Here is a 71,641-nt window from a genome sequence, read left to right as displayed (position 1 = left end):
GCCTGGAGGTTCCAAGGCAGAGCACTGGAAGTGGGGCTCTGGCTCGGGTGGTAGAGTGTGAGCCTTGAGGGAAAAACTGAGGGACAGTGCCCAGGCCTTGAGTTCAAGTCACAGGACCAGCATACACTTGAATAACATGGTGCTTGCTGCATTTCCATACTTACATTTCTTACTGACATTTTTGTGCCAGACCCAGTAGTCTGGAACCCACAGGACATTAATGTCTTGCAGGGTATTATGGGGTGGTGCCCACCCACATATCCACTCAGGGCCTGGGCTGTGACCCTGTGAGACCTAGGCTGTGATGTCATCGCACCCTCTCAGGTGTGATGGGGTCCCCTGAGAGGTGATCTCTCTTCCACTCCTGACTGGGAAAACTTGACCAAAGCCTGCCTAAAGCCTAGTCAATAGCTACAATTTGAAATGTGGTGAGTGAGGAAGCTCAGCTCCAGGCTTTGAAAAATCAACACATCCCCATGACCAACAAAAAGAACGACAAACACACAAACAAAAAAACCACCATAGACATTCTTGGGGCTGGGAATGTGGCTCAGTGGTAGAGTGCTTCCCTTGCATGCATGAGTCCCTGGGTTCAATTCCTCAGGACCACATAAGTCAGTCATAGGGCTTGAACTTTGGACCTAAGCATTGTCCCTGTTCTCTTTAGCTTACAGCTGGCCACTGTGCCACTTCCAGTTTCCTGGTTGTTAATTGTAGATAAGAGTCTCATGGGCTTTCCTGCCTGGGCTGGCTTTGAACCTGGATCTTTATTCTCAGCCTCCTGAGTAGCTAGGATTACAGGTGTGAGCCACAGGCACCTGGCCAACTTTCATTTTTATCATCTAATTGAGCTTTAAAACTCTTGTACATAAGTATGAGTGTAAGTGTATGTGAAAATGTTCAAAATAATCTAGTATTTCTGCTTAAAATCTGTCATGATGGTGTAAAAAAATAGTTCTGGGAAGGTGGCTCAGTTCTAGAGTGCTTGCCTTGCATGCATGAGGTCCTGGGTTCAATTCATGTGCACCATATAAGCAAAAAAAGTCAGAAGTGGTAGTGTGGCTCAAGTGGTAGAGCACTAGCCTTGAGCTGAAGAGCTCAGAGATAGCACCCATGCCCAGAGTTCAGGCCCAAGGACCGACAAAAACAAACAAACACAACACCAAAAACCAAAGAAAGTTTCCTTGAGCCGAGAAAAGCATTTGGGAGGTAAGACTTGTCTTAAATATTCGTTTCAAAATATAGAAATGAATAAGACTAACCACTTAAGGTTCAAGTACAGGTATAATGATATGAGTATGTGTTGGGTCTTCGTCTGTCTTTGGATGGCCGGGGTCTGAGGAGAGGTAAGTGCAAATTGTGGCCGCTGGCCCGTTCCCCAGCCTCCCTTAGCCCAGGAGACAATCAGAAGCAGAGGGGTGTCAAGTCAAGCAGGAACTCGCTTATTAACAGGGAGCATCTCCTTTTTAAAGCAAAAGACTGTGTGGGAGGAGAGGAAATGGAACCAACCAATCGCTGAAAGGCCACACCTTATCATGCACCTAAGCTTCCATGAGTTGTTTACACACTGAACCTAAGCAAATCGGGCTTTGCCCACTCAACTTCCTCTCAGGGCCATCTTTGCTACCCCTCACATATTCACCCTTTTTGTTTTAATGGCAGATCCACCTCCCAGTTAGTTATCTTTTCCCCCTCCTTTGTAAAGGTTATTTTAACAGGATTACATTTGGCCACACAGGGGGTTGGAGGCAAGTCTGGGGGGAAGGAGGGCCCTTGTGCATAAGAGCCTGTCCCAGTTACCTCTCATCCCCACCTAGCACAATAATAAACATCAGTCCCACCACAGTTAGAGTTAGAAATGTCCCAAGCCGTAAAATTTAAAACAAACTGTGCAGACATAGCAAAGCAATCCCGGGCACCTGGTGTCTTTCAAGTAAGCCAGTTCCTTGTACGTGCCTTCAAGTGAGTACAGGGGTCAAGATGACCTTTAAAGCTTTACTGTCAGCTCCCAACACCTGTCTTTGTCTAAAGAAGTGAACCCGCCTGTCTTAGGTTGGGTGGATTGCCTTGTCTGTCTTTCCCGTCATCGGGAACTTCTTCAGAGCAAAGCTGAAGTCCCTGTCTTAGGTTGGTCCGACTGGCACCCCCTCTTACCTGTCTCTGGCTGCGGTTCCTCTCGGGGAAATTTATTTACTTGGAGCTTGATCTTATGTAACTGGCTGGCTCATAAGAGTTTTGCAGTGCATGTATAATGCAAGGAAGGCATAGAAAAACCATCAGCAAAAGCATTCCCAGGCCAAACAATGTCATTAGCCCTTTAACATTAGTAAGGGATGGGATAGCAGTCTTTGCCACTTTAGAGTCCAGACGTGGGGCTTGTTCTAGAGTAGGTTTTAGACATATTTACAGGACACATAACAAAAGGTGGTTGTACAAGCAATTAGTAAAAGAACAATTAGAGCACTTAACATTAAAATAGACAGGAAGTGAATGCATCATCGTTGTTTATAATGATGATAGTGCTTATTCAGATGGTTGGTGCCTCCTGCTCAGTATAAGCCTCTGTTTGGGAGGTTCCTATGCTGGGTAAACTGTTGCACTTAAATTGTACTGTGATATGTAACAACTCAGAAATGGGACCTGTCCAGTGATATAAAGATGGAGTTAAAATATTTGGTCAGACTGGCTGCCAGTGGTTCATGCCTGTCATCCTAACTACTCAGGAGGCTGAGATCTGAGGATTGCAGTTCAAAGGCAGCCCAGGCGGGAAGTGGTGAAAACTTGAAGTGGTGCTGTGGCTCAAATCATAGAGCTCTAGCTTTGAGCTAAAGAGCTCAGGGATAGTGCCAAGACCCAAATCTCAAGCCCTATGACAAACCAAAAAAAAAAAAAGACAATGAATGAAACTTCCTTTTGTATCAAAGAAGGCTCTTCTGTGCAAAATGTTCTAACACAAAGTTTAGTAGGACATGCTGTCAGTATAAAAGAAGTAAAACTATAACTCAGGATGAAATTGGTCGTCAAGAAGATGAGATTTTAGAGAATGAATTAACTTTGGACCTTGAATTTATAGTTCATTGTGAGTGTTCATGTTTCAGCTGTGGAAATGACCTTAGCAACTGCTCATCACTGACAAGACTCTGTTTGCCTCAAGGAAAAAGAATGGGCATTGGCTGTTCTTTCTTTTGTGGATGAAAGGCAGGTGGCGCTCTAAAGAAAAATTATCTGTGACTGTTATGTTAGGAGAATGGTGCCTGTCTGTCTTAGTAAATTGACCCATCAGAATAAGAGATGCATAAGACAAGATCTCACTCGAAATTGTGATAACTTAATGCTGTTAAATTCATAGGGCTGTAGCTGCAGCTTTATTCTGCCTGTCCCTAGATTTGAATAAGGTGTCCAGAAAGAGTGAAGCAGACTACATTGTATTTTTAACCATGTGACAGATAAATAAATCAAGAAATCAATAAACAAATCAATCAATCAATCAAGAAATGAAGAAATGGAAAAGGGAAGAACAATAATTTGACTCATTGGAAGCGCCACAGATTCGTTGCTGTTGAAAAACCATTTAGGTTGTGAACTATTTGAAGGACGGAGCTGCTTTAAGATAAATGGCAATTCTCAAAGGATTCAGAACCAGCTAGAGCAGCTCAAACAGGAGGTGAAAAAGTTAAAATTCAGTGATAACTGGGGATTTCCAGAATAGTTTTCCTGTTTTTTTTTTTTTTTTTTTTTTGCCTTTTCTGGGTCCAAGATCCTCTATTTTATGGATTATCCGGCTAGCCTCCTGTCTATTTCAATGTTTATCTTCTAGCATGCAGCATATGCTAGTTCAAACAAAAATGAGAATTATGCTTTCTGAAATCATAGGAAAAGGGGGGCTGTGAGAGCTGAAAGGATTGGGAGGATGGAAGGCCTCCTCTGAATATGAACTCTTAGAATCCTGAGAGCTTCTTGGAATGGTCACTCCCTTCTGGATTGATAGGACTTCAGATTTCTTTCTTGGGTGTAGGCTAATTCCACATCAGACCTTCTGGGATCTTTGGGATAGACAAAAATCTATGTGAACTCTAAGTCATTTGCCGCTTACACCTGCTGCTTAAGATGAGAGAGTTATTTATCACTTGAGGGAGATGACACCTCAGGATGGGTGCTTGTGATTAAGATTGTATTGTAATATTGGTGCTTGTGATGTCAGGGAAATGGTGATCTCACTTTGTACACGAACGCTCCGTGCCCTACTCAGTAAATACCTTGTCATGGGCTGGGAAGGTGGCTCAGTCGTAGAGCACTTGCCTTGCATGTTCGAGGCCCTGGGTTCGATACCTCAGCACCACATAAGAAAAAAGCCGGAAGTGGCGCTGTGGCTCAAGTGATAGAGCATTAGCCTTGAGCTGAAGAGCTGAGGGACAGCGCCCAGGCCCAGAGTTCAGGCCCCAAGACCGAACCCAAAAAAATAAAAAAATAAATAAATACCTTGTCAAATGGACTCAGGGCACTGAAGCTGGCAAAAGGCTTCAGGCTCCTGGTGCCCCAAACCTCAATTCCAGGACCTGGTGTCTGTTCTGGCCTCATTCCAGGTTGTCCCAAGTTGGGACAGAGCTTCCACTCAAGATCAATGGGGAGGGGAAGACAACCCTTTCTGCAGGACATCCAGCAAACCCTCAGGCAGCCTCCTGCCATGGGCAGCCCACTGTCCCCACCCGAGGGACCTCCACAGCCTTTCACCCAGGTCGTCTTTGCTAAACAGAACACTAAGGCATGTTTGTCAGCCCTCGATGCCGTGGCCCCATTTATTTCAGCAAGAACAAACACGGGTCCCTTTGTGTTCCTCACCTGCATGTGGCTGCCACCCGTCCTGGTGATTGCACCAAAGATGTGACAGGCAAAGTCAGACCTCCTGATTCGAGTGACAGACTAATGCTATGATCTGTGCCCAGTCCTGTCACCTCCATAAGATGGGGACACAAGTCTTCATCCTAACAGATAAGGAGCTAAATCTGGGCTTAGTCCCACGAGAACAGCTCCAGAGGTAGTCCCGCCATCTTCTCCCAGAATGTTTCCTCGAACGCTTGGGTCTAGGCTGGGGAGGAGTGGTTCTTCCACTCCCCCGTGATACCTAAGCCGTGGAAAAACAATGACATCAGACTTGGTAAGGGCAGGAAAGCAGTGTGCCCTGGTGTCCCTTCTGCCCTCTGCATGCCCCAAGGGTGAGGCCACAGATCTCCCTGAGAGATGGACTCTACAGCTACCACGCTCCATGTCCAGTGCTCTCCTCTCAAGTTCTTTCTCCTGCCACCAGAGGGGCACATCCTCTCCAGATGTGTGGGAGTCAGGAAGCTCAGGATGTGGTCTCATAGTCACACAATAGCATTTTCATTTAATAGGAAGTTGAATAGAGTTTTTATATAATAGAGTTAAATGTGTGTACATGTGTGCATGTGTGTGCATGTGTGTGTCTATACAGGAGTTTGAACTCAGGGCCTAGGTGCTATTTGGGAATTATTTTCTGCTCAAGTCTCGTGCTCTACTACTTGAGCCACAACTCTATTTTCTGTTTTTTTGGTAGTTAACTGGAGAGAAGGAATCTCCTGAATTATACTAAGCTGTCTGGATTTGAACTGTGATGCTCAGATCTCAGGTTCCTGGCCAGCTAGGATTACAGGCCTGAGCCATGGACACCCAGCTGGTACTTACACTTTGTTTTCTTTTCAGATCTACTTAATATCACATGATTTGTTTGTCTGTTGTAGGACTTCAACTCTGGGCCTGGGCACTGATCTTGAGCTTCTTTTGCTGAAGGCTTGGCACTCTACCATTTGAACCCCAGTTCCACTTCCAGTTTACTTTGTTTTAAAACAAGCTGGAAAGGAACAGACAGCTTGTTCCTGGCTGATTCCTGGCCAGGAGTGTTGGTTGGAGACCAGATTTCCTTCCCTGGCTTCCAGCACCTCCTTCCCTGGGACATTTCCATACCTTTCCTGGTGACTTTGAAACCAGTGGGAGAAATCTCCTTTGGGAGATCTTGGAGGTTGCACATCTTGTTGTCCTTCATGGCCTGGATAGAACTGTTCTCCAGGGCCAAGTCCAGCTCTCCCTGTTCCAGCGCCTTCCCCAAGAACCCACAGATCCTCTCTACCATGCTCCTTGTGTCCTAAGGAGAGAAAAACACAGCTCGGGTACGTGAGGGGACAACAGAGCAGGAGTGAGGAGGAGGGAGCAGGAGAAGAGAGAAACAGCAGAAGGCACTGGCAGGAGAGAGGATGGGTGGCCTGTGGAGTTGGGGGCGTGACTCAGTGGGTAGAGCACCAGCCAAAAAGCAAAACATCAGGTACTGAGTTCAAGACTCCATCTTGAAACAAAAATAAAAAAGAAAGAAAAGGAGGATGAGAGGAATGCAGGAAGGAATAACACACAACAGGATGTAGAAAGTTGACATAGAAGGTGGGATGGAGACTGGGGGGAGGATACTGGGGAAGAAGATACTGGAGGAACACGGGAGATGGGAGAAGGGGTCAAGAGGGCCGTGGTGGGGTGCATGTAAAATCAATCATTACCTTTTTCATCTGCTCATAACTGAGGACCAGCACTTTCTCCTTTTCCCTCATGGACATCCAGCCTCGGACGTGATCAAACCATGACCCGTAAGGTACTGCAGGGTGAACAGTGGGGCAGCATGAAAAGTTTCCACCATTCCAGGTCTGCATGTTTGTTTCACCAGGGATTGCTCTGGTCCCTGTCACCTTCACCAGGGTGTAACTGAGAAATAAGTTCTGCCTCTTTATAGCCTCAAAGAGAGAGTCCTACTGAGTACTGGTGGCTCATGCCTGTTATCCTAGCTACTTAAGACACTGAGATTTGAGGATCATTGTTCAAACCAGCCTGGGCAAGAAAGTCTATGAGACTCTTATCGCCAATGAACCATCAAAAAACCAGAAGTGACCCTGTGGCTCAAGGGGTAGAGTGCTCGCCTCGAGCTAAAGAGCTGAGGGATAGCACCCAGGCCCAGTGTTCAAGCTCCATGAGTGGGAGAGAGGAGGAAGGAAGGGAGAGAGAGGGAGGGAGAGGGAAAGAGAGCAAACACAAGCACTGTGGAGCCAGGATATGGATTTCTAAGCAATATTTTTCCTGTAGCACAACCTTTGCCCCATCTGAAGCAGGTCACCAAAGGCCACACCAAAACATCTGACCGGGACAAAGAGCTCCACAGGCCCTCACAGAACTCAGGCTGAGGGCATTCCATGCAAGCTTGGCCCAAATCCATCATTTGCACAACTGAGCACAAGTCTGAGTGCAAGGTCTGAGCTGTGACACACGCACACGAGGCACCTCCCATCCCTGCCCATGGCTCCCAGCAGGTCAGTCTGCAGAGGTCTTGGTGTGCTTTATTCTACTGGAATCATCTTTGCTTCGAATCAGGGCCAGAGCACTGTCCCTCGGTTTCTACACTCCTCTCTACCACTTGAGCCACACCTTCACTCCCTGCATCATGATGATTGAGTGGGTATGATAGCCTCAAGGACTTTCTGCCTGGGTTGGCTTCCAACTCTGACCCTCAGCTCTCAGCTCCTGAGTAGCTGAGATTATAGGCGGGATCCACCAGCCCTGACTATAGATCCAAGTGGTAAGAGATGTTGAATCAGGGAAGAAACAGCTCATCAAGCACTTCTACTGGTTGTGAAACTAAACCCAGAGGGCCTGAGACACCAGATGATGAGGTACATAGAGCACAGATGTGGGGTCCCCCCACCCTTCATACCCAACTCAGGCCATGGACCCCTGACAGAACCATGGAGAAGTGACAAAATTACAAGCATGAGGAATGACCCAGAACTTTTGCATGACTAGAAACAGAGCAATCCCAACTTCAAGTGAGAAACTCTGACACGGACAGCAAAACAAATTTAAAACATAAATATATGTATGGAAGGTAGAGTTGGGTTGTGTGGGAAGCCAGTGAGAAGCTGTGAGCCAACATCTGGGAGTAGAGCACACAGGAGGGGGCGGGTCCTCCATGGCTACGGAAGCTCCAGGGGCTCAAAACACCTTGGGACCTTCCATCATGGGAGAAGTCTGGTGCTGCCTTTAGCCAATGTGAGTTCTGGGATGAGGAAGCATTGGACCCACAGATGGTGAGATTTAAAGGAGACCTTGGAGGGAGGGGACACTAAAAGAGGTTTAAATCCTTCTTCATTCACTTCACAGTCTACTCATCATATCCTTGCAAGAACCATTCAGAAAATTGTTCCAATGACTCTGGTTTCTTACCCAGATTTGTAAAAAGCCAGAAATAATAACCAGATATAAGGACATCCTTAGGATTTCTGATGACATAGATCATCTTCAAGGGAGAAAGAAGAGAATTAAACAATATTCCCATCATTTATTGTACTCTTTGTGTTCAGAGAAATTCTAGCCATTTTTTGCTCCAACATTGAAGTATCTGTTGATCTTTTGGTTGTGCATTAGTTTGTGAAATACTTTTCATAGTTCCTACAATCCAAGAACTTTGCCAGAAATAAAACAATGGTGGGACAATGCATTTCCTAAACGTATTTGGGATATTTACCTAGAAAGTACAGGATATCAGACGCTGGTTAGCCTTTGCTGGCTGTAGATTTATGAATTCTTCTGTAAACATCATTGAAATATCTTGGCATGGGTGGCTCTCACCTGTAACCACAGCTTGTCAGGCATCTCTGATCTGAGGATCATAGTTTGGAGGTAGCTCAGGCAGAACAGCTCATGGGACTCCCATCTTCAATTAACTACCTGAAAACCTCAAGGGGAGCTATGGCACAAACTGGTGGAATAACAGCTTTGAGTACAAAAGCTCAAGGACAACTGAGTTCAAGTCCCAGGAGTGGCACAAAAACAAAACAACAAAAATCCATTGAAGGGGGCTCAGTGGTTGAGCACTTGCCTTGCATGCCTGAGGCCTTGAGTTCGGTTCCTCAGCACCACATAAGCAAAAAGAAAAAAGCCGGAAGTGGCACTGTGGCTCAAGTGGTAGAGTGCTAGCCTTGAGCTGAAGAGCTGAGGGACAGCGCCCAGACCCAAAGTTCAGGCCCCACGACCGGACACACACAAAAAATCCATTGAAGGAGGGAGCTGAAATGATACACCAACAGAGATTTCACAGGACAGGCGCCCATTTATATGGTGTTCAGAAGCAAATCTAGGTAGCTGTCCCGACCCGCAGGACTTCAACCAGGGCAATGAACCTAAACAAGAAGGAATGAAGGGACAAGAGACACAAAGAAGGACAGCAAGACAAGGATTCTGATCAAGCTGCCAAATTTTATTTTTCACACAGGGGTATTTATATGCTTAGAATAAGGAAGCTTTTTCATTGGGTGTAGCAGCTGCAGGATGCTTGCTTAGGGCAATGTGAAAAGGTGGTCAATAGCAGCTACCCGGTCTTTGTTTGGGGCAGGATGCAAAGACCAGATTCTGTAAATAGCCTCAAGATATGTTCCAGGGAGATAGTCAAGCTTATCATGCAGAGAGACTCCCTGCAGGGCTCTTGACATCTCCCCCTTTCTTATTTAGAAAATGGACCATCAATTGTTGGCTGCTCTTTTTAAGGGGGTGACAGAGGCTCTGGTCCTCTAAGGGCCAGGGTTTTTCTCTGCTCTGAGTGAGCGTCCTCACTCGGGGAGGGGAATTTTACAGGCCTTGGTATGTTTTTTGAAGAGACGGCTTGTGGGTATGCATGCCAACTGACATGCACCAGACCTTGCCACTCAGGGGTCTTGGGTTTTGGGATCTTGCGGATCCATCCCCCTGCAGTCTTACCTGCACCCTTGATTAGAGCATTTTTTCTTCCTCCCATAGGTGCATCCTCCCCCAAGCGGAGGGGCCTATAGGAGGAGGGGCGACCCTATCCCTTATGGCAATAGGTCTTGCCCGTTGAATGGTCAGGAGGTATGAATAAGGAGGGTTTTCTAAATAAGAAAAAGAAGGGGGGCTGTTTCCCACTGGAACAAGCTCATGGCAAAACACTAATTAAAGCCTGGGGTAAATCCTAGATCTCAATGCCTTGGTCTGCCATATCAAGGCGATGGTGATGAACCTGTATGGGCTTAGAAACCAAGAGATTAATCTGTTATTTAATAAATTCAAACAGGATGGTCCATGTCTGGAGTTCTAGCTGCATCTGCAAGAGAAAAGGCATCATCCTCGGGGGGAAGGTTTCCCCTGGGTTGTGGTAAGCCATTAACCTGCTTTATCAAGCTTGATAAAGGGCCCACCTTGGGGCCGCTTGTTCTTGATCTAAAATACAGGCTGAACCTCGCCCCCAGGTAAGAACAGGATCTGGGCCCTTCCATTTGCCTGTAAGGGGGTCTTGCCACATGACAGACGGGCGAGCAGTAGACTGGAAGATGGGTGTCAATGCCTGTCAGTGGCCTTCATTGTCCAGAGTTAGAAAATTAAGGGTGAACAATGTGTGACTAAGGCGATCCCTAAGAGTGGAAAATGAAAAGGCAGAGGCTTTGAGGAGAGTAAGCCAGGTTTTTAGGGTGTGGTGGGCTCGTTCTACAATGCCCTGACCTTGGGGGTTATAGGGAATCCCAGTAGTATGACAAATCTGAAAAATAGCACAAAACTGTTTAAACTTGGCACTGGTATAGGCTGGGCCGTTGTCTGTCTTTATGTGGGCTGGTTTTCCCATTACAGAAAAGGCTAAAACAAGGTGAGAGAGAACATCTTTGGCAGTTTCTCCTGTGTGTGGTGAAGCAAAAACAAACCCGCTTAATGTGTCTATGGAGACATGTATATATCTTGTTTTTCCAAATTCAGGAAAATGGGTAACATCCATTTGCCAGATTTGATTGGGTAGCAGTCCACGGGGGTTAACACCCAGATGTTGTACAGGAAGGGAGACAACACAGGCAGGGCATGTCTTTACTATCTCCCGTGCTTGCTGTCTAGTAATTTTACAAAGCAATCGAAGATTCTGGGAATTTAGATGGTGGAGATTATGTAATTCTGTAGCCTTTTGGACAGACCCAACAAAAACTGGAAAAATGGAACGAGTGGTCTCATCAGCTTGAGCGTTACCCTGTGTAAGAGGGCCAGGGAGATCAGAATGTGCCCTAATGTGTCCCAGAAAAAATGGATGTCTCCTGGCCTGAATTAGCTGTTGAAGCTGAGTAAATAAAAATGCCGCATTGGAGGAAACTTTAATAGCGGGTGAAATTTCTAGCAAGGGAACAGAATGAGCAATGTAAGCACTATCTGTATAAATATTAATAGGCTTATCAAAAAACGTCATAAAAACCTGTGTTATAGCAAATAACTCCACAAGCTGGGCTGATTGGTAAAGGGCATCAAAGGTGGTGGTATGGTTGTTAACAACGAAGGCCGCACGGCCATTGCTTGAGCCATTTGTAAAGACAGTGAGGGCTTGAGGAATGGGAGCCTTTTGAGTAACCTTGGGAAAAACAAATGGATGTAGCTGGGCGAAGTGTAAAAGGGGATCATTGGGGAGATGATTGTCAATTAGTCCTAAAAATCCTGACAGGGTGATGCCCCATTCATCTCCAGTCTGAAGTAAAAATTGAGTCTGGTCTTTGGTGTATGGAATTAAAATGGTATCAGGATCCTTGCCGAAATATTGTCGAGAGAGCAAGCGACCTTTGATAATGATAGAGGCTACCTGGGCAGGGTAAACAGCAATAACCTTGGGGGATGTGGTGGGTAAATGGACCCAAAGCAGGGGACTGCCCTTATTATTGGAGTGGGGAATCTGTTGCCAAAACAATCCTGTGGGTATATGAGGGGTATGTAAAATAATTAAGACCAGAGGAAGATTATAGGAAATCTGTGTAACAAACTGCTGGGCAATGGCCTCAGTAACTTGGGTTAAGGCATTTCATGCATTGGGAGTAAGCTCTCGAGGAGAGGAGGGGGTCAGAATCCCCCTTTAAAATCTCATTAAGAGGCAAAAGCACACTGGTGGGCAACCTTAGGTATGGCCTAAGCCATTGAATATCTCCAAGCAGCTTTTGAAAATCATTAAGGGTGTGAAGATGGTCTAAACGAAGTTGAATTTGAGGAACCCGAATTTGATTATTTTGGAGTTCTAGACCCAAATAAGTATAAGGGTCCTGTGTTTGAACTTTATCGGGGGCAACCTGTAGTCCCAGGGCAGTAAGGGCTTTATAAAGGTCTAAATAACAGTTTCTAAGTTCGTGGGTATCAGGTGCAGCAAGCAACAAGTCATCCATATAATGTAATATATAGACACGCTGCCATCGTTTTCTCACAGGGTCCACTGCCTGGGCAACATATTTTTGACAAAGGCTAGGGCTATTAGCCATGCCTTGGGGAAGTACCTTCCATTGAAATCTTTGCATGGGGCCTTGAAAGTTAATGCGAGGAAGGCTAAAGGCAAAATAGGGTCTGTCTTCAGGATGTAGGGGAATGGTAAAAAAAACAATCTTTTAAATCAATAACCATTTTGTAATAGTCCCTGGGAATAGCCACCGGTGTGGGAATGCCTGGCTGTAGCGCTCCCATTGGGCACATAGCTTTATTAATGGCGCGTAGATCTTGTAAAAGGCGCCATTTGCCTGATTTTTTCTTTATAACAAAAATAGGAGTATTCCATGGTGAAGTAGAGGGCTCTATATGGCCTGCCACCAACTGTTCTTGTACTAACATGGAGGCTGCTTCCAATTTTTCTTGGGTAAGGGGCCACTGATCCACCCACACAGGGGTTTGGGATTCCCAAATGATTTTATCTGCATGGGGCACAGGAGGGTCAGGGGCCGATACTAAAAATCCGAATACCCAAGCCCATGTTTATCTGTTTTTTGGGTAGCTTGGATGGGCTCAACGATTCCTTGTCCTGATTTTCCAAGACCCGTAGCAGGGACAAAATCCATACGGAGCATTTGATGTGTAACCACAGAATTGGGACTAGCAAGGATAACTTTCATCTGGGTCAAGATATCCCGGCCCCATAGGTTAACAGGGAGGTCAGGAACAACAAAAGAAGTAACAGTTCCCTTATTGCCCTCTTTGTCAGTCCAATTAAGAACCCTGGAGCTTACCAAAGGGTTTTTTGACTGCCCTATGCCTTTAAGGTCAGTTAGGGACGAGGTAAGGGGCCAACTTGGTGGCCAATGTTTTTGGGAAATAATTGTGGCATCTGCACCAGTATCCAAAATTCCCTGAAACTCCTTTCCTTCAATTCGCAGGGTGAGGGTGGGTCTTTTTTGAGTGATAGGCTGAACCCAATATGCATCAGAAGACCCCAAAGAAGCAGTTCCTCGCGGTGTGGTCTGAGCAGTGGAAGAACCCCCTGAATTTAATGGGAGCAGTATCAATTGTGCAAGCCTAGTTCGAGCTGGAATAGCTGCAATCCCATTAATGGCCGTGGCCAAAATTTTTATTTCTCCTGTATAATCATTATCAATAATACCAGGAAAAACTTGGACACCTCGTAAGGTTGCAGAGGCTCTTCCAAGAATAAAGGCACACATATGAGACGGAGGGGTTCCCAGGGTCCCAGTGGGTATTATTTGAGGTCCTTATATAGAGTCTAGTACTGTGTCGGTGGCGGCACACAGGTCCAGTCCTGCACTGCCTGGGGTTGCCTGCTGGAGGGAGGCAATTATGGAGAGAGGTGGGGGGCTTGTGTAGGACTGGGAGTTTGGGAGGGGACAAACCCTATCGCCCCTGGGCTTGTCTTGGGGATGGTCGGGGCCAGGGGCTGGCCCCGAGGGAAGTTTCCTGAAAAACGAGAGAGAATGGGCTGTCCAAGGGCATTTGTTTTGGATCTACATTCGTTGGCCCAATGACGGCCCTTACCGCATTTGGGACAAAAAGTGGCAGGGAGTGGTCTACCTGTAGCTTGGGAGGGGATTGCCCCTTGGCTTTGTTTGCCGAAGGGACATTCACATGCAAAGTGACCAGGTTGTTTACAATCAAAGCAAGTATGCGAGCTGGGGACTGAACCTTGAAATGCCTTGGTAAAGGCAGCACCTATGGCGAGTCCCATGGCATGAGCGGTCCCTACTCCAGCACAAAGCCTGACGAACTCAGAGAGGTCACCCTTGTTTTTATGTGGTCGGAGGACATCTTGACATGCCGGATTAGCATTTTCAAAGGCAAGATGTTTAACAAAGGCACTTTCACTTTCACTAGGCCCAAGAAGCCTTTCTGTAGCCAAGTTAAGCCGCGAGACAAAGTCACTGTAGGGTTCCTCTGGCCCCTGTTTAACCTTTGCCAGGGAAGTAGTAGCCGATCCCTTTTGAGGGAGACGCTTCCAAGCATAAAGGCCAGCATTTTGAATTTGTGCCAAAAGTCCGGTAGGAAAGCGCGCCTGTTTAGCATTGGTATCAAAGGGCGCATTACCCAAAAGTTTAGTATAGGTCCAGGTTTTTGAAGATGTTTTAGCCAAATTTTTTTGCGCGGTCTCTCTACATTGTTCCTTAAAGTCCGCATTCCATAAAACAAAATCACCCCCACTAAGGGTGGCACGGGCCAGGAACTTCCAATCATTAGGGGTGAGCCAGTGCGCACTTTGGTTTTCTAACAAGGCTAACGTATAAGGCGCAGTCGGGCCATATTGGGCACATGCATTTTTAAGCTTTTCAACAAACCCGAGGCTAAGCCTCTTATACTCTTGTTGGCCTTTTCCCTGGGTGGGTTGTTCCTCTTCATCCCCAGTATCCTGCTCTTCATCCTCCTTTTCCTCCTCTTCTGATTCATCCTCCTCACCCTCTGAGGTCCTATCTGTCTGGCTCCAAGTTACTGGAAAGGCGAGAACTGATTGATGGCCTGATCTAACCTTAATTTTATCAGGCGTTTTTGGCGTATTGGTCAAGGCCAGTATGCGGAGTTCATAATCAAGGGACCGCAGTTCTTTTAAAAGTTGAAGGTGTTCTCGCCTATGTTGAAGAGTCTCGCGTAAAGGTGCCAGGTTAGGTAAAGGGGGGGGGGGAGAAAAACATCTGGATCTGGAGGGGCAGTGGGGTCTTGAAAGGCCGGGTCACAAAAGGGAGGGGGTGCATAGGAGGAATGCGGAATATTTGAGGTAGAGGGTTTAGTCTGAGGTAGGGGGTGACTGAGTAAGGGGGGCCAATCAGGCTGACGATATTGAGCCGCCTCCTCTTCCAGGGTGGCCTCCTCCTCGGGATTTAAATTATTCTGAGGGGAACGGGCAGCCTGGGGTACAGGATAATAATGTTCATCTACCTTTTGAGAAGGAGTTTCAAGATCTAATACAACCGATGGGCAAGCCGCGGGGGGCCGAGAGGCCTGTTGGAGAACCTCCTCTCCCGTTTTTACAAGTTTTAAAATTCCACTATCAAACAGAGAACATTTTAAAATGTCATTAATCAAATTCCAATAGGAAAAGGCCATAGCAGGAACCTTTTCTGAACCAAAGGTTTCATAATAATCTTTTAAACAATCTCCTACTCTTTGCCAGCTTTTTGCATCTATGATTCCTTCAAAGGAGAACCAAGGACACAAGTCCTCTATGAATGAGAAAAATAATTCTAAATCCTTTTTCTTAACCTGTGTTCCTCGTGTCTTGAAGGCCTCACTGAGGTCTGACAGAAATAGATCATGTGACGATATTGCTTGTCCCATAGTGGGTCACTTACCATGCGCCATCCCCACTCTCCTCCTGGATCTGTCTCTCGGCGGGGTCTGTCGAGGCGATCTCGTGATCTCGGACTGTACTTGGCCAAGTTTTCCCGGAGGACGGCGTTCCTTCCTTAGTCAGAGGCTCGTGCCCCACGTTGGGTGCCAGTTGTCCCGACCCGCAGGACTTCAACCAGGGCAATGAACCCAAACAAGAAGGAATGAAGGGACAAGAGACACAAAGGGGTATTTATATGCTTAGAATAAGGAAGCTTTTTCATTGGGCATAGCAGCTGCAGGATGCTTGCTTAGGGCAATGTGAAAAGGTGGTCAATAGCAGCTACCTGGTCTTTGTTTGGGGCAGGATGCAAAGACCAGATTCTGTAAATAGCCTCAAGAAATGTTCCAGTGAGATAGTCAAGCTTATCATGCAGAGAGACTCCCTGCAGGGCTCTGGACAGGTAGCATTGCACCAGGGAAGAGTGTGCATTGTGTCTGGTGTGGCCTAGGCTGGGGAAGCGGGACAAAGGCTCCTGATCTGATCTGGCCATGAGCATCAGGTGTTTATTCACTGCACAGCCTTCAGAGTCAGACCACTGATACCAGGTCACATGACATTGAAACCACACAACCTGAACTTTCTTTTTCTGTTTTCTTTTCTTTTCTTTCCTTTTTGCCATGGCTGGTGGTTGTACTCAGGGCCTAGGTGCTGTCCCTATGTTTTTGTGCTCAGGCTGGTGCTTTACCACTTGAGCTGCTGCTCTACTTCTGGCTTTATTTTTGATAGCTCATCAGAGATAAGAATCAGCTGGCCTTTCCTACCTGGGCTGACTTCTGATCTTGATCCTCAGATCTCAGCCTCCTGTTTAGCTGGAAGGACTACACAGTTTGGTTAGTCATCCAGTTCATCTGTCAGGGATTACACAGCCATGGTCCACATCTTGGACTCTGCTTTGGTCTGAGGACCCTCACCTCATGAAGGAGAGTCTGGGATCCTCCATGAAGTACAGAGGGAGAATGCCAGACCTGCTGGGTATGTGGATTTTTAAGAGGAAAAGGCCTTGATGGAACAGTTATTGGGCACTGAGCACTGACCTTGGCCTTGGAAGTGAAGAAAGACTTGGGGAAGAGTTGGATGGGTGCCGCGGACCGGGTTCTGTCGGGACGACGGAGGATACCTAGGGGAGGAACCTGGAATAGGACGGCGAGATGGCAAACAGACAACTCACACACAAGAGGAGTGGATGCTGAGTGCTGAGTGTGATTTAATGCAGAGGATAACAAACTTTTATAACAGAAGTCTTCATAAGAAAGGGCAAAAGGTTACACAATCTTGCTGCAGGGCTTCATTCTTGGGTGGTCACCAGCTGGTCACCTGAAAGGCACTTGTTTCCGGCTTATCTCTAAGAAATATAATGGGTTTCGACGTTTGTCACCAACTAACATTACCTTATTTCTATAGAGGCCTTAACTGTCCCATAAGATCTTTCCTGTTCCTTCTTTAATAGTAAGGTCACAGAGGCCAAGATCTAGCAAGTATCTTAGTAAATGAAAGAGAGTAACAGGAAGTTCTTTCTCCTAAGTAGTTATCTCAGCAATTGCCATACATTCTTTCTGTTCTAGCCACACCTACAGCTTCTTGTAAATCTCTTACTAACAATTCCTTCTGCTGAAGTGACTTCGTGAAACCCCCAATATTTTTATATTTGCTTATGGCTTGTCTACTAGCCTCCATAAGAGGGGCTTTCAGGGTAGCACTTAACTCTGGTGAGTTAGTCATATTTTTAAGACACTCATCAGATGTTGGAGTCGTCAACACTCTTAAGAAAGAGCTTTGAATAAGGGAACATTGAGCATGAGTAAGTACAATGAGCATCAGAAACAGTAAAAGATTAATAGGCACTCTTATACAGTGAAGAAAAGAAAAGCAGGGACAGAAACACATCTTTCCCAGGGGCTTGCCAGCCTTTTTCCAGGAGTAGGCCTCTTAGAAGCCCTATTTTCCGAGGTAGACTTCGGTGAAGTCCCAAAACTTGGAGATAGGTCTCTGTAAAGCCCCATTCTCTGAGGTAGACTTTGGTGAAGTCCCAAAACTCAGAGATAGGTCTCTGAAGCCCCTTTCTTAGGTCTGATAGATGGTTTCCCATGCTAAGCAGACTCCACTGGAGTTGGCATTGCAGCCTGATGTGGGCTTTACCTGGGATGTGGGATATTCTCTCTGGAGGATAAAGACTTTTTTTTTTTGCCTACCTGGGACTTGAACTCAGGGCCTGGGCAATGTCCCTGTGTTTTTGTGCTTAATATTAGTGCTCTACCCCTTTAGCCACACCTCCATTTCTTGTCTTGTTGGAGATAAGAGTCTCTTGGACTTTGCTGCCTGGGCTAGCTTCCAACTTTGATCCTCACTACCTGATTAGCTGGGATTACAGGTGTGTGCCACTGGTGCTTGGACTTTTTAAATTTCTCTTCCAGTCCTGGACTTGAACTCTGGGTCAAGGTGCTATTCCTGAGCTTCTTTTGCTCAAGGCTAGCACTCTACCACTTGAGTCTTAGCGCCACTTCTGGCTTTTTCTGTTTACATGATGGTAAGGAATTGAATCCAGGGCCTCACTCACATGAGGCAAGCACTCTCCAATTTGAGCTACCTTCCCAGCGCTAATTTTTTTTTTTTTTGGGTCCGGTTGTGAGGCCTGAACTCTGGGCCTGGGCACTGTCCCTAAGCTCTTCAGCTCAAGGCTAGCGTTCTACCACTTGAGCCACAGCACCACTTCCGGCTTTTTTCTTTTTGCTTATGTAGTGCTGAGAAATCGAACCCAGGGCCTCAGGCATGCAAGGCATGCACTCCAACACTGAGCCATCTTCCCAACCCCTAGTACTAATTTTTTAAAATTTAATTTTATTGTAAAGAGACTGGACAGAGAGGTTGCAGTTACATGAGTAAGGGAATGCTCAGGATTTTGTTAATGCCACTCTTGTGTTATGTGCTTCCCATGGGTCTGAGTTGTCTGCATTTTCAACACTGAGCAATATTCCATTTTGATCTCTTAACCTGGTTTGGATGATGCAGCCATTTCTCTGTGGATATTTGGGGTTAATTTCCTGGTGCTCTACCATGTTAGCCACAGGTCTTCAATAACGGAGCTTCTATATGGTCCCTATGTTGTAGGCAGCAGGAGGGAATGGGGGCTGCAGGCCTGGAGGTTCCAAGGCTGAGCACTGGAAGTGGAGCTCTGGCTCGGGTGGTAGAGTGTGAGCCTTGAGGGAAAAACTGAGGGACAGTGCCCAGGCCTTGAGTTCAAGTCTCAGGACCAGCAAACACTTGAATATGCATTCCCATACTTACATTTCTACTGACATTTTTGGGCAATACCCAGCAGTCTGGAACCCACAGGACATGAATGACTCACAGGGCATTATGGGGGTGGTGACCATGCACATATCCACCCAGGGCCTGTGCTGTGACCCCGTGAGACCTAGGCTGTGATGTCATCACACTCTCTCAGGTGTGATGGGGTCCCCTGAGAGGCGATCTCTCTTCCACTCCTGATTAGGAAAACTTGACCAAAACCTGCCTAAAGCCCAGTCAATAGCTACAATTTGAAATGTGGTGAGTGAGGAAGCTCATCTCCAGGCTTTGAAAAATCAACACGTCCCCATGACTGACAAATAGAACAACAAACACACAGACATAAAACCACCATAGATATTCTTGGGGCTGGGAAGGTGGCTCAGTGGTAGGGTGCTTGCCTTGTATACATGAGGCCCTGGGTTCAATTCCTCAGAACCACATAAGCAGAAAAATCCAGAAGCAGCACTGTGGCTGAAGCAGTAGAGCGCTAGCTTTGAGTTGAAGATCTAAGGGACAGTGCCACGGCCCAGAGTTCAAGCCCTAGGACTGACCAAAAAAAAAAAAATCAATGTGTCTACCCTCCCATAGTAACTGAGGAGGACCAGCTTACCAGACTGGGAGTGGTCCTACAGGTACTGGGCAAAAATGACGTGATTGATCAGGTATCAGAACAGGGAAGAGGTAACCCAGCCAGGATAAACAGCTATCACCTCTGTACATAGCAGGCAAGGAGGCCTGTAACCTTGGTTGTTTTCAGAGCCCTGTTAAAGATAATCTTCATAAAACTGTAACTGCAAACTGAGTTAAGAGACTAACTTCTCCAAATATATACCATTTAAGGATGCTAATTTAGTGTCCAAAGATTTACACTCCATCGAGTCTGCAAACGGCGGTGTTACAAATCTTATTGAAGTCTGTAATGACATTGGCTCCTCTGCTGCACCCACGATGGGGTCCACCATAAAATGTCTTAAAATTTTTTAGATGTGAAAAAAATGGGATACATACAAAGGAATTGTTCAAAAGGTAAGAACTCCTAACAAATTCAGAGCCTTGTACAAGTTAAATAACCCTCTTGGGATAGGATGGAGGTTGCCAGAACCTTCTATAAACTTCTCTTACATCTATAAATTGATTTAGGAAGAGTTCTCTCTTTTTGCCCAATTTTCTTTACAGACCCTGAAGACTAGAAGCCTCGGACATGTTCAAAGATCCATTTGTATACTAATATACCTTGCTAACAAACTTGTCTAAACATTTTCTGTTCTTTGTCATCTATTTCTCAAATAGCTGTGAAAAATGTTATTTATTGTGTTTGTATTTTGCCTCATAGTTGGCTTTGTGTTGTCTGTCTAACACTGACCATACAGTTTTATCATATCGGACAAAACAATGGTACTTTGCGATTGGAATTCCAAAAGAATCTATTGCCTATATATATATATATATATATTTCTTTTGTCAGTCATAGGGTTTGAACTTTGGGCCTGAGCATTGTCTCTGTTCTCTTCAGCTCAAGGCTAACCACTGTGCCATTTCCAGTTTCTTGGTTGTTAATTGGAGATAAGAGTCTCATGGACTTTCCTGCCTGGGCTGGATTTGAACCTGGATCTACAGTCTCAGCCTCCTGAGTAGCTAGGACTACAGCTGTGAGCCACAGGCACATGGCCAAATTTCATTTTTATAATCTAATTGAGCATTAGAACTCTTGTACATAGGGGCAGGGAAGGTGGCATTGTGGTAGAGTGCTTGCCTTTCATGCCTGGGGCCCTGGGTTCGATTCCTCAGCACCACATGAGCAAAAAGAAAAAACCCGGAAGTGGCGCTGTGGCTCAAGTGGTAGATCACTAAACTTGAGCTACAGAGCTGAGGGACAGTGCCTAGACCCAGAATTCAGGGCCCAAAACCGGACACAAAACAAAAAAAAAAACCAACACAAAAAATGGCAAAAAAAAACTCTAGTACATAAGTATGAGTGTAAATATATGCGAAACCATTCAAAATAATCTTGTGTTTTAGTGCTTAAAATCTGTCATGATGGTGTAAAAAAAGACAGGTCTGGGAAGGTGGTTCAGTGCTACAGTGCTCTCCTTGCATGCATGAGATGCCTTTTCTGGGCCCAAGATCCTCTATTTTATGGATTATCCTGCTAGCCTCCTGTCTATTTCAATATTTATCTTCTAGCATGCAGCATACGCTAGCTCAAACAGAAATGAGAATTATGCTTTCTGAAATCATAGGAAAAGGGGGGATTGTGAGAGCCCCCAAATGCTAAGCTGTGAGAGCAGAAAGGATTGGGAGGATGGAAGGCCTCCTCTGAACATGAACTCTTAGAATCCTGAGAGCTTCCTGGAAAGGTCAATCCCTTCTGGATTGATAGGACTTCAGATTTCTTTCTTGAGTGTAGGTTAATTCCACATCAGACCATCTGGGATCTTTGGGATAGACAAAAATCTATGTGAACTCTAAGTCATTTGCTGCTCACACCTGCTGCTTAAGATAAAGGAGTTATTTATCACTTGAGGGAGATGATACCACACAATGGGTGCTTGTGATTAAGATTGTTTTGTAGTATTGGTGCTTGTGATGTCAGGAAATTGTGATCTCACTTTGTACACATACAGCCCTGTGCCCTACTCAATAAATACCTTGTCAAATGGACTCAGGGCACCGGAAGCTGGCAAAAGGCTTCAGGCTCCTGGTGCCCCAAACCTCAATTTCAGGACCTGGTTTCTGTTCCAGCCTCGTCCCATGTTGTGCCAAGTTGGGACAGAGCTTCCACTCAAGATCAATTGGGGGGAAGACAACCCCTTCCCCAGGACATCCAGCAAACTCTCAGGCAACCTCCTGCGGTGGGCAGCCCACTGTCCCCACCTGAGGGACCTCCGCAACCTTTCACCCAGGTCATCTTTGCTAAACAGAACACTAAGGCATGTTTGTCAGCACTCGGTGCCGTGGCTCCATTTATTTCTGCAAGAACACACACGGGTCCCTTTGTGTTCCTCACCTGCATGTGGCTGCCACCCTTCCTGGTAATTGCACTAAAGATGTGACAGGCAAAGTCAGACCTCCTGATTGAGTGACAGACTAATGCTATGACCTCCGCCCAGTCCTGTCACCTTCATAAGTGGGGACACAAGTCTTCATCCCAACACACAAGGAGCTAAATCTGGGCTTAGTTCCACGAGAACAGCTCGGGAGGAAGTCCCGCCATCTTCTCCCGGAATTTTTCCTCGAAGGCTTGGGTCTGGGCTGGGGTGAAGTGGTTCTTCCAGTCCCCCGTGATACCTAGGCCGTGGAAAAACAATGACACCAGACTGGGTCAGGGCAGGAAGGCCCTGTCCCCTGGTGTCCCTTCTGCCTTCTGCCTGCCCTGAGGTTGAGGCCACAGACAGCCACCACGCTCCATGTCCAGTGCACTCCTCTCAAGTTCTGCCCCCTGCCACCAGAGGGGCACATCCTCCCCATATGTGTGGGAATCAGGAAGCTCAGGATGTGGTCTCATTGTCACACAATAGCATTTTTATTTAATAGGAAGTTGAATAGAGTTTTTATATAATAGAGTTAGGTGTGTGTACATGTGTGCATGTGTGTGCAAGTGTGTGTCTATACAGGAGTTTGAACACAGTGCCTAGGTTCTATTTGGGAGTTAATTTCTGCTCAAACCTCATGCTCTACTACTTGATCCAAAACTCCATTTTCTGTTTTTTTGGTAGTTAACTGGAGAGAAGGAATCTCCTGGACTATGCTACTCTATCTGAATTTGAACTGTGATGCTCAGATCTCAGGTTCCTGAGCAGCTAGGATTACAGGCCTGAGCCATGGACACCCAGCTATTACTTACACTTTGTTTTCTTTTCAGATCCACTTACTATTACATTACTTGTTTGTCTTTTGTAGGACTTAAAGTCTGGGCCTGGGCACTGATCTTGAGCTTCTTTGGCTGAAGGCTTGGCGTTTGAACCCCAGCTCCACCTCCAGTTTACTTTGTTTTAACAGAAGCTGGAAGTGAACAGCCAGCCTGTTCCTGGCTGATCCCTGGCCAGGAGTGTGTGGTTGGAGAGCAGATTTCTTTCCCTGGCTTCCAGCACCTCCTTCCCTAGGACATTTCCATACCTTTCCTGGTGATTTTGAAACCAGCGGGAACAATCCACTCTGGGACATCAGGGAAGCTGGTCATCTTGTTCTCCTTCATTGCCTGGAAGGAACTGTTCTCCAGGACCAAGTCCAGCTCTCGCGGTTCCAGTGCCTTTCCCAGGAACCCACAGATCCTCTCTACCATGCTCCTTGTGTCCTAAGGAGAGAAAAACATGGCTCGGGTATGAGAGGGGACAACAGAGAGCATGACTGAGGAGGAGGGAGCAGGAGAAGACAGAAACAGAAGAAGGTACTGGTAGAAGCAAGGATGGGTGGCCTGTGAAGTTGGGGGTGTGACTCAGTGGGTAGAGTACCAACCCAAAATCAAAACATCAGGTACTGAGTTCATGACTCCATCTTGAAACAAAAAAAAAAAAAAAAAAAGGAAGAAAAAGAGCATGAGAGGAATGCAGGAAGGAATAACACACAACAGGATGTAGAAAGTTGACATAGAAGGTGGGATGGAGACTAGAGGGAGGATACTGGGGAAGAAGATAGTGGAGGAGCAGGAGAGATGGTAGAATGGGTGGAGAGGGCAGTGGTGGGGTACATGTAAAATCAATGGTTACCTTTTTCATCTGCTCATAACTGAGGACCAGCACGTTCTCCTTTTCCCTCATGGACATCCAGCCTCGGACGTGATCAAACCATGACCCATAAGGTACTGCAGGGGGAACAGTGTGGCATTGTGAAAAGTCTCCACCATTCCCGATCTGCATGGTGGTTTCAGCACTGATCGCTTTGGTCCCTGTCACCTTCACAGGGTGTAACTGAGAAATAAGTCCTGCCTCTTTATAGTCTCAAAGAGAGAGCACTGCGGAGTACTGGTGGCTCACGCCTGTCATCCTAGCTACTTAGGACACTGAGATTTGAGGAACACTGTTCAAACCAGCCTTGGGCAAGAAAGTCCATGAGACTCTTATCGCCAATGAACCATAATAAAAACCAGAAGTGGCGCTGTGGCTCAAGTGGTAGAGTGCTCGCCTTGAGCTAAAGAGCTTAGGGACAGCACCCAGGCCCAGAGTTCAAGCTCCATGACTGGGAGAGAGGGGGAAGGAAGGGATAGGGAGGGAGAGGGAAAGAGAGCAAACACAAGCACTGTGGAGCCAGGATATGGATTTCTAAGCAATTTTTTCCTGTAGTACAACCTTTGTCCCATCTGGAGCAGGTCACCAAAGGCCACACCAAAACCTCTGACCAGAATAAAGAGCTCCACAGGCCCTCACAGAACTCAGGCTGAGGGCATTCCATGCAAGCTTGGCCCAGATCCATCACTTGCACAACTGAGCACAAGTCTGAGTCCAAGGCCTGAGCTGTGACACACGCACATGAGGCACCTTCCATCCCTGCCCACGGCTCCCAGCAGGTCAGTCTGCAGAGGCCTTGGTGTGCTTTATTCTACTTGAAACATCTTTGCTTGAAATCAGGGCCAGAGCACTGTCCCTCGGTTTCTACACTCCTCTCTACCACTTGAGCCACACCTTCAGTCCCTGCATCATGATGATTGAGTAGGTATGAGAACCTCAAGGACTTTCTGCCTGGGTTGGCTTCCAACTCTGTCCCTCAGCTCTCAGCTCCTGAGTAGCTGAGATTAAAGGCGTGATCCACCATCCCTGACTATAGATCCAAGTGGTAAGAGATGTTGAATCAGGGGAGAAACAGCTCATCAGGCGCTTCTACAGGTTGTGAAGCTAAACCCAGAGGGCCTGAGACACCAGATGATGAGGTACATAGAGCACAGATGTGGGGTCCCCCCACCCTTCATACCCAACTCAGGCCATGGACCCCTGACAGAACCATGGAGAAGTGACAAAATTACAAGCATGAGGAATGACCCAGAACTTTTGCATGACTAGACACAGAGCAATCCTAACTTCAAGTGAGAAACTCTGACAAGGACAGCAAAACGATTTTAAAACATAAATATATGTATGGAAGGTAGAGTTGGGTTGTGTGGGAAGCCAGTGAGAAGCTGTGAGCCAACATCTGGGAGTAGAGCACACAGGTGGGTCCTCCATGGCTACGGAAGCTCCAGGGGCTCAAAACACCTTGGGACCTTCCTTCATGGGAGAAGTCTGGTGCTGCCTTTAGCCAATGTGAGTTCTGGGATGAGGAAGCATTGGACCCACAGATGGTGAGATTTAAAGGAGACCTTGGAGGGAGGGGACACTCAAAGAGGTTTAAATCCTTCTCCATTCACTCACTGTTTACTCACCATATCCTTGCAAGAACCATTCAAAATATTGTTCCAGTGACTCTGGTTTCTTAGCCAGATTTGTAAGACGCCGGAAATAATAACCAGATATAAGGACATCCTTAGGATTTCTGATGACATAGATCATCTTCAAGGGAGAAAGGAGAGAATTAAACAATATTCCCATCATTTTTTGTACTCTTTGTGTTCAGAGAAATTCTAGCCATTTTTGCTCCAACATTGAAGTATGTGTTGATCTTTTGGTTGTGCATTAGTTTGTGAAATACTTCTCAGAGTTCCTACAATCCAATCACTTTGCCAGAAATAAAACAATGGTGGGACAATGCATTTCCTAAACATATCTGGGATATTTAAGTAGAAAGCACAGAAGATCAGACGCTGGTTAGCCTTTGCTGGCTGCAGATTTATGAATTATTCTATAAACATCATTGAAACATCTGGGCATGGGTGGCTCTCACCTGTCACCACAGCTACTCAGACAGTTCAGATCTGAGGATCATAGTTTGAAGCTAACCCAGGCAGAACAGCTCATGAGACACCCATCTCCAATTAACTACCTGAAAACCTGAAGGGGAGATATGGCGCAAACTGGTAGAATAACAGCTTTGAGTACAATAGCTCAGGGACAGCTGTGAGTTCAAGTCCCAGGAGTGGCACAAAAACAAAACAACAAGAATCCATTGAAGGAGGGACCTGAAATGATACAACAACAGAGATTTCACAGCACAGGCGCCCATTTCTATGGCGTTCAGGAACAAATCTAGGTAGCATTTCACCAGGGAAGAGTGTGCATCGTGTCTGGTTTGGCCTAGGTTCGTGAAGCAGGACAAAGGCTCCTAGTGTGATCTATTCACTGCACAGCCTTCAGAGTCAGATGACTGAAACCAGGTCACATGACATTGAAACCACACAACCTGAACTATCTTTTTCTTTTCTTTTATTTCCTTTTTGTCATGGCTGGTGGTTGTACTCAGGGCCTAGGTGCTGTCCCTGTGTTTTTGTGCTCAGGCTGGTGCTTTACCACTTGAGCTGCTGCTCTATTTCTGCCTTTGTTTTTGATAGGTCATCAGAGATAAGAATCACCTGGCCTTTCCTACCTGGACTGTTTTGTAATCTTTCCTTAGATCTCAGCCTCCTGTTTAGCTGGGACGACTGCATGAGGCATTGGTATCCACTTAAAACACAGTTTGGTTAGTCTTTCAGTTAGTCATCCAGTTCATCTGGCAGGGATTACACAGCCATGGTCCACATCTTGGATTCTGGTTTGGTCTGAGGACCCTGAATTCATGAAGGAGAGTCTGGGGTCCTCCATGAACTACAGAGGGAGAATGCCAGACCTGCTGGCTATGTGCATTTTTAAGAGGAAAAGGCCTTGATGGAACAGTTATTGGGCACTGAGCACTGACCTTGGCCTTGGAAGTGAAGAAAGACTTGGGGAAGAGTTGGATGGGGAGGTGGGAGGTGATGAGGGGGGGACCCTCCTTCCTCTCCACTGTGAATTTGTATCCACTTTCATTCTCAATCCATGGGGAACGAACATATATGGGCACAGATCGAACCCAGTTGGGATCCCCCTTGGTGTGAATCAGAGAGAGAATCTCAATCAACCAATGGGTTCCTGGGGCAGAAAGAAAAGCAGAGGTCACACAATTCTATGTGAATACACAATATTACACACACACATATATATATATATACACACACACATATACATACATGCACCACACACATATATAATGTTAAAGCATATGTAACATAGACCTTAGGGATATAAACTTTTTCAGGCATGCAATCTGGTATGGATAAGTAGGGTTTAGAGTGTTTTATTCATTTATTTTTTAGTTATTTTTTTGTTTGTTTATTTAAGTACTTATTTTTGCATCCTGTCCTGGGTCCTGAACTCTGGTCCTGGGTGCTCTCCCTCAGCTTGTAGCTCAAGGCTAGCACTGTACCACTTGAGCCATAACGCCACTTCTGGCTCTTTTCCTTTTACTTATGTGGTGCTGAGGAATGTAATCCAGGGCCTCAGGCATGCAAGGCAAGCACTCTACCACTGAGCCACCTTCCTAGCCCCTGTTTAGTGTATTTTAATCATAGCTCATTTAATGCCAGTATTTTGTCATCTATGTCTACACTGTCCATGACAACTGAATATTGATATTCTTGCCACCTGCCTTGACCCCCATGATTGTATTATCACACCAGCACTTTGGCAGGTCTGGGCCTTGTATCTGAGTGCAATAGTACACAGTTTTTTTTTTTTTGTTCTATGGCCTTGACTCATGTGGTTTCAAATGGCAAAATGTCCTGGTAATAGTAGAGCATGGGTCTAAGTAGGAAGCATTATGCTCACCTTTGGTCCTCAGTTCCACCCATTTCTGAGCTGCTCCCTGTCCTGGAGATCTTGCCATACAGCTGGCCCCTCCCTCTCTCCACCCAGACCCATCTGAGCTCCCACCTACCTCACTTCCTACCCCCAGCCCCTGCTGCTGCTAGATAGTGGAGGTGGTCATGAGCTCTCTCTCTGGGGGAGAAATGGCTCCTGTAATAAACCTTGTAACCATCATTCTACTGTGCCTGCCTGCCTCTGCATGGTCCCCTGGGAAGCATGTGATGGATCCTTTCCTGAGCTGTCTGCATTTTCAACAGTGTATAATATTCCACTTTGATCTCTCAACTTGTTTGGGATTGTGCAGCCATTTCTCTGTGGATATTTGGGTTTAATGCAGCTGTCAGCTGTTGTTGAAATCCTGCAGTGCCCCCACTGGCTGTGGTTTTCAGCACATTTCCCTTGCAGTGTGCCCTCAGAGCTCCCTCCCCACTCCCCGTGCCCCTTCACACAGGCTCCCTGGCCTGTCAGTGCCTTGTGTTTACCCCAAGTTTTCCAGGTCCTAACTATGGCATATCATGATTGTTCTATTTGAGATCATGCTTTTTCTCCTGGTAACCTGAAAATCATCCTTTTCATTTTATGAACTATGGAGCACCTCCAAAAAGCCTATTTAAAATACTGTGCTGCCAACACTGGAGATTGAACAGGGCCTGGGCGCTGTCTGCGAGCTGTTGCACTCAAGACTCTCACAATACCACAGGGCCACAGGTCTTCAATAATGAGCTACTACACCATTCCTACGTGGAACACAGTTGGGAGTGAGGCCACAGCTCTGGCTTTTCCCACGCAGCCACAGCTCCCTCTGCTCACCTGATTTGGGGTAGGTCATTGTGATGATGTCTTCGTCCTTCAGCACCAGCTCCTCGTGGACTGCTTTTATGCGTTCAGGGTAGTAATCCACAACAGGGAAAGGAATGCCCTGGTACCACACGTAGTCCTGAGCCATGGCAGAGTCTTGGGTGTCTGGCTCTTGGTCCCAGACCAGTGGCACTGCTACCCTGGAAGTGGTGGCTGAGTCTGGATGGTGAAGACTATCATCAACTAAGGTGAGCTGGTAATAAATAAACCCCTGTAATTGTCCCCAGGGGTTTTTATTGGGCAAATGTTAAATCATGCAAAGGGTGAACTGTGCTCACCTGATCTACAGTTCATGGCAGAAAACCAGAAATACAAGAGGAAATAGGCTAGGGTATACGATTAACAAATATTTTTTAATACACCAATCCTTTATTTTGTGAAGAAGTGTAGGATATGAGAAAAAATCGCTGGGAGGGAAGGGCTGGACTTCTGGATCAACACCCCAAGTTCAATCTACTAATATCACTCCAAGATCTTTGCCAAGATTCCTCTTTGGTTTGTCCTTCCAATTTCCTCTGTTTCACCTAGGATCTCTCTCCACTCCAGGATGGCAGCCATGATCCCTCAAGTCATGGGTCTCCATGATTCCTCAAGCCCCTGGATGCAGGGACAGTTTCTCAGACTTCTTTCCTTTATCCTGACCTTGCAGATTTGACAAACAACAAATACTTCTGTAACTTTATGGGGATGGAGTGAGTGTGTGTGTGTGTGTGTGTGTGTGTGTGTGTGTGTGTGTGTGTGTGTGTGTTCACTCCACAGAGACTGATATCTCTCCTTCCTTCCTTCCTTTCTTTCTTTCCTTCCATCCTTCCATCCTTCCTTCCTTCCTTTCTTTATTCCTTCCTTCCTTTCTTGTTTCCTTTCTTTTGTAGTTGTTCAAGGGGGTTGAACTGGCCCTGGGTCTCTCAGTTCTTTAGCTCAAGTGTTGTTAATCCACAGCACCACTTCCGGACTTTTCTGTTTATGTAGTGCTGAGGATTGAACCAAGGACCTCATAAATGTGAGGCAAATGCTCTACCACTCTGTCACCTTCCCAACCCCCAGGAACCATGTCTATGATGTTCAAGAGCGAGCAAATCTAGATAGCATTGCACTGGGAAATGTTTGGGCTTGTGCTTGGTGTAGGCTGTACCCTGGACGAGGGATATTCTCTCTGGAAGATAAAGCCATTTTTTTGCATTCCTGGGACTAGAACTCAGGGCCTGGGCACTATCTCTGTGTTTTTGTGCTTAATATTAGTGCTCAACTTCTTTAGCCACAGCTCCACTTCTTGTCTTCTCGGAGATAAGAGTCTCTTGGTCTTTGCTTCTTGGGCTGGCTTCCAACTTTGATCCTCACTTCCTGATTGGCTCGGATTACAGGTGTGTGCCACTGGTGCTTGGCTTTTTTTTTTTTTCTCTTCCAGTCCTGGGCTTGAACTCTGAGTCAAGGTGTTATTCCTGAGCTTCTTTTGCTCAAGGCTAGCATGCTACCACTTGAGCCATAGCGCCACTTCTGGCTTTTTCTGTGTATGCGATGGTAAGGAATTGAATCCGGGGCCTCACTCATATGAGGCAAGCACTCTACCACTGAGCCAACTTCCCAGTGCTAATTTTCTTAAATTTAATTTTATTGTAAAGATACTGGACAGAGAGATTACAGTTACATGAGAGGTTACAGTTAATGCACAGGTTTTGTTAATGCCAGTCTTGTGTTATGTGCTTCCCATGGGTCTGAGTTGTCTGTATTTTCAACACTGAGTAATATTCCATTTTGATCTCTTAACCTAGTTTGGATGATGCAGCCATTTCTCTGTGGATACTTGGGTTTAATTGCCTGGCGCTCTACTGTTTTAGCCACAGGTCTTCAATAACGGAGCTACTATATGGTCCCTATGTTGTAGACAGGAGGAGGGAATGGGGGCGCAGGCCTGGAGGTTCCAAGGCAGAGCACTGGAAGTGGAGCTCTGGCTCGGGTGGTAGAGTGTGAGCCTTGAGCGAAAAACTGAGGGACAGTGCCCAGGCCCTGAGTTCAAGTCTCAGGACTAGCAAACACTTGAATAACATGGTGCTTGATGCATTCACATACGTACATTTCTTACTGACATTTTTGTGCCAGACCCAGCAGTCCGGATCCTACAGGACATGAATGTCTCACAGGGCATTATGTGGGTGTCCAACCAGATATCCACCCAGGGCCTGGGCTGTGACCCCATGAGACCTAGGCTGTGATGTCATCACACTCTCTCAGGTGTGATGGGGTCCCCCTGAGAGGCGATCTCTCTTCCACTCCTGACTGGGAAAATGTGACCAAAGCCTGCCTAATGCCCAGTCAATAGCTATAATTTGAAATGTGGTGAGTGAGGAAGCTCATCTACAGGCTTTGAAAAATCAACAGGTCCCCATGACCGACAAAAAGTACAACTAACACACAAACAAAAAAACCCACCATAGATATTCTTGGGGCTGGGAAGGTGGCTCAGTGGTAGGGTGCTTGCCTTTCATCCATGAGGCCCTGGGTTCAATTCCTCAGGACCACATAAGCAGAAAAAGCCAGAAGCAGCACTGTGGCTCAAGTGGTAGAGCACTAGCCTTGAGTTGAAGATCTGAGGGACAGTGCCACGGCCCAGAGTTCAAGCCCCAGGACTGACCAAAAAAAAAAAAAAATCAACGTTTCTACCCTCCCATAGTAACTGAGGAGGACCAGCTTACCAGACTGGGAGTGGTCCTACAGGTACTGGGCAAAAATGAAGTGATTGATCAGGAATCAGAACAGGGAAGAGGTAAGCCAGCCAGGATAAACAGCTATCACCTCTGTACATAGCAGGCAAGGAGGCCTGGAACCTTTGGTTGATTTCAGAGCCTGGTTAAAGATAATCTTCATAAAAGTGTAAGTGCAAACTGAGTTAAGAGACTAACTTCTCCAAATATATACCATTTAAGAATGCTAATTTGGTGTCCAAATGTTTACACTCCATCAAGGCTGCAAACGGCAATGTTACAAATCATATTGAAGTCTGTAATGACATTGGCTCCTCTGCTGCAGCCATAATGGGACCCACCATAATATATCTTAAAACGTCTTAGATGTGCAAAAAATGGGATAAAAAGAAATCGTTCAAAAGGTAAGAACTTCTAACAAATTCAGAGCCTTGTACAAGTTAAATAACCCTCTTGTGGTAGGATGGAGGTTGCCAGACCCTTCTATAAACTTCTCTTACATCTGTAAATTGATTTAGGAAGAGTTCCCTCTTTTTGCCCGATTTCTTTACAGACCCTGAAGACTAGAAGCCTCAGACATGTTCAAAGATCCATTTGTATACTAATATGCCTTGCTAACAAAATTGTCTATACATTTTCTGTTCTTTGTCATCTATTTCTCAAATAGCTGTGAAAAATGTTATTTATTGTGTTTGTATTTTGCCTCATAGTTTGCTTTGTGTTGTCTGCCTAATACTGACCACACAGTTTTATCATATTGGACAAAATAATATCACTTTGCCATTGGAATTCCGGGCTTGAACTTTGGGCCTGAGCATTGTCCCTGTTCTCTTCAGCTCACAGGTAGCCACTGTGCCACTTCCAGTTTCCTGATTGTTAATTGGAGGTAAGAGTCTCATGGACTTTCCTGCCTGTGCTGGCTTTGAACCTCGATCTTCAATCTCAGCCTCCTGAGTAGCTAGGATTACAGGTTTGAGCCACAAGCACATGGCCAACTTTCGTTTTTATAATCTAATTGAGCTTTAAAACTCTTGTACATAAGTATGAGTGTAAGTGTATGTGAAAATGTTCAAAATAATCTAGTATTTTACTGCTTAAAATCTGTCATGATGGTGTAAAAAAAACAGTTCTGGGAAGGTGGTTCAGTGCTAGAGTGCTTGCCTTGCATGCATGAGGCCCTGGGTTTGATTCCTGTGCACCATATAAGCAGAAAAAGCCAGAAGTGGTGGTGTGGCTCAAGTGGTAGAACACTATCCTTGAGCTGAAGAACTCAGAGATAGCACAGAGACCTAGAGTTCAGGCCCCATGACCGACAAAAACAAACAAACACAACACCAAAAACCAAAGAAAGTTTCCTTGAGCTGAGAAAAGCATTTGGGAGGTAAGACTTGTCTTAAATGTTCATTTCAAAATATAGAAATGAATAAGACTAACCACCTAAGATTCAAGTAAGTGTGTGATGATATGAGTATGTCTTAAATCTATAAGATAAAGAATTTATTAGTAAAGCTGACATGCAGCCACATTGGCTGTGATTTAAATAAGGTTAAAAGTAATGAACTATAATTACAATATTTCATTTCTTTCTTTTTTTTTTTTTGTTTCTGTCAGTTGTGGGGCCTGAACTCTGGGCCTGGGCACTGTCCCTCAGCTCTTCACCTCAAGGCTAGCACTCAACACTTGAGCCACAGCTCCACTACTGGCTTTTTCTGCTTATGTGGTGCTGAGGAATTGAACCCAGGGTCTCATGCATGCAAGGCAAGCACTCTACCACTGAGCCACCTTACCAGCCACAATACCAATACTTCATACTTTATGCCAATTTCATATAGATGCTTCTCTCTTTCCCTTTCAGTCAGCCACTAAAAAGTAATAGTAATGTAGGCAATGTGATTACCATTCCTAAAAACTGCCCCTTGGGATGTATTAAAACCTTCAAAAGGAGAATTAAAAAGTAAAAAGGGTTAATCTGTATAATATAATTTGGTTTCAATGCTATTTTGCAATTAGATACAAATTGGGAAGAACAAGCTTGTTCTGAGATCCTTAGTTTATTAAGTCTGGATTCTTGGTAAGTGATTCCTACATTTAAAGAAAAACTATGCTATTTGAGTTTAAAGGTTTTCTACGTGATAACTGAGACTACAGAAAAAAAAAGTGTCAGGTTTAAATTCCAGATGGCCAGGAGAGAAATGGGTGCTGCCCAGTGGTTCTAGGTTTCAAAGGTGTGAACTTAAATGCAAATTAGCAATGGGAATGGCCTTTAAAATGAGGACATGGAAAGAAAAGTTATCCAAACTATTTATTTCATAGTGGAAAAGGGAAAATTAGAACTACTTAACATTCACTTCAAGTCGGATGCTGGTGGTTCACACTTGTAATCCTAGCTACTCAAAAGGCTGAGATCTGAGGATCACAGTTGAAAGCCATCCTTGGGCAGAAAGTCTGTGGGAGTCTTATGTTCCATAAACTACTCAGGAAAAGGTGGATGTGGCGCTGTAGCTCAAGTGGTAGAGCGCTAGCTTTGAGCTGAAGAGCACAGGGTCAGTACCCAGGAACTGAGTTTAGGCCCCAGGACTGACGAAAAAAAAAAAGGGGGGGGGGAGGAGATAGGCTTGGTCACTAGAACCCCAAAGAACAGATAGCAATGGCATTCTATACCCTTAATTTTGAAAATTTACTTTTTCCATCCAATACTTCAGCAGCAGATAAACTTTGGAAAGACCTGAAAAATTGCGTCTTCACCTCAACCTATACGATGTAAGGATGACATTGGTAATAACTAGAGACTCAGAACTGTCAAAGTATGGGGTGATAGTTATTCCTGTGGGTGCACAGGTTCAGCAGACATCTATCTACCTACCCTGAAATGAAAACCCAGAAATAAAGAGAAAATGCATCCAATCTCCAGGAACCTCTGGAGAAAACCTTCAAGAGGATGAGGATAACTAAAGGCTCGGGGAGAAAGAGAAACAGCAACCCTTCCCACCTGGGGACCAGTGCAGAGCTTTCTCTAGAAGCTGAGAGATGCCAAAAGGACAAGGGACTGGAAGTGAATGCATCATCATTGTTTATAATGATGATGGTGCTTATTCAGACTGTTGGTGCCTCCTGCTCAGTATAAGCCTCTGTTTGGGCTTTCCTATGCTGGGTAAACTGTTGCACTTAAATTGTACTGTGATATGTAACAACTCAGAAATGGGACCTGTCCAGTGATATAAAGGCGGAGTTAAAATATTTGGTCAGGCTGGGTGCCAGTGGTTCATGCCTGTCATCCTAGCTACTCAGGAGGCTGAGATCTGAGGATAACAGTTCAAAGCCACCCAGGTGGGAAGTGGTGAAAACTTGAAGTGGTGCTGTGGCTCAAGTCATAGAGCTCTAGCTTTGAGCTAAAGAGCTCAGGGATAGTGCCCAGACCCAAATTTTAAGACCTATGACAAACCAAAAAAAAAAAAAAAGACAATGAATGAAACTTCCTTTTGTATCAAAGAAGGCTCTTCTGTGCAAAATGTTCCAACACAAAGTTTAGTAGGACATGCTGTCAGTTTAAGAGAGGTAAAACTATAACTCAGGATGAAATTGGTCGTCAAGAAGATGAGATTTTAGAGAATGAATTAACTTTGGACCTTGAATTTATAGTTCATTGTGAGTATTCATGTTTCAGGTGTGGAAATGACCTTAGCAACTGCTCATCACTGACAAGACTCTGTTTGCCTCAAGGAAAAAGAGTGGGCATTGGCTGTTCTTTCTTTTGTGGATGAAAGGCAGGTGGCGCTCTAAAGAAAAATTATCTGTGACTGTTATGTTAGGAGAATGGTGCCTGTCTGTCTTAGTAAATTGACCCATCAGAATAAGAGATGCATAAGACAAGATCTCACTCGAAATTGTGATAACTTAATGCTGTTGAATTCATAGGGCTATAGCTGCAGCTTTATTCTGCCTGTCCCTAGACTTGAAGGTGTCCAGAAAGAGTGAAGTAGACTACCTTGTATTTTCAACCATGTGACAGATAAATAAATCAAGAAATCAATAAACAAATCAGTCAATCAATCAATCAAGAAATGAAAAAGGGAAGAACAATAATTTGACACATTGGAACTGCCACAGATTCGTTGCTGTTGAAAAACCATTTCGGATGTGAACTGTTTGAAGGACTGGGCTGCTGTAAGATAACTGGCAATTCTGAAAGGATTCAGAACCAGCTAGAGCAGCTCAAACAGGAGGTGAAAAAGTTAAAATTCAGTGATAACTGGGGACTTCCAGAATAATTTTCCTGTTTTTTTTGTTTTTGTTTTTGTTTTTGTTTTTTTGCCTTTTCTGGGTCCAAGATCCTCTATTTTATGGATTATCCGGCTAGCCTCCTGTCTATTTCAATGTTTATCTTCTAGCATGCAGCATACGCTAGTTCAAACAAAAATCAAAATTATGCTTTCAGAAATCATAGGAAAAGGGGGGATTGTGAGAGCCCCCAAAAATTGAGCTGTCAGAGGTGAAAGTATTGGGAGGATGGAAGGCCTCCTCTGAACATGAACTCTCAGTATCCTGAGAGCTTCCTGGAAAGGTCAATCCCTTCTGGATTGATAGGACTTCAGATTTCTTTCTTGGGTGTAGGTTAATTCCACATCAAACCTTCTGGGATCTTTGGGATAGACAAAAATCGATATGAACTCTAAGTCATTTGCTGCTTACACCTGGTGCTTAAGATGAAGGAGTTATTTATCAGTTGAGGGAGATGATACCATACAATGGGTGCTTGTGATTAAGATTGTATTGTAGTATTGGTGCTTGTGATGTCCGGGAAATTGTGATCTCACTTTGTACACCTCTGCCCCTGTGCCCTACTCAATAAATACCTTGTCAAATGTACTCAGGGCTCTGCAAACTGGTAAAAGGCTTCAGGCTCCTGGTGCCCCAAACCTCAATTCCAGGACCTGCTGTCTGTTCCGGCCTCATCCCATGTTGTCCCAAGTTGGGACAGAGCTTCCACTCAAGATCAATGCAGGGGACGAAATCCCTTCCCCAGTACATCCAGCAAACCCTCAGGCATCCTCCTGCCATGGGCAGCCAGCTGTCCCCACCAGAGGGACCTCCGCAGCCTTTCACCCAGGTCGTCTTTGCTAAACAGAACACTAAGGCATATTTGTCAGCCCTTGGTGCCGTGGCCCCATTTATTTCAGCAACAACACACACGGACACCAACTGGACCAAAAAGTGACAGATATGGAAAAATCACTCAAATTAAACCAAAGGGAAATTCAAGAGCAAGCAGATAATGCCAAGAAATTCAACCTTCATATAATAGGAGTGGACGAAGGTGAGGGATTCCAGAGCAAGGGAATGCAACACCTATTCAACAAGATAATCAGTGAAAATTTTCCCCACCACAAAAAGGAACATCTTACCCACATAACAGAAGCGTATAGAACACCCAACAAGCAAGATCCCTGGATAAACACTTCTAGACACATTATAGTAAAAATGATAGACCTGAATAATAAGGAAACAATCCTGGGTTCAATTCCTCCGCACCATATAAGCAGAAAAAGCCAGAAGTGGGGCTGTGGCTCAAGTGGTAGAGTACTAGCCTTGAGCTGAAGAGCTCAGGGACAGCACTTAGGCCCAGAGTTCAGGCCCCATGACCGACAAAAACAAACACATACAAAACCAAAAACCAAAACAAGTTTCCTTGAGCTGAGAAAAGGATTTGGGAGGTAAGACTTGTTTTAAATGTTCATTTCAAAATATAGAAATGAGTAAGACTAACCACTAAAGGTTCAAGTAAATGTCTGATGGTATGACTATGTCTTCATTCCTTCAATTCTTTTGTAGTTGGTCATGGGGCTTGAACTGGCCCTGGGTCTCTCAGTTGTTTAGCTCAAGGCAAGTGCTCTACCACTTGAGCCACAGTGCCCCTTCCGGTCTTTTCTGTTTATGTGCTGCTGAGGAATCGAACCAAGGGCCTCATTAATGTGAGGCAGACACTCTACCACTGAGTCACCTTCCTAGCCGCCAGGAACCCATGTGTATGATATTCAGGAGTGAACAAATCTAGGTAGCATTGTACTGGGAACTGTTTGGGGTTGTGACTGGTGTAGGCTGTACCTGGGAAGTGGGATGTTCTCTATGGAGGAAAAAGCCATTTTATTTATTCCTCCTGGAGCTTGAACTCAGGGCCTGGGCACTGTCCCTGTGTTTTTGTGCTTAATACTGGTGCTCAACCACTTTAGTCACAGCTCCACTTCTTGTCTTGTTGGTGGCTCATTGGAGATAAGAATCTCTTGGCCTTTGCTGCCTGGGCTAGCTTCCAACTTTGATCCTTACTTCCTGATTAGCTAGGATTTCAGGTGTGAGCCACTGGTGCCTTTTTTTAAATTTTCCAGTCCTGGGCTTGAACTCTGGGTCAAGGTGCTATTCCTGAGCTTCTTTTGCTCAAGGCTAGCACGCTACCACTTGAGCCATTGCGCCACTTCTGGCTTTTTCTGTTTATGCGATGGTAAGGAATTGAATCCGGGGCCTCACTCATATGAGGCAAGCACTCTACCACTGAGCCAACTTCCCAGTGCTAATTTTCTTAAATTTAATTTTATTGTAAAGATACTGGACAGAGAGGTTACAGTTACATGAGTAAGGTAATGCACAGGTTTTTGTTAATGCCAGTCTTGTGTTATGTGCTTCCCATGGGTCTGAGTTGTCTGCATTTTCAACACTGAGTAATATTCCATTTTGATCTCTTAACCTGGTTTGGATGATGCAGCCATTTCTCTGTGGATATTTGGGTTTAATTTCCTGGATCTCTACCATGTTAGCCACAGGTCTTCAATAATGGAACTACTACATGGTCCCTATGTTGTAGACAGCAGGAGGGAATGGGGGCTGCAGGCCCGGAGGTTCCAAGGCACAGCACTAGAAGTGGAGCTCTGGCTTGGGTGGTAGAGTGTGAGCCTTGAGGGAAAAACTGAGGGACAGTGCCCAGGTCCTGAGTTCAAGTCTCAGGACTAGCAAACACTTGAATAACATAGGGCTTGATGCATTCCGATACTTACATTTCTTACTGACATTTTTGTGCCAGACCCAGTAGTCAGGAACCCACAGGACATGAATGAATCTCAGGGCATTACGGGGATGGTGTTCACTCACATATCCACCCAATGCCTGGGCTGTGACCTCGTGAGACCTGGGCTGTGATGTCATTATACCCTCTCTGGTGTGATGAGGTCCCCTGAGAGGCGATCTCTCTTCCACTCCTCATTGGGAAAACTTGACCAAAGCCTGCCTAAAGCCTAGTCAATAGCTACAATTTGAAATGTGGTGAGTGAGGAAGCTCAGCTCCAGGCTTTGAAAAATCAACATGTCCCCATGACTGACAAAAAGAACAACAAACACACAAACAAAAAACCACCATAGACATTCTTGGAGCAGGGAAGATGGCTCAGTGGTAGGATGCTTGCCTTGCATGCATGAGGCCCTGGTTTTGATTCCTCAGAACCACATAAGCAGAAAAAGCCAGAAACGGCACTGTGGCTCAAGTGGTAGTGCACTAGCCTTGAGTTGAAGATCTAAGGGACAGTGCCACGGCCTATAGTTCAAGCCCCACGACTGATTAAAAAAAATCAATCTGTCTGCCTTCCCATAGTAATTGAGGAGGACCAGCTTACCAGACAGGGTGGTTGACTGGGAGTGGTCTTACCGGTACTGGCCAAAAATGAAGTGATGGTTCCAGTATCAGAACAGGGAAGTGGCAACTCAGCCAGGATAAACAGCTATCACCTCTGTACATAACAGGCAAGGAGGCCTGAAACCTTTGGTTGATTTCAGAGCCAAGTTAAAGATAATCGTCATAAAACTGTAAGTGCAAACTGAGTGAAGAGACTAACTTCTCCAAATATATACCATTTCAGAATGCTAATTGAAGCTGGGTGCTGGTGGCTCACGCCTGTAATCCTAACTACTCAGGAGGCTGAGATCTGAGGATCCCGGTTCAAAGCCAGCCCGGGAAGGAGAGACTGTGAGACTCTTATCTCCAATAAACCACCAGAAAACTGGAAGTGGTGCTGTAGCTCAAGTGGTAGAGTGCTTGCCTTGAGCTGAAGAGCTGTGGGACAGCACCCAGGCCCAGAGTTCAAGCCTCACGACAGACAAACAAAAAAAAAAACGAGTGCTAATTGAGTGTTCAAGGCTTTACACTCCATCAAGGCTGCAAATGGTGATATTTCAAATCATATTGAAGTCTGTAATGACATTGGCTCCTCTTTTGCAGCCATAATGGGACCCACCATAAAACGTCTTAAAATGTTTTAGATGTGAAAAAAATGAAATGGGATACATAAAAAGAAATTGTTCAGAAGGTAAGAACTCCTAGCAAATTCAGAGCCTTGTACAAGTTAAATAACCCTCTTGGGAACTGAAGAGTTTTCAGTTTTGAACTGAAGAGGTTGGGGACAGCGCCCAGGCCCAAAGTTCAAGCCAAAAGTTCAAACCAAAAAAAAAAAAAAAAAAAAGACAATGATTGAAACTTTCTTTTGTATCAAAGAAGGCTCTTCTGTGCAAAATGTTCTAATATAAAGTTTAGTAGGACATGCTGTCAGTTTAAAAGAGGTAAAACTATAACTCAGGATGAAATTAGTGGTCAAGAAGATGAGAGTTGAGAGAATGAATTAACTTTGGTCCTTGAATTGCTAGTTCATTGTGAGTTTTCATGCTTCTGCTGTGCAAATGACCTTAGCAACTGTTTATCCATGACAAGACTGTTTGCCACAAGGAAAAAGAGTCGGCATAGGCTGGTCTTTCTATTGTGGAGGAAAGGCATATGGCATTCTAAAGACAAATTATCCGTGACTGTTATGTTAGGAGAATGGTGCCTGTTTGTCTTAGTAATTTGACCCATCAGAATAAGAGATGCATAAGACAGGATCTTACTCCAAATTGTGATAACTTAATGCTGTTAAATACTGTGGATAGGGCTATAGCTGCAGCTTTTATTCTGAATGTCCCTGGATTTGAAGAAGGGGTCCAGAAAGAGTGCAGCAGACAACCTTGTATTTTCAACCAAATGACAGATAAATAAATCAAGAAAGCAATCAACAAATCAATCAATCAATCAATCAATCAAGAAATGAAAAGGGGAAGAACAATAATTTGACACATTGGAACCACCACAGATTGTTTGCTGTTGAAAAACTATTTACGCTGTGAACTGTTTGAAGGACTGAGCTGCTTTAAGATAACTGGCAATTCTGAAAGGATTCAGAACCAGCTAGAGCAGCTCAAACAGGAACTGAAAAAGTTAAAATTCAGTGATAACTGGGGACTTCCAGAATAGTTTTCCTGTTTTTTTTTTTTTTTTGCCTTTTCTGAGCCCAAGATCCTCTATTTTATGGATTATCCCGATAGCCTCCTGTCTATTTCAGTATTTATCTTCTAGCATGCAGCTTACCCTAGCTCAAACAAAAATGAGAATTATGCTTTCTGAAATCATAGGAAAAGGGGGGAGCTGTGAGAGGGGAAAGAATTGGGAGGATGGAAGGCCTCCTCTGAACATGAACTCTTAGAATCCTGAGAGCTTCCTGGAAAGGTCAATCCCTTCTGGACTAATAGGACTTCATATTTCTTTCTTGGGTGTAGGCTATTTCCACAGCAGACCTTCTGGGATCTTTGGGATAGACAAAAATCTATGTGAACTCTAAGTCATTTGCTGCTCACTCCTGCTGCTTAAGGTGAAGGAGATATTTATCACTTGAGGGAGATGATACCACACAATGGGTGCTTGTGATTAAGATTGTATTGTAGTATTGGTGCTTGTGATGTCAGGGAAATGGTGATCTCACTTTGTACACGTACACCCCTGTGCTCTACTCAATAAATACTTTGTCCAATGGACTCAGGGCACTGGGAGCTGGCAAAAGGCTCCAGGCTCCTGGTGTCCCAAACCTGAATTCCACAATCTGTAGTCTGTTCTGGCCTCATCCCAGGTTGTCCCAATTTGGGACAGAGCTTCCACTCAAGGCAGCACATCCAGGAAACCTCAGGCAGCCTCCTGCCACGGGCAGCCCACTGTCCCCACACGAGGGACCCCCGCAGCCTTTCATGCAGGTTGTCTTTGCTAAACAGAACAGTAAGGCATGTTTGTCAGCCCTCTGTGTCGTGGCCCCATTGATTTCAGCAGGAACACACAACGGTCCCTTTGTGCTCCTCACCTGTGTGTGGCTGCCACCCGTCCTGGTGATTGCACCAAAGATGTGACAGGCAAAGTCAGACTTCCTGATTGGAATGACAGACTAATGCTATGATCTCAACCCAGTCCGTTCACCTCCATAAGTTGGGGACACAAGTCTTCATCCTAACAGACAAGGAGCTAAATCTGGACTTAGTCCCATGAGAACAGCTCTGGAGGAAGTCCCACCATCTTTTCCCAGGATGATTCTTCGAAGGCTTGGGTCTGGGCTGGGGTGAAGTGCTTCTTCCAGTCCCCCGTGATACCTAGGCCGTGGAAAAACAATGACACCAGACTGGGTCAGGGCAAGAAGGCGCTGTCCCTTGGTGTCCCTTCTGCCCTCTGCCTGCTCCGAGGGTAGGCCACAGATCTCCCTGGGAAATAGACTCCACAGCCACCACGCTCCATGTCCAGTGCTCTCCTCTCAAGTTCTGCCCCCTACCACCAGAGGGGCACATCCTCCACAGATGTGTGGTAGTGGGAAAGCTCAGGATGTGGTCTTATAGTCACACAATAGCATTTTTATTTAATAGGAATTTGAATATAGTTTTTATATAATTGTTAAGTGTGTGTATGTGTGTGCAAGTGTGTGTCTATACAGGAGTTTGAACTCAGGGCCTAGGTGCTGTTTGGAGTTATTTTCTGTTCAAGCCTCATGCTCTACTACTTGAGCCACAACTCCATTCTTTGTTTTTTTGGTAGTTTACTGGAGAGAAGGAATCTCCTGGACTATGCTACGCCATCAGTATTTGAACTGTGATGTTCAGATCTCAGGTTCCTGGGCAGCTAGGATTATAGGCCTGAGCCATGGATACCCAGCTGGTACTTACACTTTGTTTTCTTTTCAGATCCACTTACTATCACAAGAATTGTTTTTCTGTTGTAGGACTTAAACTCTGGGCCTGGGCACTAATCTTGAGCTTCTTTTGCTGAAGGCTTGGCACTCTACCATTTGAACCCCAGCTCCACTTCCAGTTTCCTTTATTTTAACACAAGCTGGAAGTGAACATCCAGCCTGTTCCTGGGTGATCCCTGGCCAGGAGTGTGTGGTTGGAGACCAGATTTCTTTCCCTGGCTTCCAGCACCTCCTTCCCTGGGACATTTCCATACCTTTCCTCGTGATTTTGAAACCAGCAGGAAGAAGGTCCTCTGGGACATCAGGGAGGTTGGACATCTTGTTCTCCTTCGTGGCCTGGAAGGAACTGTTCTCCAGGACCAAGTCCAGCTCTCCGGGTTCCAGCGCCTTCCCCAGGAACCCACAGATCCTCTCTACCATGCTCCTCAGGTCCTAAGGAGAGAAAAACATGGCTGGAGTATAAGAGGGGACAACACAGAGCATGACTGAGCAGGATTGAGCAGGAGAAGACAGAAACAGCAGAAGGCCCTGGTAGGAGCAAGGATGGGTGGCCTGTGGAGTTGATGGCATGAAGCAGTGGGTAGAGCACCAGCCAAAAACAAAACATCAGGTACTGAGTTCAAGACTCCATCTCGAAACAAAAAAAAGGAAGAAAATGAGCATGAGAGGCATGCAGGAAGGAATAACACACAACAGGATGTAGAATGTTGACATAGAAGGTGGGATGGAGACTGGGGGGAGGATACTGGGGTAAAAACATAGTGGAGAACAGGAGAGATGGTAGAAGGGGTGGAGAGGGCAGTGGGGGGTGGGGTGCATGTAAAATCAATCGTTACCTTTTTCATCTGCTGATAACTAAGGACCAGCACGTTCTCCTTTTCCCTCATGGACATCCAGCCTGGGACGTGATCAAACCATGACCCATAAGGTACTGCAGGGGGAAGAGTGGGCCAGCGTGAAAATTCTCCACCATTCCCGATTTGCATGTTGGACTCAGCACTGATTGCTCTGGTCCCTGGCACCTTCACCAGGGTGTAACTGAGAACTCAGAACTCAGGGTGAGTGCCTTCCATGCCAGCTTGGTCCAAATCAATCACTTGCACAACTAAGCACAAGTCTGAGTGCAAGGTCTGAGCTGTGACACACGCACACGAGGCACCTTCCATCCCTGCCCATGGCTCCCAGCAGGTCAGTCTGCAGAGGCCTTGGTGTGCTTTATTCTACTTGAAACATCTTTGCTTGAAATCAGGGCCAGAGCACTGTCCCTCGGTTTCTACACTCCTCTCTACCACGTGAGCCACACCTTCAGTCCCTGCATCATGATGATTGAGTGGGTATGAGAGCCTCAAGGACTTTCTGCCTGGGTTGGCTTCCAACTCTGTCCCTCAGCTCTCAGCTCCTGAGTAGCTGAGATTATAGGCGTGATCCACCAGCCCTAACTATAGATCCAAGTGGTAAGAGATGTTGAATCAGGGGAGAAACAGCTCACCAAGCACTTCTGCAGGTTGTGAAGCTAAACCCAGAGGGCCTGAGACACCAGATGATGACGTACGTAGAGCACAGATGTGGGGTCCCCCACCCTTCATACCCAACTCAGGCCATGGACCCCTGACAGAACCATGGAGAAGTGACAAAATTACAAGCATGAGGAATGACCCAGTACTTTTGCATGACTAGACACAGAGTGATCCTAACTTCAAGTGAGAAACTCTGACACAGACAGTCAAACAAATTTAAAATATAAAAATATATAGGGAAGGTAGAGTTGGGTTGTGTGGGAAGCAAGTGAGAAGCTGTGAGCCAACATCTGGGAGTAGAGCACCCAGGAGGGGGCCGGTCCTCCATGGCTACGGAAGCTCCAGGGGCTCAAAACACCTTGGGACCTTCCATCATGGAAGAAGTCTGGTGCTGCCTTTAGCCAATGTGAGTTCTGGGAGGAGGAAGCATTGGACCCACAGATGGTGAGACTTAAAGGAGACCTTTGAGGTAGGGGACACTCAAAGAGGTTTAAATTCTTCTCCATTCACTTCACAGTCTACTCACCATGTCCTTGCAAGAACCATTCAAAATATTGTACCAGTGACTCTGGTTTCTTAGCCAGATTTGTAAAACGCCAGAAATAATAACCAGATATAAGGACATCCTTAGGATTTCTGATGACATAGATCATCTTAAAGGAAGAAAGGAGAGAATTAAACAATATTCTCATCATTTCTTGCACTCTTGGTGTTCAGAGAAATTCTAGCCATTTTTTGCTCCAACATTGAAGTATCTGTTGATCTTTTGGTTGTGCATTAGTTTGTGAAATACTTTTCAGAGTTCCTACAATCCAATCACTTAGCCTGGCATAAAACAATGGTGGGACAACGCATTTCCTTAACATATCAGGGATCTTTATCTACTAAACACAGGAGAGCAGACGCTGGTTAGACTTTCTTGGCTACAGATTTTCGAATTGTTCTGTGAACATCATTGAAACATCTGGGCATGGGTGGCTCTCACCTGTCACCACAGCTACTCAGGTAGCTCCTATCTGAGGATCATAGTTTGAAGCTAGCCCAGGCAGATCAGCTCATGAGACACCCGTCTCCAATTAACTACCTGAAAACCTCAAGGGGAGCTATGGCGCAAACTGGTAGAATAACAGCTTTGAGTACAAAAGCTCAGGGACAGCTGTGAGTTCAAGTCCCAGGAGTGGCACAAAAACAAAACAAAAATCCATTGAACGAGGGAGCTGAAATGATACAACAGAGATTTCAAAGCACAGACACACCCATTTCTATGGTATTCAGGAACAAATCTAGGTAGCATTGTGCCAGGGAAGAGTGTGCATCGTGTGTGGTGTGTCCTGGGCTGGGGAAGCGGGACAAAGGCTCCTGGTCTGATCTGGCCATTAGCACCAGGTGTTTATTCACTGCACAGCCTTCAGAGTCAGACCACTGATACCAGGTCACATGACATTGAAACTACACAAGCTCAATTTTCTTTTTCTTTTTTCTTTTCTTCTACTTCTTTTTTTTTTTTTTTTACTCAGGACCTAGGTGCTGTCCCTGTGTTTTGATGCTCAGGCTGGTACTTTACCAATTGAATTGCTGCTCCACTTCTGGCTTTATTTTGGATAGCTCATCAGAGATAAGAATCACCTGGCCAGCCGGGCGCTGGTGGCTCATGACTGTAATCCTAGCTACTCAGGAGGGTGAGATCTGAGGATCTGGGTTCAAAGCCAGCCCGGGCAGGAGAGAGCGTGAGACTCTGATCTCCAATAAACCACCAGAAAACCGGAAGTGGCGCTGTAGCTCAAGTGGTAGAGCGCTCGCCTTGAGCTGAAGAGCTGAGGGACAGTGCCGAGGCCCAGAGTTCAAGTCCCACGACCGACAAAAAAAAAAAAAAAAAAAGAATCACCTGGCCTTTCTTACCTGGGCTGACTTCTGATCTTGATCCTCAGATCTCAGCCTCCTGTTTAGCTGGGCTGACCACACAAGGCCTGGGTATCCACTTAAAGCACAGTTTGGTTAGTCTTTCAGTTAGTCATCCAGTTCATCTGTCAGGGATTACACAGCCATGGTCCACATCTTGGAATCTGGTTTGGTCTGAGGACCTTCAATTCATGAAGGAGAGTCTGGGATCCTCCATGAAGTACAGAAGGAGAATGCCAGACCTGCTGGGTATGTGGATTTTTAAGAGGAAAAGGCCTTGATGGAACAGTTATTGGGCACTGATCACTGACCTTGGCCTTGGAAGTGAAGAAAGACTTGGGGAAGAGTTGGATGGGGAGGTGGGAGGTGATGAGGGGGGGACCCTCCTTCCTCTCCTCTTTGAATTCATGTCCACTTGTAGTCTCGATCCATGGGGAACAAACATATGTGGGTACAGATCGAACCCAGTTGGGATCCCCCTTGGTGTGAATCAGAGAGAGAACCTCAATCAACCAATGGGTTGATACACACACACACACACACTTATACATACATGCACACCCACACATATATAATGGTAAAGCATATGTAACATAGACCTTACAGATATAAACTTTCTCAGGTATGCAATCTGATATGGATAAGTAGTGTTTAGTGTATTTTAATCATAGCTCACTCAGTGCCAGTATTTTGTCATCTAATAAGTCTACACTGTCCATGACACTGAATATTGATTTGCTTGCCACCTGCCCCATCATTCTCTTATCACACCAGGACTTTGGCAGTTTGGGCCTTGTATGTAAGTGCAATAGTACACAGTTTGTTTGGTTTTTTTTTGCACTATGGCCTTGAATCATGGGGTTTCAAATGGCAAAATGTCCTGATAATAGTAGAGCATGGGTCTAAGTAGGAAGCATTATGCTCACCTTGGTCCTCAGCTGCACCCATTTCTGAGCTGCTCCCTGTCCTGGAGATCTTGCCATACAGCTGGCCCCTCCCTCTCTCCACCCAGACCCACCTGAGCTCCCACCTACCTCACTTCCTACCCCCAGCCCCTGCTGCTGCTAGATAGTGGAGGTGGTCATGAGCTCTCTCTCTGCGGGAGAAATGGCTCCTCTAATAAACCTTGTAACCATCTTTCTGCTGTGCCTGCCTGCCTCTGCATGGTCCCCTGGGAAGCATGTGATGGATCCTTTCCTGAGCTGTCTGCATTTTCAACAGTGTATAATATTCCACTTTGATCTCTCAACTTGCTTGGGATTGTGCAGCCATTTCTCTGTGGATATTTGGGTTTAATGCAGCTGTCAGCTGTTGCTGAAATCCTGCAGTGCCCTCACTGGCTGTGGTTTTCAGCACATTTCCCTTGCAGTGTGCCCTCAGAGCTCCCTCCCCACTCCCCGTGCCCCTTCACACAGGCTCCCTGCCTGCCAGTGCCTTGTGTTTACCCCAAGTTTTCCAGGTCCTAACTATGGCCCATCATGATTCTTCTATTTGAGATCATGCTTTTTCTCCAGGTAACATCAAAATTATCCTTTTCATATAATGAACTATGGAGCACCTTAAAAACACCTATTTAAAAAAAATCTGCTGCCAACCCTGGAGCTTGAAGAGGGCCTAGGCGCTGTCCATGAGCTGTTGCGCTCAAGCCTGGCACAATACCACAGGGCCACAAGTCTTCAATAATCAGCTACTACACCATTCCTACCTGGGACACAGTTGGGAGTGAGGTCACAGCTCTGGCTTTTCCCACCCAGCCACAGCTCCCTCTGCTCACCTGATTTGGGTTAGGTCACCGTGATGATGTCTTCGTCCTTCAGCACCAGCTCCTCATGGACTGCTTTTGTGACTTCAGGGTTGAAATCCACAACAGGGAAAGGAATGCCCTGGTACCACACGTAGTCCTGAGCCATGGCAGAGTCCTCGGTGCCTGGCTCTTGGTCCCAGGCCACTGCCACTGCCACTGTGGAAGTGGTGACAGAGTCTGGATGGTGAAGACAATCATTAACTAAGATTAATTGATGATAAAAAACCCTGTGATTGTCCCCAGGGATTTTTATTGGGCAACTGTGAAATCATGCATAGGGTGAACTGTGCTCATCTGTTCCTCAGTTCAAGGCAGAAAACTAGAAATACAAGAGGAAATAGGCTAGGGTATAAGATTACCTAATATTTTTTAATGCACTAATTCATTATTTTGAGAAGAGGTGTAGATATCAGAAAAAATCGTGGAGAGGGAAGTGCCGGACTTCTGGATCAACACCCCAAGTTCAATCTACTAATATCACTCCAAGATCTTTGCCAAGATTCCTCAATGCATTGTCCTTCCAATTTCCTCTGTTTCCCCTAGGATCTCTCTCCACTCCAGGATGTCAGCCATGATCCCTCAGGTCATGGGTCTCCAAGATTCCTTAGGCCCCTGGATGCAGGGACAGTTTCTCAGACTTTTTTTCTTTATCCTGACCTTGCAGATTTGAGAAACAACAAATAATTCTGTAACTTTATGGGGATGGTGTGTGTGTGTGTTTGTACATACCACAGAAACTGATTTCTCTCCTTCCTTCCTTCCTTCCTTGTTTCCCTTTTTTTTGTAGTTGTTCAAGGGGGTTGAACTGACCCTGGGTCTCTCAGTTTTTTAGCTCAAGGCAAGCGCTCTACCACTTGATCCACAGCACCACTTCCTGCCCTTTCTGTTTATGTGGTGCTAAGGAAGCGAACCCAGGGTCTCATCAATGTGAGGCAAATGCTCTACCACTGCGCCACCTTCCCAACCCCCAGGAACCCATGTCTATGATGTTCAGGAGCGATGAAATCTAGGTAGCATTGCACTGGGAACTCTTTGGGGTTGCCCTGGTGTAGGCTGTACCTGGGAAGTGGGTTGTTCTCTCTGGAGGATGAATCCATTTTTTTTTTCCTGTGGCTTGAACTCAGGTCCTGAGCACTGTCCCTGTGTTTTTGTGCTTAAGATTAGTGCTCTACCATTTTAGCCACAGCTCCACTTTTTGTCTTGTTGTAGATGAGTCTCTTGGGCTTTGCTGCCTGGGCTGGCTTCCAACTTTGATCCTTACTTCCGAATTAGCTGGGATTACAGGTGTGTGTCACTGGGGCCTGGCTTTTTTTTTTTCTCTTCAAGTCCTGGGCTTGAACTCTGGGTCAAGGTGCTAATCCTGAGCTTCTTTTGCTAAAGGCTAGCACTCTACCACTTGAGTCATAGGACCACGGCCGGCTTTTTCTGTTTATGTGATGCCAAGGATTTGAATCCAGGGCCTCACTCATATGAGGCAAGCACTCTACCACTGAGCCAACTACCCAGTGCCAATTTATTTTAATTTAATTTTATTGTAAAGATACTGGACAGGGAGGTTACAGTTACATGAGTAAGGTAATGTTCAGGTTTTTGTTAATGCCAGTCTTGTGTTATGTGCTTGCCATGGGTCTGAATTGTCTGCATTTTCAACACTGAGTAATATTCTATTTTGATCTCTTAACCTGGTTTGGATGATGTAGCCATTTCTCTGTGGATATTTGGGTTTAATTTCTTGGTGCTCTACCGTGTTAAGCACAGGTCTTCAATAACGGAGCTACTTTTTGGTCCCTATTTTGTAGACAGCAGGAGGGAATGGGGCTACAGGCCCGGAGGTTCCAAGGCAGAGGACTGGAAGTGGAGCTCTGGTCGGGTGGTAGAGTGTGAGCCTTGAGCGAAAAACTGAGGGACAGTGCCCAGGCCCTGAGTTCAAGTCTCAGGACCAGCAAACATTTGAATAACATAGGGTTTGATGCATTCCCATACTTAAATTTCTCTGACATTTTTGTGCCAGACCCAGTAGTCAGGAACCCACAGGACATGAATGAATCGCAGGGCATTACGGGGATGGTGTTCACTCACATATCCACCCAATGCCTGGGCTGTGACCTCGTGAGACCTAGGCTGTGATGTCATCGCACCCTCTCAGGTGTGATGGGGTCCCCTGAGAGGCAATCTCTCTTCCACTCCTGACTGGTCAAACGTCACCAAAGCCTGCCTAAAGCCCAGTCAATAGCTACAATTTGAAATGTAGTGAGTCAGGAAGCTCATCTCCAGGCTTTGAAAAATCAACACGTCCCCACGATTGACAAAAAGAACAACAAACACACAAACAAAAAAAAACACCATAGACATTCTTGGGGCTGGGAAGGTGGCTTAGTGGTAGGGTGCTTGCCTTGTATGCATGAGGCCCTGGGTTCAATTCCTCAGGATCACATAAGCAGAAAAAGTCAGAAGCGGCGCTGTGGCTCAAGTGTTAGAGTGCTAGCCTTGAGTTGAAGATATAAGGGACAGTGCCTTGGCCCAGAGTTCAAGCCCCAGGACTGACCAAAAAAAAAAAAAATCAACATGTCTACTCTACCATTGTAATTGAGGAGGACAAGCTTACCAGATGGGGAGTGGTCCTACAGGTACTGGGCCAAAATGAAGTGATTGATCAGGTATCAGAACAGGGAAGATGTAACCCAGCCAGGATAAATAGCTATCACCTCTGTACATAGCAGGCAAGGAGGCCTGGAACCTTTGGTTGATTTCAGAGCCCGGTTAAAGATAATCTTCATAAAACTGTAACTGCAAACTGAGTTAAGAGACTAACTTCTCCTAATATATACCATTGAAGGATGCTAACTTAGTGTCCAGAGGCTTTACACTCCATCAAGGCTGCAAACAGCGATGTTACAAATCATATTGAAGTCTGTAATGACATTGGCCTCTCAGCTGCAGCCATAATGGCACCCACCATGAAACATCTTAAAATGTTTTAGATGAGGGCTGGGAAGGTGGCTCAATGGTAGAGCGCTTGCCTTGCATGCCTGAGGCCCTGGGTTCGATTCCTCAGCACCATATAAGCAAAAAGAAAAAAAAAGCCGGAAGTGGTGCTGTGGCTCAAGTGATAGAGCGCTAGCCTTGAGCTGAAGAGCTGAGGACAGCACCCAGGCCCAGAGTTCAGGCCCCATGACCGGACCCAAAAAAAAAAAATGTTTTAGATGTGAAAAAAATGGGATACATAAAAAGAAATTGTTCAAAGATCCATTTGTATACTAATATGCCATGCTAACAAAGTTGTCTAAACATTTTCTGCTCTTTGTCATCTAGTTCTCAAATAGCTGTGAAAAATGTTGTTTGTTGTGTTTGTATTTTGCCTCATAGTTTGCTTTGTGCTGTTTGTCTAAGACTGACCACACAGTTTTATCATATTGGACAAAATAATGTCACTTTGCCATTGGAATTCCAAAAGAATTTTGGGACTGAGCATTGACCCTTAGCTCTTCAGCTCACGGCTAGCCACTGTGTCACTTCCAGTTTCCTGGTTTTTAATTGGAGATAAGCGGCTCATGGACTTTCCTGCCTGGGCTGGCTTTGAACCTGGATCTTCAGTGTCAGCCTCCTGAGTATATAGGATTACAGGTGTGAGCCCCAGGCACATGGCCAACTTTCTTTTTTTTTAATTTTAATTTTTATATTTTGTTAACATACTGTACAGCGCGGTTACAATTACATGGGCAGGATAATGCATTCATTTCTTATCAAGCATTGCAGCCTCCTCCTTTGTTTATCCTTCACATCCCTTCCCAGCCTACGCCCCACCCCCCCACCCAATCTTCCCCCCCAATCCTCCCCCCTCGCCCCCCACACCTAACGTTGTAAAGCTCGTTTTTGACGTGACAACTTGTACTTCTCATTGCCAACTTTCATTTTTATAATCTAATTGAGCATTAAAACTCCTGTACAGCGTGCGCGGGGGCGGCCGGCGATGGTGCGCGTGGAGGGCGCTGCTGGGGCGCGGCAAGGCCAGGCCAGGTGAGGGGCCGCCAGGTGCCTGAGCCCTGGAGGCTGGCAGCCCACCGACGAGGACTCTAGGTGTGCAGACGCGGCCCTGATCCCTGATGACTGAACTACAGCAAGAAGTGGACAACATGAAGCCTGCGAAGGTGCTCGGGAAGAGGGAGAGCAAAGCCTCACTCCGAGGCTGAGAATGGTATGGAGGACAGAAAGAAAGTGTGCAGGTCCCCACAGTCCAGTCGCCTGCCCCATCCACGGAAGCTGAATCTCCAGACCAGAAAAAGAGCATCTGCCTGCGGTCAAAATCCAGTTTTGAGGGTGCATCTGTGTCAGGTGACAAGAACGGATGCAAAACAGAAAGCAGAAATGTCCCGAAGACTGAAAGGAAAAAATCTTCATCTTCCAGCCAGTACAAGGCAAACATGCAGTTTCACAAGTTGTTCCTTGAAGTCCCAACCGAGGAGCCTCTGAGACACAGTGTTACATGCGCTCTACAGAAAGAAATACTGTGCCAAGGAAAGCTCTTTGTATCAGAGAACTGGATTTGTTTTCATTCCAAGGTCTTTGGAAAAGACACTAAGGTCACTATTCCAGCTTTTTCAGTACCCTAATAAAGAAAACCAAAACTGCTCTTCTGGTGCCAAATGCTCTGATCATAACAACAGTCACAGACAGGTACATATTCATCTGTTACTCTCCAGAGATTCCACATACAAACTGCTCAGATCTGTGTGTGGACACTTAGACAATTCGAGTGTTGGTAACAGTCCCAATCCATCTTCTCCTGAAAACAGCTTCCGGGAAGACCGCCCTTCATCTTTGCCTCTGGACTTCAATGATGAATTCTCAGACCTCAATGGAGTGGTTGAACAAAGAAGGCAGGACACGGAAGGATACAGCAGTTCAGGTTCTCAGACTCTGTAATCAGAGAACTCCCGAGACTTCCACGTGACACAATCCCAGACAGTTCTGAATGCCACCAAAGTGGAGGCAAAACCACCTCGGGCCGACACCCATTTGAACAGAGTGCCTGATGGTAAAGCCAAGAACCTTCCCACACATGGTCAGTTAGAAACATTTGGAATCTCACCTAATGTCAAGTCTGAGAAATGTCCAGGTGTTCAGCATATTCTTATATTCTATGCAATTGTTGTGTGTGCATTTATCATCTCCACTTTCTACATGAGATACAGAATTAACACTCTGGAGGAGCAGCTGGGGTCCCTGACATCCACTGTGGACACCCACAGTACTGAACAGACGGTCTCATTGGGCCTGGGGTCTGAAGTACAGTTAAACGTGGAGGTCCTCTGCCAAGAGCTCACAGCCAACACAGTGAAACCAGAAAAGATTCAAAACAACTTTCAAAAGCTGCTAGAGAATGGTGACTGACCAACCAGACCCGCTGGGGCAACGTAATACCTCAGTTTCCCCTGAAGAAGGTGCTCACGAGGGGTTCTTATTGAGCGCCCGTACTGGTCGGAGGCACAAGCGGATGAGAATCAGCTTGTTTGTGTTTGCCCTTGAAGAGCTCCAGCTCAGGAAAAGGGAGAAGGGGAATCGTTTGCTGTTCCTGTTGCTGCTGCTGTGTAAGAAAACAGACCCATCTCGGGAGGCCTCAGGAGGGGCCAGGAGGACACTGTGGAATGCCTGTAGTTCCAGATTATCTTGACTGTCAATGAACACTCCACTTCACACCTTTTTAACCCTTCCTCTCCTCCTCTCTCCCTCCATCTCTAAGTCACCAGCCTTCAGACTAAGGGATATATGTTGACCCACAAGGCCCATGTGGAGACTATTGGGCAATATGCCAGCATACAGAACTCAGTGCTGCTTATACATTTTCACTTTCATCTCAGGAGACCCATTTCTGATACCCACCATTCTGGACTGAATGGCTAGAAGTTGGATAACCAAGTTCACCAGCAATAAAATCCTAGGCCGAGGCAGCCTCCAAGAACAAGTCTTCCCGGCCCCAGTGAGAATCAAGCCACAGTGACCATTTCAGATGCCCTCTAGCCAACAGTCAGTTTCCCTGAGTGAGTCCCTTGATCTCACATCTACATTGTCAACCAACCTAGCACTGCTATGAATGAGCCAGCTTTTTTTTTTTTTTAAGGTAGCCTCAACCTTCCTATTCCCAAAAAGGCTTCCTGAATTTATGAATATGAAAGTCAAAAGAAATTTACAATATGTGCCAAATGTGACCTGTGTTACAGTCCCAGGGGAAGTGCTCAGGGGCCTTGTGTGACTCCTGAGGCCTGGACAAGAACACAATCATGGACAGAAGTGAGGCTCACCTCTCCATTCTCAACTGACAAACCAAGGATGTAACACTGAGTTATTTTTCTACACAGAATTTTAGCAAAACCTTTTTAAAAATCATTTCATACCTAATGAGCTGATTGTCTCTTTCCTCTTTGAAAAGTAACAGTGCATAATGTATATGAATTTAAGGCCTTAAGGTTAGCCCTAATTAAAATCGCATTTTCTCTCAGAAACAAAAACAAACAAACAAACAAAAAAGGCCCATGTGGTTCTTTACAAATTAGCCATGAGTCTCCAGAAATGCAATGAACTTCTAACTAGACATGCTTGCTTCAAACAGAACCGACATTTCTCTTTTTCTCTCTCTTTCTCAATCTTTTGCTGTTATGTTCTGATGTAAATCATATCTGTATTATAATTTCTCAATGCAGTTTTAGTAAGAATGTTAAATAGAGTGGATTACACTATTAAAAAAAAAACTCCTGTACATAGGGGCTGGGAAGGTGGCTCTGTGGTAGAAGACTTGCCTTGCATGCCTGAGGCATATAAGCAAAAAGAAGAAACCGGAAGTGGCGCTGTTGCTCAAGTGGTAGAGCACTAAACTTGAGCTGAAGAGCTGAGGGACAGCGCCCAGGCCCAGAGTTCAGAATCCATGACCCAACCCAAAAAAACAAAGAAAAACAAAAAAAACAAAAAAAACAAAAAAATTCTTGTACATAAGTATGAGTGTAAGTGTATGTGAAACTGTTCAAAATAATCTAGTATTTTAATGCTTAAAATCTGTCATGATGGTGTAAAAAAAACAACAGGTCTGGGAAGGTGCTAGAGTGCTCGCCTTGCATGCATGAGATCCTGGGTTCAATTCCTCCGTACCATATAAGCAGAAAAAGCCAGAAGTGGTGCTGTGGCTCAAGTGGTAGAGTACTAACCTTGAGCTGAAGAGCTCAGGGACAGCACTTAGGCCCAGAGTTCAGGCCCCATGACCGACAAAAACAAACAAATACAAAACCAAAAACCAAAACAAGTTTTCTTGAGCTGAGAAAAGGATTTGGGAGGTAAGACTTGTCTTATATGTTCGTTTCAAAATATAGAAATGAATAAGACTAACCACTTAAGGTTCAAGTAAATGTCTGATGGTATGAGTATGTCTTAAATCTATAAGATAAAAAACTTATTAGTAAAGTTGATATGTAGCTACATTGGCTATGATTTAAATAAGGTTAAAAGTAATGTAGTATGGAAGTGGCACTGTGGCTCAAGTGGTAGAGCGCTCGCCTTGAGCTGAAGAGCTGAGGGACAGTGCCCAGGCCCAGAGTTCAAGCCTCACGACCGACAAAAAAAAAAAAAGAAGTAATGTAGTATAATACCAATATTTCATACTTTATGCCAATTTCATATAGATGCTTCTGTCTTTCCCTTTCAGACAGACACTAAAAACTAATAGTAATATAGGCAATGTGATTAGTATTCCTAAAAACTACCTCTTGGTATGTATTAAAGATGAAAACCTTTAAAAGGAGAATTAAAAAGAAAAAAGGGTTAATCTGTATAATGTAATTTGGTTTCAATGCTATTCTGCAATTAGATACAAATTGGGAAGAACAAGCTTGTTCTGAGATCCTTAGTTTATTAAGTCTGGGTTCTTGGTACAGTGATTCCTATATGTAAAGAAAAACTATGCTATTTGTGCCAAGTTTAAAGGTGTTCTAAGAGATAACTCAGACTAAAGAAAAAAAAAGTGTCAGCTTTAAATTCCAGATGCAAGGAGAGAATTGGGTGCTGCCCAGTGATTCTAGGTTCCAAAAGTGTGAACTTAAATGCAAATTAACAATGGGAGTGGCCTTAAAATGAGGACTTGGAAAGAAACGTTATGCAAAGTATTTGTTTCAAAGTGGAAAAGGGAAAATTAGGACTACTTAACATTCACTTCAAGTGAGGCGCTGGTGGTTCACACCTGTAATCCTAGCTACTCAAGAAGCTGAGATCTGAGGATAGCAGTTTAAAGCCAGCCTTGAACAGGAAAGTCCATGAGAGTCTTTTTTTTTTTTTTTTTTTTTGGGTCCGGTCGTGGGGTCTGAACTCTGGGCCTGGGCACTGTCCCTCAGCTCTTCAGCTCAAGGCTAGTGCTCTACCACTTGAGCTACAGCGCCACTTCCGGCTTTTTTCTTTTTGCTTATGTGGTGCTAAGGAATCGAACCCAGGGCCTCGAGCATGCAAGGCATGCGTTCTACCACTGAGCCACCTTCCCAGCCCCTCCATGAGAGTCTTATCCTCAATAAACTACTCAGAAAAAGCTGAAAGTGGCGCTGTGTCTGAAGTGATAGAGTGCTAAATTTGAGCTGAAGAGCACAGGTCAGTGCCCAGGCCCTGAGTTTAGGCCCCAGGACTGAAAAAAAAGGGCAGGGGAGGAGATAGGTGTAGGTCACTAGAACCCCCAAGAACAGATAGCAATGGCATTCTATACCCTTAACTTTGAAAAATTAAAATTTTCCCATCCAAAACTTCAACAGCAGAAAAACTGGAAAGACCTGAAAAAATTGCTTCTTCACCTCAACCCATACGCCGAAAGCATGACATTGGTAATAACTAGAGACCCGGAACTGTCAAAGTATGGGGTGGTGGTTAGTCCTGTGGGTGCACAGGTTCAGCGGACATCTTTCTACCTACCCTGAAATGAAAACCCAGAAATAAAGAGAAAATGCATCCAACCTCCAGGAACCTCTAGAGAAAACCTTCAAGAAGATGAGGATAACTAAAGGCTCCGGGAGAAAGAGAAAGAGCGATCTTTCCCACCTGGGGTCCAGTGAAGAAGCTTTCTCTAGAAGCTGAGAGATGCCAAAAGGACAAGGGCCCGGAAATGAATGCATCATCGTTGTTTATAATGATGTTGATGCTTATTCAGAGTGCTGGTGCCTCCTGCTCAGTATAAGCCTCTGTTTGGGGGGTTCTTATGCTGGGTGAACTGTTGCACTTAATTTGTACTGTGATATGTAACAACTCAGAAATGGGACCTGTCCAGTGATATAAAGATGGAGTTAAAATATTTAGTCAGGTTGGGTGCCAGTGGTTCATGCCTGTCATCCTTGCTACTCAGGAGGCTGAGATCTGAGGATCGCAGTTCAAAGCCAGCCCAGGCGGAGAGTGGTGAAAACCGGAAGCGGTGCTGTGGCTCAAGTCATAGAGTGCTAGCTTTGAGCTAAATAGCTCAGGGACAGTGCCCAGCCCCAAATTTCAAGGCCTATGATAAACCAAAAAAAAAAAAAAGACCATGAATGAAACTTCCTTTTGTATCAAAGAAGGCTCTTCTGTGCAAAATGTTCTAACACAAAGTTTAGTAGGACATGCTGTCAGTTTAAAAGAGGTAAAAATATATCTCAGTATGAAATTGGTGGTCAAGAAGATGAGATTTTAGAGAATGAATTAACTTTGGACCTTGAATTTATAGTTCATTGTGAATGTTCATGCTTCAGCTGTGGAAATGACCTTAGCAACTGCTCATCACTGACAAGACTCTGTTTGCCTCAAGGAAAAAGAGTGGGCATTGGCTGGTCTTTCTTTTTTGGAGGAAAGGCAGGTGGCGCTCTAAAGAAAAATTATCAGGGACTGTTATGTTAGGAGTATGGTGCCTGTCTGTCTTAGTAATTTGACCCATCAGAATAAGAGATGCATAAGATAAGATCTTACATGAAATTGTGATAACTTAATACTGTTAAATACATAGGGCTGTAGCTGCAGCTTTATTCTGCCTGTCCCTAGACTTGAAGAAGGTGTCCAGAAAGAGTGAAGCAGCCAACCTTGTATTTTCAACCAAGTGACAGATAAATCAATCAAGAAATCAATCAACAAATCAATCAATCAATCAATCAATGAAAAAGGAAGAACAATAATTTGACACATTGGAACCACCACAGATTCTTTGCTGTTGAAAAACCATTTAGGATGTGAACTGTTTGAAGGACTGAGCTGCTTTAAGATAAATGGCAATTCTCAAAGGATTCAGAACCAGCTAGAGCAGCTCAAACAGGAGCTGAAAAGTTAAAACTCAGTGATAACTGGGGACTTCCAGAATAGATTTCCTGTTTTTTTTTTTTTTTTTTTTGCCTTTTCTGGGTCCAAGATCCTCTATTTTATGGATTATCCGGCTAGCCTCCTGTCTATTTCAATATTTATCTTCTAGCATGCAGCATATGCTAGCTCAAACAAAAATGAGAATTATGCTTTCTGAAATCATAGGAAAAGGGGGGATTGTGAGAGCCTCCAAAAGCTGGGCTGTGAGAGCTGAAAGGACTGGGAAGATGGAAGGCCTCCTCTGAACATGAACTCTTAGAATCCTGAGAGCTTCCTGAAAAGGCCAATCCCTGCTGGATTGATAGGACTTCAGATTTCTTTCTTGGGTGTAGGCTAATTCCACATCAGACCTTCTGGGATCTTTGGGATAGACAAAAATCTATGTGAACTCTAAGTCATTTGCCACTTATACCTGCTGCTTAAGATGAAGGAGATATTTATCACTCGAGGGAGATGATACCACACAATGGGTGCTTGTGATTAAGATTGTATTGTAGTATTGGTGCTTGTGATGTCAGGGAAATGGTGATCTCACTTTGTACATGTACACCCCTGTGCCCTTCTCAATAAATACTTTGTCCAATGGACACAGGGCACCGGAAGCTGGCAAAAGGCTTTAGGCTCCTGGTGCCCCAAACCTCAATTCCAGGACCTGTTGTCTGTTCCGGCTCCATCCCAGGTTGTCCCAAGTTGGGACAGAGTTCCACTCAAGATCAATGGGGGGGGGGGGGAAATCCCTTCACCAGAACATCCAGCAAACCATCAGGCAGCCTACTGCCATGGGGAGCCCACTGTCCCCGCCCAAAGGAACTTCAGCCTTTCACACACTAAGCCTTGTTTGTCAGCCCTCGATGCCTTGGCCCCATTTATTTCAGCAAGGACACACACGGGTCCCTTTGTGTTCCTCACCTGCATGTGGCTGCCACCCGTCCTAGTGAGTGCACCAAAGATGAGACAGGCAAAGTCAGACCTCCTGATTGGAGTGACAGACTAATGCTATGATCTCCGCCCAGTCCTGTCACCTCCATAAGATGGGTACTCAGGTCTGGATCCCAACAGACAAGGAGCTAAATCTGGGCTTAGTCCCAGGAGAACAGCTCCAGAGGAAGTCCCGACATCTTCTCCCGGAAAGTTTATTCGAAGGCTTGGGTCTGGGCTGGGGTGAAGTGGTTTTTCCAGTCCCCCGTGATACCTAGGCCGTGGAAAAACAATGACACCAGACTGGGTCAGGGCAGGAAGGCACTGTCCCCTTCTGTCCCTGCTGCCCTCTTCCTGCCCCGAGGGTGAGGCCATAGATCTCCCTGGGAGATGGACTCCACAGCAACCACACTCCATGTCCAGTGCTCTCCTCTCAAGTTCTGCCCCCTGCCACCAGAGGAGCACATCCTCCCCAGATGTGTGGGAGTCAGGAAGCTCAGGATGTGGTCTCATAGTCACACAATAGCATTTTTATTTAATAGGAAGTTGAATAGAGATTTTATATAATAGAGTTAAATGTGTGTACATGTGTGCATGTGTGTGCAAGTGTGTGTCTATACAAGAGTTTGAACTAAGGGCCTAGGTGCTGTTTGGGAGTTATTTTCTGCTCAAGCCTCATGCTCTACTACTTGAGCCACAACTCCATTTTCTGTTTTTTGTTAGTTAACTGGAGAGAAGGAATCTCCTGGACTATGCTACTCCATCTGGATTTGAACTCTGATGCTCAGATCTCAGGTTCCTGGGCAGCTAGGATTACAGGCCTGAGCCATGGACACCCAGCTGGTACTTACACTTTGTTTTCTTTTCAGATCCACTTACTATCACATTACTTGTTTGTCTGTTGTAGGACTTATACTCTGGGCCTGCTCAGTGATCATGAGTTTCTTTTGCTGAAGGCTTGGTACTGTACCATGTGAGCCCCAGCTCCACTTCCAGTTTACTTTGTTTTAACACAAGCTGGATGTGAACAGCCAGCCTGTTTCTGGCTGATCCCTGGCCTGGAATGTGTGGTTGGAGACCAGACTTCTTTCCCTGGCTTCCAGCACCTCCTTCCCTGGGACATTTCCATACCTTTCCTGGTGATTTTGTAACCGGGGGTAACAAGCTCCTCTGGAACATTACTGAAGTTAGACATCTTGTTCTCCTTCATCGCCTGGAAGGAACTGTTCTCCAGGACCAAGTCCAGCTCTCCCGGTTCCAGCGCCTTCCCCAGGAACCCACAGATCCTCTCTACCATGCTCCTTGTGTCCTAAGGAGAGATAAATAGGGCTCGGGTATGAGAGGGGACAACACAGAGCAGGAGTGAGGAGGAGGGAGCAGGAGAAGAGAGAAACAGCAGAAGGCACTGGCAGGAGAGAGGATGGGTGGCCTGTGGAGTTGGGGGTGTGACTCAGTGGGTAGAGCACCAGCCAAAAAACAGAACATCAGGTACTGAGTTCAAGACTCCATCTTGAAACAAAAATAAAAAAGAAAGAAAAGGAGGATGAGAGGAATGCAGGAAGGAATAACACACAACAGGATGTAGAAAGATAACATAGAAGATGGTATGGAGACTGGGGGGAGGATACTGGAGAAGAAGATACTGGAGAAACAGGGGAGATGGGAGAAGGGGTGGAGAGGGCCGTGGTGGGGTGCAGGGAAAATCAGTTGTTACCTTTTTCATCTGCTCATAACTGAGGACCAGGACGTTCTCCTTTTCCCTCATGGACATCCAGCCCTGGACGTGATCAAACCATGACCCGTAAGGAACTGCATGGATAACAGTGGGGCAGTGTGAAAAGTCTGCACATTCCCGATCTGCATGGTGGTCTCAGCACCGATTGCTCTGGTCGCTGTCACCTTCACCAGGGTGTAACGGACAAATAAGTCCTGTCCCTTTATAGCCTCAAAGAGAGAGCACTACTGAGTACTGGTAGCTCATGCCTGTCATCCTAGCTATTTAGGATTCTGAGATTTGAAGATCACTGTTCAAACCAGCCTGGGCAAGAAAGTCCATGAGACTCTTATTGCCAATGAACCACCAAAAAACCAGAAGTGGCGCTGTGGCTCAAGTGGTAGAGGGCTAGCCTTGAGCTGAAGATCTGAGGGATAGTACCCAGGCCCAGTATTCAGGCCCCACGATCACAGCCCCACCCCAAAAAGAACTGGGGAGTAGCACCCAAGGCCCAGAGTTCAAGCCCCATGACTGAGAGAGAAATGGAGTGGAGGCAGAGAGAGAAAGGGGGAAGGAGAGAGAGGAAAAGACAGATGGAGAGGGAAAGAGAGCAAACACAAGCACTGTGGAGCCAGGACATGGATTTATAAGCAATTTTTACCTGTAGCACAACCTTTGCCCCATCTGAAGCAGGTCACCAAAGGCCACACGAAAACATCTGACCGGGACAAAGATCTCCGCAGGCCCTGACAGAACTCAGGCTGAGTGCTTTCCAATATAAGTTGGCCCAATCCATCACTTGCACAACTGAGCACAAGTTCGAGTGCAAGGTCTGAGCTGTGACACATGCACACAAGGCACCTCCCATGCCTGCCCATGGCTCCCAGCAGGTCAGTCTGCAGAGGCCTTGGTGTGCTTTATTCTACTTGAAACATCTTTGCTTGAAATCAGGGCCAGAGCACTGTCCCTCGGTTTCTACACTCCTCTCTACCACTTGAGCCACAACTTCACTCCCTGCATCATGATGATTGAGTGGGTATGAGATCCTCAAGGGCTTTCTGCCTGGGTTGGCTTCCAACTCTGACCCTCAGCTCTCAGCTCCTGAGTAGCTGAGATTATAGGCATGATCCACCATCCCTGACTATAGATCCAAGTGGTAAGAGATGTTGAATCAGGGGAGAAACAGCTCATCAAGCACTTCTACTGGTTGTGAAGCTAAACCCAGAGGGCCTGAGACACCAGATGATTAGGTACATAGAGCACAGATGTGGGGGCTCCCCACCCTTCATACCCACCTCAGGCCATGGACCCCTGACAGAACCATGGAGAAGTAACAAAATTACAAGCATGAGGAATGACCCAGTACTTTTGCATGACTAGACACAGAGTGATCCTAACTTCAAGTGAGAAACTCTGACACGGACAGCAAAACAATTTTAAAACATAAATATATGTATGGAAGGTAGAGTTGGGTTGTGTGGGAAGCCAGTGAGAAGCTGTGAGCCAACATCTGGTAGTAGAGCACCCAGGAGGGGGCGGGTCCTCCATGGCTACGGAAGCTCCAGGGGCTCAAAACACCTTGGGACCTTCCTTCATGGGAGAAGTCTGGTACTGCCTTTAGCCAATGTGAGTTCTGGGATGAGGAAACATTGGACCCACAGATGGTGAGATTTAAAGGAGACCTTGGAGGGAGGGGACACTCAAAGAGGTTTAAATCCTTCTCCATTCACTTCATTGTTTACTCACCATATCCTTGCAAGAACCATTCAAAAAATTGTTCCAGTGACTCTGGTTTCTTAGACAGATTTGTAAAACGCTGGAAATAATAACTAGATATAAGGACATCCTTAGGATTTCTGATGACATAGATCATCTTCAAGGGAGAAAGGAGAGAATTAAACAATATTCCCATCATTTTTTGTACTCTTGGCATTTAGAGAAATTCTAGCCATTTTTGCTCCAACATTGAAGTATGTGTTGATCTTTTAGTTGTGCATTAATTTGTGAAATACTTTTCAGAGTTCCTACAATCCAATCACTTTGCCAGAAATAAAACAATGGTGGGACAATGCATTTCCTAAACGTATCTGGGATATTTAAGTAGAAAGCACAGGAGAACAGATGCTGGTTAGCCTTTGCTGGCTGCAGATTTATGAATTGTTCTGTAAACATCATTGAAACATCTGGGCATGGGTGGCTCTCACCTGTCACCACAGCTACTCAGGTAGCTCAGATCTGAGGATCATAGTTTGAAGCTAGCCCAGGCAGAACAGCTCATGAGACGCCCATCTCCAATTAACTACCTGAAAACCTCAAGGGGAGCTAATGCGCAAACTGATAGAATAACAGCTTTGAGTACAAAAGCTCAGGGACAGCTGTGAGTTCAAGTCCCATGAATGGCACAAAAACAAAACAACAAGAATCCATTGAAGGAGGGAGCTGAAATGATACAACAACAGAGATTTCACAGCACAGGCGCCCATTTCTATGGTGTTCAGGAACAAATCTAGGTAGCATTTCACCAGGGAAGAGTGTGCATCGTGTCTGGTTTGGCCTAGGTTCGTGAAGCGGGACAAAGGCTCCTGGTGTGATCTATTCACTGCACAGCCTTCAGAGTCAGATGACTGATACCAGGTCACATGACATTGAAACAACACAACCTGAACTTTCTTTTTCTTTTCTTTTCTTTCCTTTTTGTCATGGCTGGTGGTTGTACTCAGGGCCTAGGTGCTGTCCCTGTGTTTTTGTGCTCAGGCTGGTGCTTTACCACTTGAGCTGCTGCTCTATTTCTGCCTTTGTTTTTGATAGCTCATCAGAGATAAGAATCACCTGGCCTTTACTACCTGGGCTGTTTTCCTTAGATCTCAGCCTCCATTTTAGCTGGGACAACTGCATGAGGCCTGGGTATTCACTTAAAACACAGTTTGGTTAGTCTTTCAGTTAGTCATCCAGTTCATCTGGCAGGGATTACACAGCCATGGTCCACATCTTGGATTCTGGTTTGGTCTGAGGACCCTGAATTCATGAAGGAGAGTCTGGGGTCCTCCATGAACTACAGAGGGAGAATGCCAGACCTGCTGGCTATGTGCATTTTTAAGAGGAAAAGGCCTTGATGGAACAGTTATTGGGCACTGAGCACTGACCTTGGCCTTGGAAGTGAAGAAAGACTTGGGGAAGAGTTGGATGGGGAGGTGGGAGGTGATGAGGGGGGGACCCTCCTTCCTCTCCACTGTGAATTTGTATCCACTTTCATTCTCAATCCATGGGGAACGAATGTGTATGGGCACAGATCGAACCCAGTTGGGATCCCCATTGGTGTGAATCAGAGAGAGAATCTCAATCAACCAATGGGTTCCTGGGGCAGAAAGAAAAGCAGAGGTCACACAATTCTATGTGAATACACAATATTACACATACAAATATATATATACATACACATATATACATACATGCACCACACACATATATAATGTTAAAGCATATGTAACATAGACCTTAGGGATATAAACTTTTTCAGGCATGCAATCTGATATGGATAAGTAGGGTTTAGAGTATTTTATTCATTTATTTATTTAGTTATTTGTTTGTTTGTTTATTTAAGTACTTATTTTTGCATCCTGTCCTGGGTCCTGAACTCTGGTCCTGGGTGCTCTCCCTCAGCTTGTACCACTTGAGCCATAACGCCACTTCTGGCTTTTTTCTTTTTACTTATGTGGTGCTGAGGAATGTAATCCAGGGCCTCAGGCATGCAAGGCAAGCGCTCTACCACTGAGCCACCTTCCTAGCCCCTGTTTAGTGTATTTTAATCATAGCTCACTCAATGCCAGTATTTTGTCATCTAAAAAGTCTACACTGTCCATGTCAACTGAATACTGATATTCTTGCCACCTGCCTTGACCCCCATCATTGTATTATCACACCAGGACTTTGGCAGTTCTGGGCCTTGTATCTGAGTGCAATAGTACACAGTTTTTTTTTTTCCTATGGCCTTGACTCATGTGGTTTCAAATGGCAAAATATTCTGATAATAGTAGAGCATGGGTCTAAGTAGGAAGCATTATGCTCACTTTTGGACCTCAGTTCCACCCATTTCTGAGCTGCTCCCTGCCCTGGAATTCCTGCCTTACAGCTGGCCCCTCCCTGTCTCTACCCAACCCACCTGAGCTCCCACCTACCTCACTTCCGACCCCCAGCCCCTGCTGCTGCTAGATAGTGGAGGTGGTCATGAGCTCTCTCTCTGGGGGAGATATGGCTCCTCTAATAAACCTTGTAACCATCTTTCTCCTGTGCCTGCCTGCCTTCACATGGTCCCCTGGGAAGCATGTAATGGATCCTTTCCTGAGCTGTCTGCATTTTCAACAGTGTATAATATTCCACTTTGATCTCTCAACTTGTTTGGGATTGTGCAGCCATTTCTCTGTGGATATTTGGGTTTAATGCAGCTGTCAGCTGTTGCTGAAATCCTGCAGTGCCCCCACTGGCTGTGGTTTTCAGCACATTTCCCTTGCAGTGTGCCCTCAGAGCTCCCTCCCCACTCCCCGTGCCCCTTCACACAGGCTCCCTGGCCTGCCAGTGCCTTGTGTTTACCCCAAGTTTTCCAGGTCCTAACTATGGCCCATCATGATTCTTCTATTTGAGATCATGCTTTTTCTCCAGGTAATCTCAAAATCATCCTTTTCATTTTATGAACTATGAAGCACCTCCAAAAAGACTATTTAAAAACTGTCCTGCCAACCCTGGAGATTGAACAGGGCCTGGGCGCTGTTTGCGAGCTGTTGCACTCAAGACTGTCACAATACCACAGGGCCACAGGTCTTCAATAATGAGCTACTACACCATTCCTATGTGGAACACAGTTGGGAGGATGGCCACAGCTCTGGCCTTTCCCACGCAATCACAGCCCCCTCTGCTCTCCTGATTTGGGGTAGGTCATTGTGATGATGTCTTCGTCCTTCAGCACCAGCTCCTCGTGGACTGCTTTTATGCGTTCAGGGTTGAAATCCACAACAGGGAAAGGAATGCCCTGGTACCACATGTAGTCCTGAGCCATGGCAGAGTCTTGGGTGTCTGGCTCTTGGTCCCAGGCCAGTGGCACTGCTACCCTGGAAGTTGTGGCTGAGTCTGGATGGTGAAGACTATCATCAACTAAGGTGAGTTGGTAATAAATAAACCCCTGTACTTGTCCCCAGGGCTTTTTATTGGGCAAATGTTAAATCATGCAAAGGGTGAACTGTGCTCACCTGATGTACAGTTCATGTCAGAAAACCAGAAATACAAGAGGAAATAGGCTAGGGTATATGATTAACAAATATTTTTTTAATACACCAATCCTTTATTTTGTGAAGAGGTGTAGGATATGAGAAAAAATTGCTGGAAGGCCTGGACTTCTGGATCAACACCCCAAGTTCAATCTACTAATATCACTCCAAGATCTTTGCCAAGATTCCTCTTTGGTTTGTCCTTCCAATTTCCTCTGTTTCCCCTAGGACTCTCTCCACACCAGGATGGCAGCCATGATCCCTCAAGTCATGGGTCTCCATGATTCCTCAAGCCCCTGGATGCAGGGACAGTTTCTCAGACTTCTTTCCCTTATCCTGAACTTGCAGATTTGAGAAACAACAAATACTTCTGTAACTTTATGGGGATGGAGTGAGTGTGTGTGTGTGTGTGTGTGTGTGTGTGTGTGTGTGTGTGTGTGTGTTCATTCCACAGAGACTGATATCTCTCCTTCCTTCCTTCCTTTCTCTCTTTCCTTCCTTCCTTCCTTCCTTCCTTCCTTCCTTCCTTCCTTCCTTCCTTCCTTCCTTCCTTCCTTCCTTCCTTCCTTTCTTCCTTCCTTCCTTCCTTCCTTCCTTCCTTCCTTCCTTCCTTCCTTTTTTCCTTCCTTCTTTCCTTCTTTCCTTCCTTCCTTCCTTCCTTTTTTCCTTTCTTCCTTCCTTCCTTTTTTCCTCTCTTTTGTAGTTGTTCAAGGGGGTTGAACTGGCCCTGGGTCTCTCAGTTCTTTTGCTCAAGTCTTGTTGATCCACAGCACCACTTCCGGACTTTTCTGTTTATGTGGTGCTGAGGAATCGAACCAAGGACCTCATAAATGTGAGGCAAATGCTCTACCACTCTGTCACCATCCCAACCCCCAGGAACCCATGTCTATGATGTTCAAGAGAGAGCAAATCTAGATAGCATTGCACTGGGAACTGTTTGGGGTTGTGCTTGGTGTAGGCTGTACCCCAGAAGTGGGATATTCTCTCTGGAGGATAAAGCCATTTTTTTTGCCTTCCTGGGACTAGAACTCAGGGCCTGGGCACTGTCTCTGTGTTTTTGTGCTTAATATTAGTGCTCAACCTCTTTAGCCACAGCTCCACTTCTTATTCCGTAGGAGATAAGAGTCTCTTGGCCTTTGCTTCTTAGGCTGGCTTCCAACTTTGATCCTCACTTCCTGATTGGCTCGGATTACAGGTGTGTGCCACTGGTGCTTGGCTTTTTTTTTTCTCTTCCAGTCCTGGGCTCGAACTCTGGGTCAAGGTGCTATTCCTGAGTTTCTTTTGCTCAAGGCTAGCATGCTACCACTTGAGACATAGTGCCACTTCTGGCTTTTTCTGTGTATGCGATGGTAAGGAATTGAATCCGGGGCCTCACTCATATGAGGCAAGCACTCTACCACTGAGCCAACTTCCCAGTGCTAATTTTCTTAAATTTAATTTTATTGTAAAGATACTGGACAGAGAGGTTACAGTTACATGAGAAAGGTAAGGGTCAGGTTTTTGTTAATGCCAGTCTTTTGTTATGTGCTTCCCATGGGTCTGAGTTGTCTGCATTTTCAACACTGAGCAATATTCCATTTTGATCTCTTAACCTGGTTTGGATGATGCAGCCATTTCTCTGTGGATACTTGGGTTTAATTGCCTGGCGCACTACTGTGTTAGCCACAGGTCTTCAATAACAGAGCTACTATATGGTCCCTATGTTGTAGACAGCAGGAGGGAATGGGGGCTGCAGGCCTGGAGGTTCCAAGGCAGAGGACTGGAAGTGGAGCTCTGTCTCGGGTGGTAGAGTGTGAGCCTTGAGTGAAAAACTGAGGGATAGTGCCCAGGCCCTGAGTTCAAGTCTCAGGACTAGCAAACACTTGAATAACATAGGGCTTGATGCATTCCCATACTTACATTTCTTAATGACATTTTTGTGCCAGACCTAGCAGTCTGGATCCCACAGGATATGAATGTCTCACAGGGCATTATGTGGGTGTCCAACCACATATCCACCCAGGGCCTGGGCTGTGACCCCATGAGTCCTAGGCTGTGATGTCATCGCACCCTCTCAGGTGTGATGGGGTCCTCTGAGAGGCGATCTCTCTTCCACTCTTGACTGGGAAATCTTGACCAAAGCCTGCCTAAAGCCCAGTCAATAGCTACAATTTGAAATGTGGTGAGTGAGGAAGCTCATCTACAGGCTTTGAAAAATCAACACATCCCCATGACCGACAAAAACTACAACAAACACACAAACAAAAAAAACCACCATAGACATTCTTGGGGCTGGGAAAGTGGCTCAGTGGTAAGGTGCTTGCCTTGCATACATGAGGCCCTGCGTTTAATTCCTCAGGACCATATAAGCAGAAAAAGCCAGAAGCAGCGCTGTGGCTCAAGTGGTAGAGCACTAGCCTTGAGTTGAAGATCTAAGGGACAGTGCCAGGACCCAGAGTTCAAGCCCCAGGACTGACCAAAAAAAAAAAAATCAACGTTTCTACCCTCCCACAGTAACTGAGGAGGACCAGCTTACCAGACTGGGAGTAGTCCTACAGGTACTTGTCAAAAATGAAGTGATTGATCAGGAATCAGAACAGGGAAGATGTAACCCAGCCAGGATAAATAGCTATAACCTGTGTACTTAGTAGGCAAGGAGGCCTGGAACCTTTGGTTGATTTCAGAGCCCAGTTAAAGATAATCTTCATAAAAGTGTAAGTGCAAACTGAGTTAAGAGACTAACTTCTCCCAATATATACCATTTAAGAATGCTAATTTGGTGTCCAAATATTTACACTCCATCAAGGCTGCAAACGGCAATATTACAAATCATGTTGAAGTCTGTAATGATATTGGCTCCTCTGCTGCAGCCATAATGGGACCCACCATAATACGTCTTAAAATGTGTTAGATGTGCAAAAAATGGGATAAAAAGAAATTGTTCAAAAGGTTAGAACTTCTAACAAATTCAGAGCCTTGTACAAGTTAAATAACCCTCTTGTGTTAGGATGGAGGTTGCCAGACCCTTCTATAAACTTCTCTTACATCTGTAAATTGATTTAGGAAGAGTTCCCTCTTTTTGCCCGATTTCTTTACAGACCCTGAAGACTAGAAGCCTGAGACATGTTCAAAGATCCATTTGTATACTAATATGCCTTGCTAACAAAATTGTCTAAACATTTTCTTTTCTTTGTCATCTATTTCTCAAATAGCTGTGAAAAATATTATTTATTGTGTTTGTATTTTGCCTCATAGTTTGCTTTGTGTTGTGTGTCTAATACTGACCCCACAGTTTTATCATATTGGATAAAATAATATCACTTTGCCATTGCAATTACAAAAGAATCTATGGCCTGTCCATTTGTTGCCTTCAGGAGACCCACCTCTCAGCCAAACATACAAACAAACTCAGAGTGAAGGGGTGGAAAAGGATCTACCAATCAAATGCCCCCAGTAAGAAAGCAGGTGTAGCTATCCTGATATCTGACAAATTAAGTTTTCATTAAAATCAGTACAAAAAGACAAGGATGGACACTACATATTAATAAAGGGAACAATCCAAGAGGAGGATATTGTCATCATCAACTTATATGCCCCAAATATTGGTGCACCCAGATATGTTAAACAAACACTCTCAAACTTTCAGAATAAAATAGATCCCAATACGATAATACTAGGAGACTTTTTAACACACCACTCTCACCAAAGGACAGGTCTACCAACCAGAGGATTGGCAAAGAAGCTACCGAATTAAGTGAGGCCATACTTCAAGCGGAATTAACTGATTTCTACCGAGTATTTCACCCTAAAACAACACAGTACACATTCTTCTCAGTAGCTCATGGATCTTTCTCCAAAATAGACCATATCATAGTTCATGCAAGGAACTTAAGCAAATACAAAGGGATCGACATAATCCCCTGTATCCTATCTGACCACAGTGGAATCAAGCTAGCTCTCAATAACAAAGCATACCGCAGAAATTTCTCTAATACATGGAAATTGAACAGCACACTCCTTAACAATGCCTGGGTAACAGAAGAGATCAGAGAAGAAATAAAGCATTTCCTACAACTCAATGAAAATGAAAACACCTCACAAAGAAACTTGTGGGACACAGCAAAAGCAGTCCTGAGGGGCAAATTTATTGCCCTCAGTGCCCACATCAAGAGAATGGAGACAGACCAAGTAAATAATCTCCTGTTGCAATTAAAACAGCTAGAAAAACAAGAAAAAATTGGACCTAAATCTACTAGACGAAGCCAGATAAGCAAATTAAGAGCAGAGATTAACCAATTAGAAAATCAGAAAACCATAACCAAAATAAACCAAACAAAAAGCTGGTTCTTTGAAAAATTAAACAAAATTGATGGCCCATTGGCTAGATTAATTAAAAAAAGAAGAGAGGAAACCCATATTAACAGGATTAGGGATGCCATGGGAAATATCACAACACGTACCCAAAATATCCAAACAATTCTACCAGACTACTTTCAAAATTTATACTCTCTAAAGGAAGAAAATCTGGCAGAAATGGATGCAGTTTTAGAGAAATACAAGTTGCCCAAACTGAGCAAAGAAGAAGTAAACCAATTAAATTAGCCAATATCCTATAACGAGATACAGGAAGGTATTAAAAGTCTTCCAACAACAACAACAAAAAAATCCAGGACCGGATGGATTCACAGCAGAATTCTATAAGACCTTTAAACAAGAACTAATACCCATACTCCTCAAGCTCTTCAGAGAAACAGAGAAGGAGGGAGCTATACCAAACTCATTCTACGAAGCCAATATCACACTCATCCCCAAACCATGCAAAGACCCAACCAAAAAGAGAATTACAGGCCAATTTCCTTGATGAACACAGATGCAAAGATCCTTAACCAAATTCTATCTAACAGAATCCAGAAACACATTAAAATATTATATACTATGACCAGGTATGCTTCATCCCAGAGATGCAGGGATGGTTTAACATATGTAAGTCAATAAATGTAATCCAACACATCAACAGAGCCAAGGTCAACAATCACATGATTATCGCCACAGATGCAGAAAAAGCCTTTGATAAAATTCAACATTCATTCATGCTAAAAGCTCTGGAGAAAATAGGAATAGAAGGAACATTTCTAAAAACAATAAAAGCCATTTATGACAGACCAATAGCCAATATTATACTTAATGGGGAAAAGCTACAACCAATTCTCCTAAAATCAGGAACCAGGCAAGGTTGCCCACTGTCTCCACTCTGAAAGACCCTAGCCCCCTAGGATACTTTCGTCAACGGGAGGGCGCCCCAGAAAACTCAGACTCCAGGCCGGGAGATGCAATAAGCAAGAGGAGTTTATTTGACGTTTGCGCAAACGGACTCTCTGTGTTGGTCAGTCAGAGAGCCCTGAGCAACGGTTACAAGACTTTTTAAAGGCAAAACCCACAAGATTAACGCATAACACAAAGCATCCCGTGACTGGTCCATTTAAAGGTCACCATATACACCAACAATCACTTTGCCATGCGGGAAATTTTGTAACCCTCTTTGTAAAATGACTGGCCCATGGTTGGTTTAAGGGGGGTTTACATGGTTACAGGCCTATGCTTGGTTGACATTTGGCTTAGCTTGTGGTCTTGCCAGGTGGTCGTTCTCTCAAGGTCCTGTCTGGGGAATTTCTAAATGGGAACTGAGGAACACGTACTTTCTGTTTTTTTTTTTTTTTGTCGGTTGTGGGGCTTGAACTCTGGGCCCGGGCGCTGTCCCTCAGCTCTTCAGCTCAAGGCGACCGCTCTACCATTTGAGCTACAGAGCCACTTCCGGTTTTCTGGTGGTTTATTGGAGATAGGAGTCTCACAGTATTTCCTGCCCGGGCTGGCTTTGAACCGCGATCCTCAGATCTC

The 71,641-nt window shown here is 45.3% G+C and overlaps 1 protein-coding gene and 3 pseudogenes across 1 annotated transcript; 1 reads left to right on the top strand and 3 right to left on the bottom strand.

The window, feature by feature from the left end:
• Positions 1 to 22,130: 22,130 nt before the first annotated feature.
• LOC138812573 (sulfotransferase 2A1-like) lies at positions 22,131 to 28,645 on the bottom strand. Its single transcript, XM_070000538.1, has 6 exons — positions 28,510 to 28,645; positions 26,714 to 26,925; positions 25,308 to 25,434; positions 23,662 to 23,756; positions 23,072 to 23,249; positions 22,131 to 22,243 (listed from the first exon to the last, which is right to left on the bottom strand). Exons 1-6 carry the CDS (start codon positions 28,643 to 28,645, stop codon positions 22,131 to 22,133), a joined length of 861 nt encoding a protein of 286 aa, XP_069856639.1.
• An 11,630-nt stretch (positions 28,646 to 40,275) lies between these two features.
• Positions 40,276 to 47,676, bottom strand: LOC138812860 (sulfotransferase 2A1-like; annotated as a pseudogene).
• A 3,969-nt stretch (positions 47,677 to 51,645) lies between these two features.
• Positions 51,646 to 52,945, top strand: LOC138812572 (GRAM domain-containing protein 2B pseudogene; annotated as a pseudogene).
• Positions 52,946 to 58,956: 6,011 nt separating this feature from the next.
• Positions 58,957 to 65,559, bottom strand: LOC138812571 (sulfotransferase 2A1-like; annotated as a pseudogene).
• Positions 65,560 to 71,641: the final 6,082 nt, after the last annotated feature.

This window comes from Dipodomys merriami, unplaced genomic scaffold, assembly GCF_024711535.1.
Source record: "Dipodomys merriami isolate MVZ:Mamm:240054 unplaced genomic scaffold, mDipMer1.0.p SCAF_57, whole genome shotgun sequence".
NCBI classification, from domain to species: domain Eukaryota; kingdom Metazoa; phylum Chordata; class Mammalia; order Rodentia; family Heteromyidae; genus Dipodomys; species Dipodomys merriami.
This window is presented reverse-complemented; position numbering and strand designations above follow the sequence as displayed.

Bases quoted from the DNA above. Each gene is read 5' to 3' on its own strand.
- LOC138812573 (XM_070000538.1), bottom strand. From the start codon at position 28,645: ATGGCTCAGGACTACGTGTGGTACCAGGGCATTCCTTTCCCTGTTGTG. The intron at 23,757-25,307 runs GTGAGTAAACAG...TTCCCCCTGCAG, and splicing joins ATGGTTCTTGCAAGGATATG to TACCTTATGGGTCATGGTTT. The intron at 22,244-23,071 runs GTATGGAAATGT...TCCACGGCCTAG, and splicing joins TTTCAAAATCACCAGGAAAG to GTATCACGGGGGACTGGAAG.